The sequence below is a fragment of the Scyliorhinus torazame genome, chromosome 17 (assembly GCF_047496885.1).
Source record: "Scyliorhinus torazame isolate Kashiwa2021f chromosome 17, sScyTor2.1, whole genome shotgun sequence".
NCBI classification, from domain to species: domain Eukaryota; kingdom Metazoa; phylum Chordata; class Chondrichthyes; order Carcharhiniformes; family Scyliorhinidae; genus Scyliorhinus; species Scyliorhinus torazame.
Window position 1 is genome coordinate 19,762,574 of NC_092723.1, and position 68,146 is coordinate 19,830,719.

The 68,146-nt window shown below is 49.6% G+C and overlaps 2 protein-coding genes across 2 annotated transcripts; both read right to left on the minus strand.

The window, feature by feature from the left end:
- Positions 1-917: 917 nt before the first annotated feature.
- On the minus strand, positions 918-13,548 carry LOC140394563 (5-hydroxytryptamine receptor 1D-like). The gene is made up of 2 exons (XM_072481921.1): positions 12,228-13,548; positions 918-1,891 (listed from the first exon to the last, which is right to left on the minus strand). The coding sequence occupies exons 1-2, from the start codon at positions 13,296-13,298 to the stop codon at positions 1,724-1,726; spliced, it is 1,239 nt and encodes a 412-aa protein (XP_072338022.1). The 5' UTR covers positions 13,299-13,548; the 3' UTR covers positions 918-1,723.
- A 5,317-nt stretch (positions 13,549-18,865) lies between these two features.
- Positions 18,866-52,077, minus strand: ddx20 (DEAD (Asp-Glu-Ala-Asp) box polypeptide 20). Its single transcript, XM_072480148.1, has 11 exons — positions 51,815-52,077; positions 38,088-38,182; positions 37,123-37,291; positions 32,605-32,719; positions 29,429-29,571; positions 26,470-26,608; positions 25,565-25,623; positions 24,892-24,974; positions 22,523-22,628; positions 21,058-21,159; positions 18,866-20,300 (listed from the first exon to the last, which is right to left on the minus strand). The coding sequence occupies exons 1-11, from the start codon at positions 52,014-52,016 to the stop codon at positions 18,949-18,951; spliced, it is 2,565 nt and encodes an 854-aa protein (XP_072336249.1). The 5' UTR covers positions 52,017-52,077; the 3' UTR covers positions 18,866-18,948.
- Between the last annotated feature and the right edge of the window lie 16,069 nt (positions 52,078-68,146).

A 68,146-nucleotide genomic window follows, 5' to 3' on the forward strand; every position in this document is an offset into this window, starting at 1 on the left:
TTAAAAATCCTGGTTTGCAAGACAATTAGGCTTTTTGGGAGCCAAAGGTACAATTAAAGCATCGTAAAAGCTCGGGCCAATGGATTTTTGTTTGGATTAAGAGGGGTCCCCTGTGGAACAGTCAAGACAGTGAGTTCAAGGTTTCCCTGTGAACAGGATAGGCAATTTCAACAGTGAGTTGAGACAGACAGGAGTTGGCCTTTTGGAGATGGAAGTCAAACTATGAAGACAGTATCTGGAGGCTTCAGCTAGAGATCTGACATAGACCTGAATCTAGTCACAACAATCTCGTAAAACAGTCTAAAAGAACATCTCTTAAGCCGTAGGCATGGGTCCGCTAACTGTATTTAAATGTGGATCAAGAGCTGAGATGGTTTTGTTGTTTGAGTGGAAGTAAAGATAGCAGTTAATCGCCAATCGCCAGTCAGGGAACACTTCAGCAGTCAAGGGCATTCAGCCTCTGATCTCCGGGTAAGCGTTCTCCAAGGCGGCCTTCAGGTCGTGCGACAACGCAAAACGCCGAGCATAAACTTATAGCCAAGTTCCGCACACATGAGTGCGGCCTCAACCGGGACCTGGGATTCATGTCGCATTACATTCATCCCCCACCATCTGGCCTGGGCTTGCAAAATCCTTCCAACTGTCCTGGCTTGAGACAATTCACACCTCTTTAACCTGGGGTTAACCCTATCTCTGGATCTGTAAAGACTTAATTAACTGCAAATGCTCGCATTCAAAGCATTGTCTTGTATCTTTGACTTTGTCTATATATATGTTTCTGGAACATACCTCTTCATTCACCTGAGGAAGGAGCAGTGCTCCGAAAGCTAGTGTTTGAAACAAACCTGTTGGAATTTAACCTGGTGTTGTAAGACTTCTTACTGTACAGTGAGACAGCCAGCAGGCTGCATCCCCATTCGATAGATCATCTCTCAGTGTCCCATCATAAACTATTACTGAAAATTAAATATGGGATTCAGGTTTTTATTTGGACTTGTGGTTTCCTTGGGCTTTATTGCAAGGGGTGGCGGGGGAGGAGAGGTTTGGAACATAAAAGTAGGGAAGTCTTGCGGCAAATATACAGGGAATTGGTGAGCCCACACCTAGAGTTGAGCTTGTGTACAATTCTGGTCTCCCGGAGAGTTATACAGGCACAGTGTCTAAAAACCGTCAACCTTAGAACCGGGTCAAAACAAACTATTTGGAGCAATTCAAGTGACTAGGATCCAACCTGAAACCAACAGATAGCTTCATATCAATTCAGACGTACATTGCAACGTGTGCAAGGAATAGATTTACAAAAAATACCGTGGGCAGCACGGGAGCACAGTGTTTAGCACTGTTGCTTCACAGCGCCAGAGTCCCAGGTTCGAGTCCCAGCTTGGGTCACTGTCTGTGCGGAGTCTGCACGTTCTCCCCATGTCTGCGTGGGTTTCCTCCGGATGCTCCATTTTCCTCCCACAGTCCGAAGATGTGCAGGTTAGATGGATTGGCCATGATAAATTGCCCTTAGTGTCGAAAAAGGTTGGGTGGGGTTACAGGGTTACGGGGATAGGGTGGAAGTGTGGGCTTAGGTAGGGGTGCTATTTCCAAGGGCCAGTGCAGACTCGATGGGCCGAATGGCCTCCTTCTGCACTGTAAATTCAATGATCTATGATATGTGAAATATGTGAGAATAGTCTCTAAATTCAGGGCATGGCCTTTGATGTGAGGAGTGGGGCCTTCATGGTCTGCTGATCAGAGCCTCACAGCTTCTACGTAATCTGTTGAGAATTTTCTGGATTTCCGAGTTAACCTGTTGATTCAGCATAGTGTAAATGAAAGGGTTCACAGCTGCAGGAACGCAGGTTAAAGCAACTCCTAGCGTCTGAAACTCCAGAAGTAACGGTCTCTGTGAAGAAATGGAAAAGACAGGGAGAACCTAGTTAGAATCAAGGTGTGTTACTGCGTATCTTTCGTTTCGGATTCTGCAATTTTACTGCCTCTTTGTTAACAACTGTCCGCTACTTTGAATAAATACATAGAAACAAAGAAAGCATCAGTGAAACAAGTTTAATTTCATTACTAACCCAAACTAATATTTCTTATTTACATCAGTTTTGGAATTGGGATCATGTAGGGAGGATGATGAATGTAGCAATTTCAGATATATTGTATTATATATTTTGGTGCAGTAACGGTTAAAAGCCTTGGCTAGTGTGTGTATGACCACTGCAGTCGTGTTTTTAAAAATCCTGGTTTGCAAGACAATTAGGCTTTTTGGGAGCCAAAGGTACAATTAAAGCATCGTAAAAGCTCGGGCCAATGGATTTTTGTTTGGATTAAGAGGGGTCCCCTGTGGAACAGTCAAGACAGTGAGTTCAAGGTTTCCCTGTGAACAGGATAGGCAATTTCAACAGTGAGTTGAGACAGACAGGAGTTGGCCTTTTGGAGATGGAAGTCAAACTATGAAGACAGTATCTGGAGGATTCAGCTAGAGATCTGACATAGACCTGAATCTAGTCACAACAATCTCGTAAAACAGTCTAAAAGAACATCTCTTAAGCACGTAGGCATGGGTCCGCTAACTGTATTTAAATGTGGATCAAGAGCTGAGATGGTTTTGTTGTTTGAGTGGAAGTAAAGATAGCAGTTAAGGGTTATTGTGTCACTGTATTGACTAGCATTGTTTAAGGGGTAATTCTTAAGTTATTTTTCTTGTGTGATGTTAAAGATATTTTAATACTGCGTTAGTAATAAAGTATGTTTAATATACTGTATCCCTATTTTGCGTGAAATCATCCTGGTGGGAGGTATCATTTACTCACAGTCTTACAAATTAAAATATTGGGTCTTTTGTCGAGTATCCTAGCCACTATTAGGGATTTGGTCCGGGATCATAACATTAGTATCTCTCAAAAAACCCAGGAGATCAGAATGTATTTGCCGTCAGTCTATTGCTACGCCCAATGCTCATGCTGAAACAGCCCACCCATTAGGAAACCGAGAGAACTGGGTGGCAACTGAAGTAAGCCTTCACAAAATCAATGGATTGCCACCAACACTGGAACAGTTGAACGCCAGTGTTCTAAAGTTACATTGATAACTTTTATATTACACCTAATATGTTTTCCCAAAAGCACAAAGCGTACCATTAACCTGCTGAGGGTCCCGTGGCCCCCTAGCAAAATACAATGTTAACCATAATGGTTATCTCCATTGATGGCAGCTATTTACATTTCTGACATTGGTCATAGAAGATGGAAGCTCTCAGTGGAGGTACCGAACTCATGAATATTACAGAGCTACAACCATAGCAACTTGCATTTACGGTGTCTTTAACATAGTACAATGGCCCAAGGTTTTAACAAGAGAATTGTCGAGCATAATTTGACAATGAGAAACATAAGGATGCAATGGAACCATGCTTTCTATTGAAAATTACTTTATTTATTGGACTGAAGCCACCAGCTAACTACAGTAGACATAATCACTTTGGATAATGGATCCTGACTGAGAAAGGAACTTCTCCAGCCATAATCTGATCATGTCTAAACCATGTACCTGGAATAAACTTCCTATGACTATGTTTGGGTAACTGGTCAGTTGGTGAGAGGATCATGTAATGAGCCAAAAAACCCTCTTTCTGTTGTTACGACACCCTGGGCCAGTGCACAGTCCATTCCAGCCTCATTTGACCCGGAGACGCAATGCAATTGAAATTAACAAATAATTCATAGAAAATACCTGAAGCCTTTGGTCCATGGCTACCCAATAATTACAGTCACCATATTTGTAAATTTACACATAATTAGTTTTCATGAATAATAACTATAATTAAATATGCAACAAATAACACTGGTTAGCTATAATCTAATTCCTATCCACCCCCTTCTTTAAAGCACCCCACCCTCTACACACACACAAGGCAGACAAGGCAGAGGAGAAAGAAGGGTGTAAAATAAGGGTGAAAGTAAAAGGTCTTTGTTTTCCCAGAGACATTTTCTGGTACACCTTTCTTCACTCTCTGCCTTCAGTTGGAGGTTATTATTTTCAGTCTGTAATGGTTTTCACTGTAGATTCACCCAAGTCTCAAAACCTTCTCTGCAGTTTCAAAAACAGCAGCTAGGCATTATATCTGAAGCAAGGCAGACAGACGCTCAGAGCTGCTCTTCTCAGCATCCAGGATCTGATTGTCACTTCCTGCATCCTCTGAAAACCATCCCGCTCGGGCAGGGAAATAAGGGAATCAACAAACAGTGTTAAGAAGCCTTTTTGTTTCTGCAGGCCATTACAGAGAAGTGGTTACAAGGAGATCAAAGCTGGGAACTAAATATTCAGGGGTAAGTAACTTTTTGTAAGGACAGGCAGGAAGGAAAAGGTGGTGGGTAGCTTTGTTAGTACAAGATGGAATACGTATGAGAGCAAGACGTTTTCTTAGATTGGTAGATGTAGAATCCATATGGATCGAGGTAAGAAATAACATGGGGAAGAAGACACTGGTGGGAGTAGTCCATAGGCCCCCGAAGAGTTCCTACACTGTAGGATGGAGAACAAATCAAGTTGGGGTCATAGGATTTTGGGGTGGCATGTTGGCACATTGGTTAGCACTGCTGCCTCACAGTGCAAGGAGCCCAGATTTGATTCCCACCATGGGGGATTGTGTGGAGTTTGCACATTCTCCCCGTGTCTGCATGGGCTTCCTCCGGGTCTTCCAGTTTCCTCCCACAAATTAGGTAGATTGGCCATGGTAAATTGGCCTTCAGTATCCCAGGTGGGGTTACCATTTTACAGAGATAGGTCGGGTGAGTGGGCCTTGGTAGGGTGCTCTTTCGGAGGGTCGGTGCAGACCCGAGGGGCCAAATGGCCTCCTTCTGCACAATAGGGATTCTATGAGATAATGAGAGGATGTAAAAAAAAGCAGTGCATTAATCACAGGTGACTTTAATCTTCATGTGGATTGGGGGAACCAAATTGGCAGGGGTAACCATGATAACATAATGTCTATTCGGGACAGTTTCACAGAACAATATGTGTGGATCCAATCAGGCTATTATGGATCTGGTAATGAGGAATGAGGCAGGTTTCATAAACAATCTCACCAGTAAACGATCGCCCAGGAAACATTGACCATGGTAGAATTTGGCATTCAGTTTTAGAGTGAGAAACTTGGATCAGAAACAACTGCACCACACTTAAATCAGGGTAATTACAAAGGAATGAGGGCAATGTTGGCTAGAATGGACTGGGAAAGAAGTTTAGCAGAAAAGGCACTTAATCAGATGTTTAAGAAAATTGTTCATGACTCACTATAAAGACATATCCCAGTGAGGAAAAAAGGAAGTTAAGGATAGTATTAAACTGAATGAAAGAAAACATATAATAGGGCAAAGTGACAAGTCAGAGGATTGGGAAGGATTTTAAAAACCAACAAAAGATGACCAGAAAATGAGGGAGAAGATAAGCTAAGAGGGGAAACTAACAAGTAATATAAAAAAGGACTGTAAGGGCGTCTTTAAATATATAAAAAGGAAGAGAGAAGCCAAAGTGAACAAGGCCCCTTAGAGAATGAAACTGGGGAAATAACAGTGGGGAACCAGGAAATGGCAGAGGAGTTAAATAAATACTTTGCATCAGTTTTAAGGTAGAAGACACCAATAGCATTTAAAAACTACTAAATAATCAAGGGGCAAAAGTGTGTGGGGGGGGGAAACAAATACAATCACTAGAGAAAAAGTACAAGGGAAATTAATGAGGCTAAAAACCGATAAGTCCCCCTGGACCTGATGGGTTGCATGCTAGAATATTAAAGGAAGTAGCTACAGGGATAGTGGGTGCACTGGTAGAAATCTTCCAAGAATCCTTAAATTCTGGAAAAATCCAAGAGGAGTGGAAAACGATCGACATAACACTCTTATTCAAAAAGGGAGGGTGTCAAAAAACAGGTAATGATAGAAGAAGAAGAAGAAGAAAATCAAAATACTGCAGATGCTGGAAACCTGAAATAAAAACAGAAAATGCTGGATAAACTCAGCAGGTCTGGCAGTATCTGTGGAAAGAAACAGAGTTAACGTTTCAGGTCTAAATGACCCTTCTACAGAATTACAGACCAGTTAACTAAACATTTGTCATTGGGAAAGTGTTAGAGTTCATTATAAAGGATCTAATAGTAGAGCATTTAGAAACACATAATATAATAAAGCAGAGTCGGCATGGCTTCATGAAGGGGAAAATCATGCCCGACAAATGTATCAGAATTATTTGAGGTGGTAACTAGCAGGATAGACAAAGGGAAACTAGTAGATGCAATATACTTGGATGTCACAAAGTATTCGATTATGGTACCGCACAACAAAGTTGCTTCATATGATAAGAGCCCATGGTCTTGGCTGTAGCATATTAGCATGGATAGAGGATTGGCTAACTAATAGAAGACAGAGTTTGGATAAGTGGGGCATTTTCAGCATGGCAATCTGTAACTATTGGAGTACCACAGGGATCTGTGCTGGGGCCACAATTATTTACAATATATATTAAAGTCTGGGATGAGGGACGTGAATGTACCATTGCCAAGTTTGCAGTGACACAAAGATAAGTGGGAAGGCAAGTGATGAGGACGACACAAAGTCCAGAGGGATATAGACAGGTTAAATGACTGGGCAAAAACTTGGCAGATGGAATTTAATGTGGGAAATGTGAAGTTATGCACTTTGGTAGGAAGAATAAAGGAGCTGAATATTGTTTAAATAGAGAAAGGTTGCAGTAGAGAAAGATTGCAGAAAACAGAGGGGTTTGGGGGCCCTCATGCATAAATCACAAAAAGCTAGCGTGCAAGTTCAGCAGGAATAAGGAAAGCAAATGGAATGTTGGCCTTTATTTCAAAGGAAATGGAGTATAAAAATAGGGGTGTCTTGCTACAACTATACAAGGTACTATAGTTAGACCACGCCAAGTATATTCTGAACAGTTTTGGTCCCCTTATCTAACAAAAGACATACTGGCATTGGAGGCAGTCCAGAGAAAGCCCACTATGCTGATTCTGGGTATGGACAGATTTTCTTATGAGCAAAGGTTGAGTAGGCTGGGCCTGTACTCATTGGATTTCAAAAGAATGAGAGGCAAACTTATTGAGACAATTAGGCTCCTCTGGAGGGCTTGAAAGGATAGATGCTGAGGTGGTTGTTTCCCCTTGTGGGAGAGTCTAGGACCAGAGGGCATAATCTCAAAGTAAGGGGGTCTCCCATTTTAGACAGAGAAGAAATGAAAATGAAATGAAATGAAAATCGCTTATTGTCACAAGTAGGCTTCAAATGAAGTTACTGTGAAAAGCCCCTAGTCGCCACATTCCGGCGCCTGTTCGGGGAGGCTGGTACGGGAATTGAACTGTGCTGCTGGCCTGCCTTGGTCTGCTTTCAAAGCCAGCGATTTAGCCCTGTGCTAAACCAGCCCCTAGAAGAGGAGGAATTTCTTCTCTCAGACGGTAGTGAATCTGTAGAATTATTTACCACAGAGAGCTGAAGAGGCTGGGTCATTAAGTATGTTCAAAGCAGAGATAAACAGATTTCTAACCAGTAAGTTAATCAAGGGTCGTGGGAATAAGGTGGAAAGTGGAGTTGAGGATTATCAGATCAGGTCAGCCATGATCTCATTGAGTCTGCTCTGCCAATCAATATGCCGAATATCCTACTTCTGTTCATACGTCTTATGGTCACTGAGTGGCTCTCACTCTCCATCCATCCTGCAAGCTTAACCATAGACAGCATTTAAAAAAATCAACCCAGTAGCTGATGACTTCAGGAGAAGAAAAAAATTAACCGTCAACATCTTTAAATCATTCCGGCGCAGAATTCCGAAAGTCTATCGAACCCAGTCTGAAACTATCCAAATCTTCTATGTACCAGATCCGCATACAATTGACTTATTCTGCACTCAAACTATTTAACCTATCCTCCCACTACGTAACTTACTTGTGCTTCTTTTCATTAACCAAATAAACTAAATCAGCAAGCTGTGGGATAAATTTAAAATGTAGTTCCTTAAAGGGATACTGCAAAATAAACGGAATCTCAAAGGAAACTTAAAACCTCGAATCAAAATGTGGTGAAATGGATCGAGAATGCACTCCAGTCCCCATGATGCCCATTGGGTATGGAAGGCCTCAATGGTGCTGTAATATGTGTTTGTGCATGTGACCTCTTGAATGCATGTGTGAGTGAGAGCTGCAGTGGTTTGTATTATGTATTTGCTTAGATCGGGTATTAACTACAATTAATACGATTCTCTTCTATTTAAAAATTTACAAGGAACGCTGTCTGTGTGTCACATTTACAGTCCCTGCACTTAAACACTCGCTGAATTGGCAAGAGTATTATTTTTCTTTAATTGTCGCAGTCAAACGAGGAGTGGAAAGAGAGGAGAGCCGTTCTACTACTTTTCACTTGATCATAACAAGGAGATGTTCAGACAGGGGACCGAAAACCTTGGTCAAAGAAAGGAAGAGAGGTGGCTAGGTCCAGGGAGGGAATTGTAGAGACTATAGCCCAGGCAACTGAAGGTACGGCCACTAATGGTGGATCCATTCAAATCAAGGAATGCACAAGAGGCCAGAATTGGGGGACTCGGTGATTTTGGAGGTTTCTAGGGCTGGAGGAGGCGGCAGAGATAGGGAGGGACGAGGCCACAGAAACTAGGGTGAGAATTTTAAAATTGAGGTATTGCAGGCCGGACGAAAGGTATGCCAGCAAGCACAGGGTTGATCGACCAATGAGACATCACCTCCGTAGCCATAAGGAAGATCATTTATTCAGGAACTAACGAGAGTCAATTTTCTCTCCCATATGTGTCAAGCAAATGGACCATCAAGTGGGAACAGGGCAGATTGCGAACTGGGGGATCTTCTTAAAGAAAATTGTTTTAAAATCGTTAACGCTTGGCTTTTGTGATCTCCTGGAACCGTTTTGATCATCTTACATCTTTTACCAGTTCTGATAAAATGTCATCATTAGCTTCATTCTCTCTCCACAGACATCATTTGAATCGCAGCATTTTCTTTTAATTGCCCCCACAAGAACAACCGTGCCTATGAATCTAGGCTGTGTTATGAAGCCACGCTCCCTCCCCTAGGTTGATTCAACTCTCAGTTTTCATGATTTAGGCTCAAAAGTGAAGAGTGACCACCTGTGACGATCTAGAGGACAACTGATTCCTGGAAAGCTGCAGAGAGAGCCAGTGCCTTCAGGAATGGTACAAATCGGGTGAGATATATCCAAAACTTCCTCGGAGCGGCAATCGGCGGTGGATTGCCACTCCATACCTGCGCTTGAATTTTAAAGCTCCTATCTCACCCGACCTTCCATGGCAATCTCGGGTAGACTGAAGAAACAAAACGAAAAGTAGGACACACACCATTTTACGGCACTAGCTCCATAAAAACAAGTGAGTTTAAAGGTCCCGTTAAAAGGGAGAATATAAGTTTCTAGGGTAATTGAATGGGATGAGGGTCGGGGCTTGGACATCAGCTACAGGGGGCTCAGACATGGTCTGGGGGAGGGGATCAGATTGCACATAGTGGGGGTCGAATCGGATACGTTGGGGGATGTCGTTCATGTCAAGGGAGTGTCATTTGGGTCAGTGAGGAGGGGGCAATCCCATGCCCATGGTCTGGGTGTTTCAAACAGTTATGCTCAAGTTCATAGAATTTACAGTGCAGAAGGAGGCCATTCGGCCAATCGAGTCTGCACCGGCCCTTGGAAAGTGCACCCTATTTAGGCCCACACCTCCACCCTATCCACGTAACCCAGTAACTCCACCTAACCTTTTTGGACACTAAGGGCAATTTATCATGGCCAGTCCACCTAACCTGCACATCTTTGGACTGTGGGAGGAAACTGGAGCACCCAGAGGAAACCCACGCAGACAAGGGGAGAACTTGCAGACTCTGCACAGACAGTGACCCAAGCCGGGAATCGAACCGGGGACCCTGGAGCTGTGAAGCAACAGTGCTAATCACCATGCTCCAGAGCTGTGTATTTTTTCTTTCTAACTCTTTCAGAGTAATTACGAGTATAAAACTAGCAGAACGATTCGAAGTTAGTGATTTAAATCACTTTGTCAGATGATTCCCAGCCCACTCAATTGTCCAGAGGAACTTAGACCTTTTGGACAATTGCCAGGTAAACCCTTACGTGGGAAGTTCCGAGAGGGATTCCCCAATGCATCTTTGGGGTACCCCCTAAATGTGACGCTGAGGAGCCAGAAAGTTATGTCCCATAAACTACACCTGAATACAGTACCGTCACCTTGTTGGGCTACAGAGCCATGTTGCTCAGTGGTTGGGTCTCTGATGAATGTAGAAATAGTTACACGTTGTATTTTATACCTGTTGGAGTAATGTTATTAAAAGCCTGGGTTAAGGTTTACATTTTTTGCAGTAATATTATCAAAGAACCTAGGCTAAGGTATCCAGACTATGTGTCTGCTAAATCTGCAATTAACAAGTCATAAAAGGTGAGGTCATGATTGATTCTAACCACTTACTTGGTTACAGAGAAAGGACTAATGAGATATTGTTATGATTGCAGTAGTTTCCCTGGAAAGTAGATAATTTATGTGGAGTTGCATTTAATCCTAGCTAAGCAGGTCATATGACATCTTAGTGGGATACATATGATGTAATTGTGGGAGGAGCTAATTCTGCCTGTGGTTTTGCAGTTTACCATGGCATTTGAGTCTGACAAGACAGAACGATTTTAAGTTGAAAAGCAGTTTTGCCAACTGCTTCTAGGTTGAGCAGAAGTGTACAGTTTTTGCTCCTGAAAGGGTCTCGCTCTGCAAAAGTCTCTACATAACTAGGCAAGTAATATCTTTGTTAACTTTATTTATAAATGGCATTTGAACTGTATTGGGTTGCTTATTTGGAGTTATTAGCAGGTATAGATAGTAGGTTTAATGTTTTCCTTGTGTTTAAGAACTGTTTATAAAGTTATTTTCTTTGTTGTTAGTGTGGTTAATTGTGTGTTTAAATTAAAGTTTGTTTTAACATAAAAGATACCTATTGGTCAGTCATCACTCCTGGGGTGAAGTATTGTTTCCTCACAGTTTTACAATAAAAAAATAATTTGGGGTTCTTGCCCAGTATCCTAACAGGTCCCATTGTCATAGAATCATAGAGTCATGGAGGTTTACAGAACAGAAAAGGCCCTTCTGCCCATCGTGTTTGCACTGGTGAAAAACAATCACCTAACTATTCTAATCCCATTTTCCAACACTAAGCCCATAGCTTTGTAAACCTTGGCATCACAAGTGCACATCTAAATACTTGTTCTGAGCGTCTCTGTCTCCACCACCCTTTCAGGCAGCAAGTTCCAGGCTCCCACCCCACTCTGGGTGAAAAGGTTTCTCCTCACATCCCCTCTAAACCTCCTGCCCTTTACCTTAAATCTATACCCCCGGTCATTGATCCCTCCACCAAAGGGAAAGGTTTCTTCCCGTCGACTCCACCTATGCCCCTCATAATTTTATACATCTCAATCCTGCCCTGCCCCTACTGCTCCCCCCTCAGTCTCCTCTACTCCAAGGAAAACAACAAAACAGCACCAGTCTATCCAATCTCCCTTCATAACTAAAACTCTCCAGCCCAGGCAATATCCTGGTAAATCTCTTCTGCACCCTTTCCAGTACTATCACACCCCTCCTACAATGTGGATTTTAGAACTGCACGCAATATTCTAGCAGTGGCCTAACCAATGTTTTATACAGTTCCAATAAGGGCTCGGCGGTGTACATGCACACCAAGATCCTTCTGATCCTTGGTGCTTCCCATGGACTGCCGTTTATCATGTATTCCCTTGCCTCGTTTGTTCTGCTCAATCACCTCACACTTATTGAGATTGAATTCCATTTGCCACTGATCAGCCCATCTGACCAGCCTATCCATATCCTCCTGTAACCAAAGGCTATCCTCCTCACTATTTACACCCCACCAATTTTCATTGATCAACTCGCCTACATTCAAGTCTAAATCATTTCTATAAAATCACAAACAGCAAGGGCCCCAACACTGATCGCTGCAGGATTGTATTTGTACACATGGGCATGTAAATAATCAGTGCTTAGACTAGACACCTCTCAGAATCATACAGCACAGGAGGTGGCCATTTGGCCCATCATGCGTGTGCTGTCCCTTTGAAAGAGCTATCCAATTAGTCCTAGTTCCTTGCTGCTGTCCCATAGCCTGTCAGTCCACTTACCTCCAAAAAACCGTCTTGCAACACCACATTTAGCATTAAAACAATAACCAGTGGCACCCAGAACACCAGGAAGGTCAAGATGATATAGCCAAAGCGTTTGGCCAGTTTACCCTCCATCCTTTTCTTGATGCACTCTCGAGATCTGCTGGTGATGAGGCACACGGCTCCCACTATGTTAGGGGTATTGGGGAGGCCAATCTCATTGGGAACTGATGCACAGTCATTCATTGAAGAAACTTGGTGCAGAGCTGGACAAGTGCCACTCTTCAATTGAGCAATGTGTGAATGATGGACCTGCCCTGTATTTGACAGCTTGGCGAGTGGTGTTTGTTGAATGCTATGCCAAGCTGATCCTGGCAGTTGTAGCTCGCGCTGTTCCGATGTAGTGGGCATGATCCCGTCGTCAAAGATCCTGTTGCTGTGCTGTCTGACCAAGGCAAAAATTCTTAAGTAATGGACAACTATCAGAGACAAGCTGACAATCCAAACCGGCACCAGGATATAGGAACCAAAAGGGTCAATGTAATTTTGAGCATTTACAAGTCGATGCCTGCACCTCAGGTACACAGGAGTGTCCTTAGCCAGGCTGATGGAGAAAACTGACAAAATAAGGCCCAGGGGCCAGATCAGTGAGATCCATACCTTGACCCTGGTCTTCCTCTTGGCTGCTTGGAATGGATTGGCAATGGCCTGGTAACGTTCAGCGCTGATGGCCGCCAGAGTGACCAACTGGACGCAGCTGCTCAGGGAGTAGGTGAAAGGTTGCAAGAGGCACAGTGCTTCTCCCAGGTCAGTGTGGCTGTTGCCCCAAGTGCTGGTCAGCAGGAAAGAGGGGATGTCCAGAATGCATTTGAGGAGATCAGTAACCGCCAGGTTGAGGAGAAGCGTGTTGTTTGGAGTCTGCAGGTACTTGTTGGTGTAAACCACCCAACAGACAAGCCCATTACCCAGCAGCCCGATAACCAAAGTGCAACCCAGCGTCAAAGTGCTCACCGCCAGGGAAACGACATGGAGTGGAATATAAACTCCGGAGCTGGTCAAGTTGGGTTCTAAAGCAAGGGGCCCCCACATCTCCCCCTCTTCAATTAAAATCTTTCAGGAGTCCAAAACGAATTGGATTCACTGTCTGGATATCTTCACTCCCTTGTTGTTTCTGCGTTAATAAGTGGAAGGAAGCAAATCGCCCATTTCTACCTCCCCTTGCCTTGGCAGCTCCTTCGCGCTGTGAGACGGCGGGTCTTTGTTATCATCATGATATCTGCATCTTTGTCCTTTCCAGATAACCCGATTCGTTTCTCTGCTCTCACGCGTAAGCACTTGCCTTGCAGCACAGCCCCTTCAATGGACAACAAGCGCGTTAACTCATTCGGGTGCGACACGCCGTGGGGGTGGGCTGACAATGGGACATTTCGGGCTAAAACTCAGCGTAATAAATGGCTTTTGTGCCACAGTCCCTAACTCCACTTAGTTTCGCTATTGAATTATCCGCAACCTCCAGCCCAGTTCAATGTTTTATTTTGCAGGCAACGCAGATCCGATTTCCATTTTCACGTTGTATCATAGAACCATACAGCACAGGCAGAGGACATTCGGCCAATCGTGCGTGTACTGGCTCTTTGAAAGCTATCCAGTTAGTCCCATTTCCCTGCCACTTCCTCCCAGCAATGAAATCGTTTGCCCTTCAAATATGTATCCGATTCCTTCTCATCTGATACTTATAGTGTTCAATTCTGGTCGCCACACTACCAGAAGTCATGTTGCAGCTGTATAGAACCAGTTAGGCCACACTTGGAGTATAGTGTTCAATTCTGGTCGCCACACTACCAGAAGGATGTGGAGGCTTTAGAGAGGGTGCAGAAGAGATTTACCAGAATGTTGCCTGGTATGGAGGGCATTAGCCATGAGGAGCGGTTGAATAAACTCGATTTGCTCTCACTGGAACGATCGAGGTTGGGGGGGGGGGACCTGATAGAGGTCTACAAAATTATGAGGGGCATAGACAGGGTGGATAGTCAGAGACTTTTTCCCAGGGTAGAGGGATCAATTACAAGGAGGCATAGGTTTAAGGTGCGAGGGGCAAGGTTTAGAGGAGATGTATGAGGCAAGTTTTTTTACACAGAGGGTAGTGGGTGCCTGGACCTCGCTGCCGGAGGAGGTGGTGGAAGTAGGGACGATAGTGATAGGGGCATCTTGACAAATACATGAATCGGATGGGAATAGAGGGATACGGACCCAGGAAGTGTAGAAGATTTTAGTTCAGACGGGCTGCATGGTCGGCGCCGGTTTGGAGGGCCGAAGGGCCTGTTCCTGTGCTGTACTTTTCTTTGTTCTCACCCCTTCTCTCCCCCCCCCCCCCCCCCCCCACACGCACACGCACACACACACCCTCTCCAGTCTTAGAACAAGAAATTCAAGCAGGGTTTGTCTGCAAGACCCTATCCCTCTTCATTTTCTACAAGCTTCAATATGTTGCCTCATCTGCCATTGGCATCACCATTCCTGTGTCCTCTACACTGGACTATTCCAAGGCTGATCTCTCCACATTCTACCCATCTTAAACTGGAGGTCACCCAAAGCTCTGCCGCCTGTGTCTCAACTCAAGTCCCATTCCCCTATGGCTCCCGTGCTTGCTGACCAACATCTGACACCCGGGTGAGCAATACCTTGATTTTAAAATTCTCATTCATGTTTTGAAATCCTCCCCGTCCCCCCACCCCCATGGCCTGATCTCTATATGCAATCTCCTCCAGCCACCCAACCCTCCCGAGACCTCTCCACCCATCCAATTCTCTCCTCTCCAACCTTCACAATTTCAATCTCTCCAACTTTGGTGGCCGTGCCTTCTGTTTGCTGGGCCCCAGGCTCTGGAATTTCCCCCTTACGCCACTCCAACTAATTTTCTTCAAGATGAGCAGGTTGGGTGGATTAACTATGCTAAATTTCCCCTTTAGTGTTCAAAGATGTGTTGGTTAGGCAGGGATAGGGCAGGGGAGTGGGCCTAGGCAGGGTGCTCTTTCGGAGGGCCAGTGCAGACCTGATGGGCCCCAATGGCCTCTTTCTGCACTGGAGGGATTCTATTAAAAAATAACCACTCTTAAAAACCGACCACTTGGACCAAGGTTTTGGTTGTCTGGCTTAAGATCAATACAAAGCACATCCATTCTGTTCGAATGAAGATTGCTCCCTTTCCTGTGCCTCTCCCTCTGGTCTTCAACAAGGCTCAGCATATGCATTGAAAACAGTAACTTCCTGTCATTATAACCATTCTGTAAACTATGGATTGAATGCTGATTTTAGTGACTCAAACCATAGGCTTACTTTATCTGATGGCTCTGTCGACACTCAGAGGGATGAGAAAGTGTGGTTTGCATTTCAGGATCAAGTTCTGGTGCATTAGAGTACGATTACGAACCCAGACCAGACCCCAACAGTGGCTAGGATACTGGATCAAAACCCCCAATATTTTAGTTTATTTGTAAGACTTTGCGGAAAGAATGATTCACTCCAGGCACAGTGGGCCAGTGGTTAACATTGCTGCCTCGTGGCGGCACCAAGGCCGGGGCTCTGTCGGTGTGGAGTTTGCGCATTCTCCCGTGTTTGCATGGGTCTCACCCCCACAACCCAAAGATGTGTAGGATAGGAGGACACGCTAAAATTGCCTCTTAAACATTACCTCTTAAATACTACTACTCAATTTCCCACTAAGCAACAAGAAAAGAAACATGCAGTTCTCAATCTATCTTACTGTGGGAGAATTGTGGACTTCGCATCAGGCAGATCAGAATTCAACTCTTCTCTCCAAAGCTTTCTCCACTAACTGCCTCTCTAGAATTTTTCAAAATGTCTCTCTGCATTCCTAGGCTCCACCCAGCAATGACCTCATCTCCCCAAGCTGAAAAACAAATGATCTCTGCAGGCTGCAAAGAACTTTCTCCCCAGGACTTTCCCAATCAAACCACAGTCTTATTAGCCCAGACTGAAAAACACATTCCTTTGCCAATTTCACCTTCTGGCCGCTAAAAACACCCAGGCCTGGCAAAACAGAATTTTTTTTTTATTTTTATTTTTTAAACATGACCATTGCAGTCAAACACACTCTAACCCCAGGTTATCCCTAAAATTGCCCAATGCGTAGAATCCAATAATCCTATAAGTCTTCTAGTCGTCACGGTACATTCAATACAATTACTCTCCCAGTGATTGCAGTTTGTTCTTTATTCGCCCCCCCCCTCAACTATCAAACAATAAATAAACCTCCTGATCCATTGCAAACATTAGCCGCAATCACTAAGGATACCTCACCAACACATTAAGAGAAATTAGGGATGAGCAATAAATGCTGACTTAGCCAGAGTTGCCCACAATCCCGTGGAAGGATGAAAAAACGCTTCCACCGAGTTGCTGTATTTTGCAGCGCAATTTGCCCAAAACTCGCCGTAACTAACACAGAAGGATGAAAGATTTTTCAGGTTGCAAGAACCTGAAAATTATGTTCAATACAATTTCTGTAATGTTTTTCACTCGCTACATTACAACTGTGACTGTATTTCTAAAGTACTTCATTGGCTACAAGGTGCCCAGTGATTGTGAAAGGTACTATACAAATGCAAGTCTGTTTTCTTAACTTAGATATCAATACCAGAATCAACCACTTCCACCCCCCCACCCCACAAAAGCAGTCACTCCTCAGAACAGAAATTAATTACCATTAGTGGTTTCCATTAATTGCTCTTATTTGCAGGCCTTCAAGGAGACTCAAAAAACAAAGCTTTTGTTTTTGAGCACAGGAACACCAATGCATTACAACTTTTGCGGCAATTTTCTTTGAGAAATTTATTAAAACTAACTACCGTACTTCAATATTACTAGCAGAGGGTTCTGCATATGTGATCAGTAATTAGCTAGGCTTTTAAAAAGATTCTATTTCATGAAATTAATCATTGCAAATCAAAATTGAAAAAACATTAAGAGCCACGGTATATTTATTTTAATTGAGCACTAGCTCATCTGGGAATAGTGTTTTGTTATTAGGATGAGCCCTGACGGTACACCAAACACTCCCAGAACAAACCAAAGGCAAGCTCTCTCACTCTATAAAGTTCTCCCACTGGTCTGATTAGTAAGTTTGCAGACGACACAAAGGTTGGTGGAATTGCGGATAGCGATGAGGACTGTCAGAGGATACAGCAGGATTTAGATCGTTTGGAGACTTGGGCTGAGAGATGGCAGATGGAGTTTAATCCGGACAAATGTGAGGTAATGCATTTTGGAAGGTCTAATGCAGGCAGGGAATATACAGTGAATGGTAGAATCCTCAAGAGTATTGAAAGTCAGAGAGATCTAGGTGTACAGGTCCACAGATCACTGAAAGGGGCAACACAGGTGGAGAAGGTAGTCAAGAAGCATGCTTGCTTTTCTTTGTTCATGTTTGTTCACATCATTAGAGCCTGTCAGCCCAATAACCTGCATTTACAAAGCACCTTAAATGTAGTAATAGTTGTTTCACAAGAATTATCAAAAGAAAATTGGCACAGAGGTGCGTAAGGAAATATTAGCACTCTCAACCAAAATCATAGAATCCCTACAGTGCAGGAGGTGACCATTTGGCCCATCGAGTCTGCACCGACATCCGAAAGAGCACCCTACCGAGGCCCACACCCTATCCCCATCTAACATTTGGACACTTAAAGAGCAATTTAGCATGGGCAATCCACCTCACCTGCCCACCTTTGGAGGAAAGAGGAGAACCCAGAAGAAACCCACGCAGACACGGGGCGAACATACAAACGCCACACAATCACCCAAGTCCCTGACGCTATGAGGCAGCGGTGCTAACCAGTGTGTCACTGTGCTTGCCTTGTTCAAAGCTTTAAGGAGTGCCTTAAAAGGAGGAAAGAAACAAAGAGGTGTAGAGGTCTGGATGGAATTCCGGAACTTAAGGCCTTGGTAACAGAACAATCAAAATCTGGAATCAAGGCGTTGCTTAACCTGGTCAAATACAGGTCAGCAAGCACAGGGATGGAAGGTGAACAAGATTTTGAGCACAAGCAGTATCCTTTCACATCCCTCATGACCATTCACACCAGCAGAAGGAGATGTCAAATTAAGAGTTTGGTGCTGTGTTTACACAGCCTTTTGGCAATGATACAAGCATTCAACATGACTGGGAGAAAGGAAGTTTGGAATCAGGACTGATCCTAGCTTAAAGTTAGCTTCCCTTCCTATGCTGTTGTCAGGAGGTCAACGGCAAAGTGCTGGTCAGAGCTAAAAGCCCACACCCAACGACGAGGGGACGAGAGCCTGTCCTCAGCTCTGTAACCATCTATTTAAAGTGAATTTCAATCCCTGTCCCACCAAACCATAGCATCACTTTCTGGTACACGATCGACCAGGTTCCAATCGCCTGAGAAGAATCAGAGATAAATTTCCCCACATTAATTTTCTCCATCAATGGCTTTTTTCATCTCTCCGAGGAAATGACTTGGAATGCGGAGATGGGGGAAGAGTCAGGATGCTCACAGTACGTGAAGCAGGCTTGATGGAGCTAACTGGGCTTTTCCTATCATCAATTTCAAGTATTTACTTTAAAATCACAGCATCTTCTCAGATGTTGTTAAAAATCCAAACTACAATGTATCTCACACGGGTCAAATCTTTATTGCGTTAGCTCAGTTGTAGTACAAAAATGTTCTACGTAAATTACCATTAAAAAGCTAATCATTCATGGTTTGAGCAGTTCCTGCAGATACACAGAGTTCATCTGGTAAGCGTTTAGCCAATTAGAATTTCTCTTTGAACTTCCATAGTAAGGATACCCAATGGTAGCATAGTAACTGCGCCAGGCACGATAGTAAGCCTTCCAGTAATCACCAGAACATTCAGGTTCAGCGGGCATTTCATGCTTGCCTTCAGGGTAAGGGTGTGATGCATCCATACTGCCTGCCTCCTGGTCACTGGGAGCTTTGGTCGTTTCAGCTGATCCAGACTTGGGATCACCCTTGGATCTTTTCCTGCTGCCCTGAGGAGGTGAGCCTTTAAGCGAGGTGCTTTTAAACCCTAATCCTGTATCTTTTTCAAGCGGCCTTTTGGAATATGAATGGGAGGAATGATCAGGAGCTGCGCGGCCTTTGAAGCCTGAATGAGGTTGGAAGGCAGGAAGGCTTCTCCCACTCCGGTTGGTATAATCCTCCGGCACAGGGCTCGTGCCTTTCCTCCACAGGCCTTCATCATGGACACGTGCGATCATTGGCACTTCAGCCTCTGTAGATGATTCTCTGCTGCTGGTCCTGCTTCGCGTTGAAGAGCTATCACTGGAGCTGGAATCACTGGATTCTTGGCCATCCAACACAGCTGGTTTTGCCCGTTTTTGGGAAGTATACAAACACATCATGTCCCTCTTACTTAAAAACAGGCTACTGTTCTGCTCTCGGGACATCAGCTCTCGGCTTTCTGAATCTTCGTCTTCATTCAGCGATTTCTTCTTCAAGATCCCAGCGAAACCCGTCCACCGTCGGACTACTTCCACCGGCTTAGCCTCCCGTTCAGCAAGGAAACTCTCGTAATCTTCGACAATTTCCACAAAATTCAATGATCTCTTCCCACGTTTTGATCTTTTCTTAAAGAGTGTCAAGGCTGGGATTTTTGGAAGAGATTCTTGCAGAGCCTTCCTACTTTGAGGCGTGATGAGTGCCTGTTCACTCGATGCCTGGCACCCATCATAGGATGTAGGGTCTCGGAGATTTGACTGAACTTTCATTTTGATGTCATTGTCGGGTATGTGGCAGATACTGACCTCCGGTGCCCTTCCAACGTCTATCCCAAGGGGCTCCTGGGGTTCTTTTTCTGCCAGTGCCTTCCTCGATTTCTGAACTTTTGTGAAACGTTTTCCGGTACGTTCGACGGGAAGCAGCGTCAGTGGCTCCTGGTCTTCATTCTGCTGCTTCACAGTGACTGAATGTTCAACTTCTGTGGGTGGTGAAGTTTCCGCAAGGGATGAATTCTTGGACTCTTGCACCTTGATGGCTTCGACATCCCAATCAATGGGCTCTTCCAGTAATCCTGGTGGAATTGGATCTATTCAAAGAAGAAAAAAAGGAAAGAATTGTCAGCAAAGACTTAAGAGTCTAGATATTCTCCTCAGACTTACATTCCTGAAGTCTCTTATTGGGGACTGCACGGAGAGAAGGTGGGATACAGTTAATTTACGCTGGATACTTGTCAACTTCAGCCTGAAATATTTGAACATTTTCCAACAAACAGTTCCCTCAACAAACTAAAACTGATCAGCCGGTATGTAATAATTAGGCAATGAGATATTGAAAGGGATACAAATAAAATACGGTCAATAATTTATTCTTAAGGCCATATTCGGGGTGTCGGACCAGCCAGGGTTGGAAACGGGAGCGGAGGCAGATATCATAGCCTTCGCCTTGTTGATCGCCCAAAGGCGGATCCTGCTAGGATGGAGAGCAGCCTCTCCACCCAGTGCCCTGGCGTGGCTGTGTAGATTAAGGGTGACTACGGGTAATCCCGGATTCCTTTTTGTCATTTGTTTATGTAAACATGCGGGCTGATGTTTGGGGGTTGGTGGGCAGATGGGATCGTTATTATGGGGATTGACATATCTTGCTGATTATTGTTTATTGTTGATGGGTGTAAATGTTTGAGAAAATGTGAAAAAGGAGAATAAAAATATTTTTCTTTTTAAAAATAATAATTTATTCTTAAAAAAGGTTTTGCAGTGGTTACAGTGTCTAGTTATAACTTAAGTGCCAGTTAGAAATAACTTGGGAGGATTGCACATTCAATTGAATTCACTATCACCACCTACCAGGTAAACTCAGGAGCTGAAGATTGCAACGCTGGGCTATTAACTCCAACTCATTCTCCTCTTCACCACGGCAACAATATGTTACAGCCAAACCTTGAGTACCTGAATAAATATCAAAGGAAAATTAAGATGCAAGTTTTTTTTACCTCTCAAGTTCCAAACGGCTAATCAATGCAATCCTAACAAAATTGCAAATATTCCCATTTTGTTTTTCTCATCAGCTTTTCTAAGGACACTGGCTGTTAGTGCATGATTCCACTAACTGCTCTACTGCATTAAGAGGCTCTTCCTTCTTTCATGAACCAAGAGTGTAAGGTTACTTGACTGCAGAAGACTATGAACCAAGCTCAATGAAGCTTGCAGTCCATAATCTTGGAAGACAGCTTTGCAGTTGAGCCGCGACAGACAGGCAGCAAATGCATAAATAGCATTTCTCTCATCCTGAAACACTTTGTACTTTATAAATCATTTCTGAAGTGTGGTCAGTGATGTAGCTTAACGTGACAGCTAACTGTGCACAAGGCCCCGCAAACAGTAGGGAGACAAAACAATCAATTTATCTGGTTCTGGTGATTTTTATCTGCAGGAGCATTGCTGGCCAGGACACCAAGAGTACTCCTTTGCTGTTTTTTGAACAGTGTCAGGGGATACACTACCTCCACTTGAACAGGAAAACAGGACCTCAGTTTAATATCTTATCCGAAAGACAATTGAACACTCCCTCAGTATTGCCCTCCAGTGTCAGCCTAGACTGTGCTCAAATCTTGAGAGTTGGACTGGAACCCAAACCCCAGTAACACTATAGACATAAGATGGCAAAGCCATTATTCACAGACCAGAAGCGATCAGGAAAGTTACTGTCTGCATACGTTTACAGCAAGTATCCAATATTCATGTGTAGACAACCCCATAATCTCAGGCTTCATATTCAGTTCAAGAATATTCATTCACAGTCTTAAACTGGATTACTGTTTTGATAGGGAAGTACATTCAACCTATCTTCCACTGCGCCCATCCATGGTGTTTAAACAGACTAGGTATCATTGCAACAAAAATTTGCCTACTCTCAAGATTCCTCTAAACTAGTAGCGCTCAAGCATAAACCAGAGATACCAGTAAGAGCATGCAAGACCCTAAAGTAGTTTATGAGAATGTTCTTTCTGTTAATTCCCAGTAGAGGTGATAGGAATTCCTTTAAAACGTAAAAGGATCTGAAGGTACATTTCAGGAGTTTAATCTTTCATATAAAGATTATGCAAAACATTTACTGTACTATTTTCATAAATACTCATTAATGCACTTTCAGAACGTCACAGCACATCTTCTGTACGTGAGGATGAAAGGAATAAAAGGATATGCGGATAGAGAAATTAAGTAAATCAGGGAAGGGCCTTGTCTGGAGCAGAACCACGACTAGTTGAGCCAAATGGCCCATTGAGGGCTGTAAATTCCATGTAATTCATACCAAAGCGGCCAGCTCTTCCAATTCGATGCATGTATGTCTCCCAGTCTTGGGGCACATCAAGGTTAACAACCAGGTTCACTTTCTCTGCATCAATTCCTCTGGAAGTCTGAAAGAAAGAACACCCACTGCTGTATAAGTAACAAACATCTTTACACCATAATAAATCCATGCACATAATACAATCCCACTTCATTTTTGCAGATTTGCAAGGGAGGGAGGACGATGATGACAACGCAGGACTGTTCATCACCGTCCTGACCACTTGCACAGCAATCAATGACAGTGTCATGATCACCACTGCCGAAACTAGCTTTTTCTTTTAAATTCCAGATTTATTAAATGAGTTGAAATTTCACCAGTGGGATTTGAACCCATTTCCCCAGAGCATTTGCACTGCACCATAGTCGCCCACAAAAGGCAGTGTAAACGCCCCTTCATTCAACAGGAGTGTTCAAAATAGTGGAGCTAATTCAAATGGAAGGACTAATAAGTTAATTCAAATGGAAGGACTAATAAGTTAGGAATAAACATGGGAGTTTTTTTTCAATTCTAAATTATAACAGTGCAAGAGTGGCAATACTATTCACAATTATGAAAGGGCTTCATAGGATAGATATAAAGGTATGTTTCCGATTACGGGTTTGAAAAGTGAGTTCAGAAATAGGAGCTGTAAATAAGATAGTTAGCAATAAATCCAAGAAGAAATTCAGGAGAATTTCTTTTTTTTTACCCAGACTAGCGAGAATGTGGAATTTTCACAAGGGGTGGTTGAAATTAATAATGTTGATACATCGAAGGAGAAATTAGATAAGTACATGAGAGTAAAAGGGCTGGGACTGGGAGGTTACAGTGGAGCATAAACACCAAAAAGGATCAGTAATGGCCGGTTTCTGTGCTGTAGGTGCTATGCGAATTCAGAGAACAAGTTTTTAGCCAAAGTTGCTCCAAAGAATGAGAGAGAGACAATTTGCATTTATACACGACATGATCACACCTCAAACTTCCTGAGACGCTTCACATTCAATAAATTATATTCTGCTATTACCGTAGTTATGGGTAAATGCTGTAGCCATCTTTTTCTGTTTCTGCTGGTGCTGAGAGCAAATATTAGCCAGGACACCAAGAGAGCATCCAGTTCTTTATACAGTGCCATTGGATCTTCAACACTCAGTGGATCAGGTATAAATGTTTTTTGTTTACTATGCTACTCCAATAATGCAATCAATTGAAGTTACCTGTGATCAATTGGAGTGGGGCTTGAAGCCAGAGTTGTTGTACTATAGGATGCCAACAATTCAGCCAAGCTAGCTAATTAGCTTCTGCTACAACTCTCGAGACAAAAATAATAAATAGAAATGGGGAGGCGAGACCTATCTATTAAAAGGGGTCAGGCTTGTTCGGATCCAGCTGTTCTTAAAAATCCAATAAAATTTCCTCGGGGCCCACAAACGCAGGTTGTGTTGCCAAAGTTCCAGTGAGATATCAGGTGAAGCTGCACAGAACATTTTACCTCAGTGTCACAAACACTGCAATAACCAGCAGATACCACTAGAGGATGTCTGGGAGCACGGAAACACTATCTACTCTACCCAGCGAGTAGTCAGATCAGTCAAATGTGCTGTACAGTTTACGTACAAATTAATTCAAGATAAACACCTGAAGGAGCAAACGTCAGGAGTTGCAATTAAAAGCGCAAGAAAACAGGAACCTAGTGGAAAGCTAATGCAGAACTAATATCAGTAAAGGCAAAGTGGTTAAACTGGTTCAATCTGTGATTAAATGATGACCAATTAACTAGTCTAAACTAGTATGGAAGCCACGCAATAGTTTCCCTTTGCCGAATGTGAAGCCAACACTTTCCCCATGGGAGCACAATTCACTTACTCAAGCTCAGAGGGCCAAACTCCACGTACCCACCGTCCAAATAACCTCTCCCAAATATGCAAAAAGCTACTGAGGGATTTAAATCGAGTCAAGAATGCAGTATAGCAGACAGAGCTGCAAATTGCATCTCCGGTGAAGATCACCCGCTCTGTTAAGAACACATTGACTTTCAGGGTGCTCTCAGTGGCTCCCCCCCCCCCCCAAATCCGGTGTAAAGACCTCCCATCTTATGGGGGCTGGTTTAGCTCAGTGGGCTAGACAGCTGGTTTGTGATGCAGAACAAGGCCAGCAGCGCGGGTTCAATTCCCGTACCAGCTGAGAATTCTGAATTCTCCCTCTGTGTACCCGAACAGGTGCCGGAATGTGACGACTCGGGGGTTTTCACAGTAACTTCATTGCAGTGTTAATGTAAGCCTACTTGTGACACTAATAAGGAGTATTATTATTATTGTGAGCCTAGCTCAAGATTGACCAAGAAAACTCACCAGGTCAGTGGAAATGAGGACACGGCATTTGAACTGTTTTAGTTTAGACATGGCTTCAAGTCGCTGGTTCTGGTTCATGCTGCCTAAAAAAGGAAAAACACAACTGAATGGAGCAGCAGCAACAAATTGCAGGCTGTAAATATCACTTAAAAACTGTCATCTGGATTAATGAATCGCATTTATCAATATATTTCCTTTTGCAATATTGGGAAAGGAGGACAGGGTTGCTTCGTTGGGGGCAATCAAGCATTCCTGTGCCAGTTTGAGAACGGGGCTTTCCTGTCATTTTTTAATGTCTTAAATACAGTAGTCAGTTTCTTAGGAAATTAAAAATGTATCTATGAGTGTCTTTATGCCCAAAGAACCAGCATCATTTTTGGTACCTCCTTCAAATAGGCAAAATTAGCGGAACTCCCAATGGTGATTAATTCATGCTGGAGGAGTGGCCAGGTGTGTGGGTGGGGATGACTTCTAGCGCAATATTTTTTAATCTGGTGTAAAAGATTATGGAAGCTCTATTTGCGCTAAAAATTGTGATCTTGTGTGCCAGTTATGATGATTTCGGGTGAAAGACAAAAGAATACAATACAACAGAGCAGAAACTCCAGGGCAAAACATGCAATGTCTGGAACAGCCGAGCAGTTATAAATCAGAAACACAGAACGTCACTCACCTGAAATGCAGACTGCAGGAAGTCCTTTCGAGGTGAGAATGTCTGCTAGACGCTGGGCCCTATTACATTAAGAAAGGCACAAAATTTACTGAGTGACATTTCTACAAGTTTTATTTAACTATTTCTGAAATAAAGCAGAGGGTTTCTTGATAAATTAGAACACTTCAGTATCTTTCAGGGTAAAGAGACTGTGGAAGAAAGGCCACAAGATTGATCCGTGCACTCTGGATCTGACTTTCAGTCATGATATTATCTCTTCTCCCCATATTGTTGATACATAGAGGTGTTTTAAGAGGAGGAAATAAAAACTGAGATTCGTAGAGAGCACTGTTGGTAAAATCTCTGACAAAAACGGGCCAGAGAGGCCAAGGAGGGTCCTAGGTCAAACATATTTCTGCTCTGATTACTGGGTGTGCATCACTCTCCCTGAAAGCAAGGCCAGAAACCATCACACGAAAGAAACCACATTACTTATGACCACGATTATTCAAACGAGCCACTGCTGACAGCTTTGTTGGAAATTCGTATTCAGTCAGTTTCTTGCACAATTACTATTTTGATAGGGCCGTCTGATGTAAAATTGTTTCAGCAACTAAATACACTTCTACCCAGTACTCTGCTTTACTGGGGCCAGGGAGATCAAGCACTAGATATACCAACCAGGCTGTGTCAGCATGGAGGAACTAAAGAAGCTAGGTTGTTCTCCTTCGAGAAGGTCAAAGGGAGATTTAACAGATGTGTACAAACTCATGAAGTGTTTTGACTGAGTAAATAAGAAAAAGTTTCCAGTTGCAGTAACCAGGCACAAAACGGTGAATGGCTTCATCCAATGCTGTATCATTCTACGAATCTATAATTCTCCAATAATGCCACTCTCAGAGGAATACAGAATTTGTCCGCCATACCTGCTGTGAAGATTAGAGAAGACCAGGGCTTGGTTGAAGGGGATCTTGCTGAACAACTCCAGTAAATGTTGCATCTTCTCTTCAAAGATCTTGTGTGGAAGTGGGTAGGAATTTACAACCTTGTAGAACTGCTTCAGTCCTGTTAGATAGAAATAGAAATATGCGATTAAAAATAGAAGACGCCAGTATGTTAGCAAAAACAGTCACAAAAGAAAGTGCGTCAATAGGTTTAGAGGACTGGTGCTAAATAGACAAAGACATTCTATTTTAGAATAGGTTTTTATGGTGCGCAATGGACTTTTTCCATAAACGTGCTCAAACTGCTCTGTGCAGATTCATTGAAAGCAGTAGTGCCAGCCCTAGTGTCAATAAGCTTCAACTGGTCTGTCCAGCCAAGTTTAGACAGGCAGAATCATCAGCCCTACCTGAAGTGGGGATGCTATCATAGAATACCTACAGTGAAGAAGACCATTCGCCCATCGAGTCTGCACACCCTTTGAAAGAGCACCCAACCTAGGCCCACTCCTCTGCCCTAGCCCCGTAACCCCACCTAACCGGCACATCTTTGGACTGTGGGGAGGAAACCCACACAGACACGGGGAGAATGTGCAAACTCCACACAGACAGTCATCCAAGGCTGGAATTGAACCCTGGTCCCTGGCGCTGAGGCAGCAGTGTTAACCATCATGCCGCCCTTCCACAGTTCAGTTGGACACGGTACAGAAAAACGTTAACACTGAGGCAATTTTCAACTATACACAAACATCAGCTGTGGTTCAGTGAGTAGCACTCTCGCCCAAGTCAGAAACTGTGTGGTTCAAATCCCACTCCAGAGTTTTGAGCCCCCCAAAAATCTAGGCTGGCACTTCCCGTACCAGCCTCCGCGAACAGGCGCCGGAATGTGGCGACTAGGGGCTTTTCACAGTAACTTCATTTGAAGCCTACTTGCGACAATAAGTGATTATCATTTCATTAATGCAGGACCGATAGAATGCTTCATCGGAGGGACCAGCTTTCAGATAAACCGTTAAAAACTGCGGTCCCAGCGGCTCTCTCGGGTCAATGTGAAAGACCACATGGCAATATTTTGAAGAGAAGCAGGGGATTTATCCTCAGTATCCTCGTCAGTATTTATCCTTCAAGCAAAAGAACGCATAAAGTGCTGAAACCACTAAACAGATCAGGAGAGAATGATAAAGAATTAGGCTTGGGTTGTGAATACTTTTTAAAAATCAATGTTAGCTCATCTGTTCTGTCCGCTTAGTGTACAACCTCTTCTCACCCATTCCCCCCCCCCCCTCCATGCACCCAGTAAACAGCTATTTGATGGATGACGAGCTGACAGGAACCATGGCGACCCACTGGAATCCTTTTAAAGGTTCATCACATAAAGCTGCTGCTGGCACCATTGGCAAACAGATTAAAGCTTAATTAAGGAAGAGAAGTGTAGATTTTGTCAGGGGAGTGGGAACTACTACACCCTGATCTGCGACAAATGAAGCTTCAATGTTATTTACTTCAGTAAGTTCTTGAACTAAACCAAAAAAATGTTTCTCGCCCCCCCCCCCCCCCCCCCCAACCTCTCCGCTGGGCTTCCTCAACTTGAAGACTCTCCCGCTCCTTACCTGGAAACCCTTCAGCAACCTCAATGAAAGTAGACAAGAGACAGGTTGCCAAAGTTTTTCATCTTGCACTCATCAGGACAAAAGCAAGAATGCCAAATTTCAAACGGTCACAACAATTTATACTACAGGAGAAAAGTAGACAACCTTCAGAGATACATCAGCCAAGACTAAATACTGGCAGGCTACATTTTTAAAAATAGAATGTTTTATTCTCCCCTCAACCCTAACTGGGCTGACACTGTGGTGCATTGCCGAGGGGATAACTGCACTGTCAAAAGTGAGACATTAAAGCAAGGAACTGCCCTACCTGCTGCAGTTATTGCTAGTCATCCCATACCATTAATCAGAGCACAGGAGGGAGTTCTCTCATGTTCTGGCTCAATAAATAACAGCAAGGGGAACAATATAGGAATGATGATTAACCTTTCTGCTGTCTGTGGATATTTGCCTGGATAAAAGGTTTGTATATCTGCCAAAGTAATAACATTCACTGTGCTCCAAATGTCATTCATTATTTGACACACTCGTGTGTCAATAAAGCAAGGAGCTATAAAATCCAAATACAGTTTTAAAAAGGCTAGTTTGTCACTTGGTCAGCGATATATTGAAGTGGACAAGCGCCCGCAAATGCAGATATGGGAAATAAATCGTCATCCCACCTTCCAATTACGAAGCGCCCAAGTTCGGGTCTTATGACAAATTTCTCCTCTTGGCCTAAACAAATGAGATAACACACACAAGGACCGGAAATGTTTGGGGCCCATTCTATAGTTTTGGGCTGCTCTGTGTTCAGACAATTAATGAAACTAAGCCACATAAATTGAGTTATTACACAGATCTGTGATCTATTTGAATGGCAGAACATAATCTAAGGGGTCTCAATGGTCAATTGCCATTCCTTTGAGAACAGATTTGAGCAAATATACAGTCAGGCAATGGGCAGGTGAGATGCAGAGTAACGTTTTTCCTATACTGGCCCAAAAACAGGCTTGAAATAAAGTCAGAGAGTGTAATTTTATGATGTTTTATTTCCCACTGAAGTCGCGTAGACCAGCCTTACTGACTGGCACAAACTTACATGTCAAGGATTTGGTTTCCGATGATTCAAAAGGTTATGTTTAGAATTGGAAAAAGGAGTCTTGCACACCATCAGTGGCTGCTGTATTAAATAATCAAGTTGCAGAGGTTCAGGGCCAATGTTGTGGCAGACAGTCCACTGCACGAGTTCAAAAAATCCTCACCAATTCTAACTTTGAGAATTCTTTACATCTGCCACCTCTACTGCAATTTTCACCCTTCAAAGCATTCATCAGTGGAAGTTGAGGAGGACTCACCAATGAGTGCTGGATCAGTGGGGTTCAGTCGCACGAAGCTGGGATCCCTCATGTACCTCGTTAAGTGATGGGCCAGTGATTCGGGGTATGTGGCAGATAAGGCCACCATCTGCTTATTTGACGGCAGCGAGGAATAAATCCAGCTACAGAGAAACAGAAAAGCAAAATCCTTAGGGCATTTCCCTTTTGCTCTACAAACACTAACTTCTCAAAAGAATTAATGTAAGAATCTGTTTGAACTTGTGGAGACCAACATTTATTATACACAATCGAACTTGACTGAGCAAGGTAAATTTTAAAATATATTTTACAACACTATTTTGAAGTGATGCAAACCAGTGACCTAAACCAGTGACTATATCAAGCATGAGTACTCAGGATAAAGTAATTCAAACTTCACCTTCTAGAGTCTGCGGTTATCAGCCATTTTGTACTCCGCTAAATGATGTGTATAGATTTGAGAGTAGAGCTAGGCGCAGAAGGGCCAAGCTTTGTTGGGTTAAATGACCTTTATTTGGTTTTCATCTCCCAAGCTTCATTTTTGTGAAGATTTTCTCCCTCCACAACGTCCCTTCCTTAGTTGATCGCAAACAAGAGGGCTTCCTCCAGAACTCTGCCAACAGTGGCCGACAGCCAGGTCTGAGTTAGTGCACGAGAATCATGGTTTTCCTTTATCTATGCATGGAATCATCGGGTCTTCACTCAGCAGCACAGCAGAAAACAGGAAATCACCACTGGACAATGCCCAAGTGTTGCACTGCCCAACAGGTAACCAAACACTCATCCAAACAAATCATCAGCTCTACATCAGGGTGTCGGTTCAGACATCTGGCAATTAATAAACTACAAAGATGAACGTTTGAGTGACACTTCATGCAGAACCTACTTAATCAGGCTTTAAGCCTTCAGGAATCTCAGCATCAACACTGACCTTATATTAGAAAACCTAAAGTATATATACACTGGGCATGTGGCCTCATGGTGTCAAGGATCTGTGCTGAAAGTTAAATAGCTTTGCTCAAACATTCACTTAATATTTGTCTAATCAAGTAGTGACTATCCTGTGCAAACACGTGTCTGTGTATGAAAGGAGGGGCAAGGAAGGTTAATTTAGCTCCAAGATGACGAAGCTGATGACAGTAACAAGCTCAGCGAACACCAGGTTCGATTCCCGGCTTGGGTCACTGGCTGTGCGGAATCTGCATGTTCTCCCCGTGTCTGCGTGGGTTTCCTCCGGGTGCTCCGGTTTCCTCACACAAAATTCTGAAAGACATGCTTGTTAGGTGAATTGTACATTCTGAATTCTCCCTCAGTGCACCCGAACAGGCACCGTAGTGTGGCGACTAGGGGATTTTCACAGTAACTCTCGCACATTCGCTTGGCCAGCCTCAAGTCTTAGCTTTCAGCAAGCCACACACAGGACGCCTGGGTTCAAGTCTGTTATGTCCCTAGGTGGGGAGAGTTAGACAGCATATCAAACAAACAAACACACGACAACACTACTTGTGTATTTTTTAGTAGTGCGATTCGACGACTTAAGCATTCTGATGGTTGACAGTGCCCATAAAATATATTTGTCATTGCATCAGAAAAATACAGCAGTCAAATTCTAACAGAATCTTATAGTGCAGGAGACTATTCAGCGAAAGGTGCCTGTGCCCCCCTCTGAAAGAGCTATCCAATTAGCCTCTCTCCCAATCTTTCGCTATGGCCCTGCAAACATTTCTATTTCAAGTCCGCGTCTAATTCCCTTTTGAAAGTTACTATTCAATTTATTTTCAAGCAGTGCATTCCAGGTCATTGCAAACGATACAGTGACGTCTTCCTGAATAATGTACTGTGTGGTTATATGCTCATTTGGGAAATGCAACCCATATTAAATTTATCAAGGCAAAACAACAATACTGGCTGTAATACCATTAAATGCCTTCTAGTGGGATGGCAGAGCCTCAGAAGTGGGAACAAACTTGAATCAGGGCTTAAGAGACAAATGAGGGCAGGTTGGTGAGACCACATCTGGAATATTGTCGGCAGTATTGGTCCCTTTATTTAAGGAAAGATATAAATTTGCTGGAAGCAGTTCAGTTAACTTTTACTAGGCCAGGACCAGGAATGGGCAGGTTGTCTTAGGAGGAAAGGTTGCACAAGTTAGGCTTGTATCCACTGGAGTTTAGAAGAGCAAGAGGTGACTTGGTGGAAAACTTAAGATCCTAGGGAGCATTGACAGGGTGGATGTGGAGAGGCTGTTTCCCCTTGTGGGAAAATCTGGAAATAGGGTCACTGTTTAAAAGCATGGGGTCGCTCATTTGCATAGTGGTTAGCACAATTGCTTCACAGCTCCAGGGTCCCAGGTTCGATTCCCGGCTGGATCACTGTCTGTGCGGAGTCTGCACGTGGGTTTCCTCCAGGTGCTCCGGTTTCCTCCCACAGTCCAAAGATGTGGTTAGGTGGATTGGCCATGCTAAATTGCCCTTCGTGTCCAAAATTGCCCTTAGTGTTGGTTGAGTGGGGTTACTGGGTTATTGGGATAGGGTGATGTGGGCTTGGTTAGGGTGCTCTTTCCAAGAGCCGGTGCAGACTCGATGGGCCGAATGGCCTCCTTCTACACTGTAAACTCTATGATCTACGATGTAAGACAGAGATGAGGAGAATGTTTTCCGAGGGCCTGGAACTCTCTTCCTCAAAAGGCAGCGGAAGCAGAGTCTTTGCATATTTTTACGGCAGAGCTAGATAGATTCCTGATTTACGAGGGGTTAAAAAGCTATCGGAGGTAGGCAGGATTGTGGAGTTGAGGTTAGAGTCAGGTCAGCCACAATGTTATTGAATGACAGAGCAGGCGAGGGGCTAAGTGGGGCCTGCTCCTAATTCATATGCTCCTTTCTTTAGAGTTACTTTCTCCTCTTCCCGGTGACAATGGGCGGTCATAAATGTTTTTGGAAATTCGTTTAATTCTTTTGCAGTTGATAAACATACAAGATCAAAAAAAATTTCAGAACTTGAAAGAGTTAAACTGTCCTGTTTCATTTTGAGTATGTTTCCCAGTAGCAAAACACGTGCTTTGGGTGTAGTAACAAAAGATGGCAATGCGGTCGTTCAATTTATAAAGGCTAGATTCACACTGTTTAAAAATTGTAATTTGTGTCACATAAATTGTTGGTTTGGAAATGCTCACTCACTTGATCTGCTCCTGGAAGCTCCCTTCCTCCAGCAACTTATCTGCTTCGTCCAGTACAAACAGTCGTATGCCGGCCGTTGGGAGAAAGCCAATCTCAATCAGCTGCTTAATGCGACCTGGATGGAGGGAAGCAATTCACTCCAGTAAGAGCGTCGTCACTCTTAGCTGCGACATGCACATTGAGGCAATACGTTCTTTCAAAGCAATTCCACATCATGCAGATGGTCGCTCAATGAATCACATTAAAGACAATTGATAGCTCCACGTCCCTTAATACTCAGCAAGAATCGAGGGAGTTGGTAAATGGGAGTAGAGCCACAGGTCAGCCACAATCTCACTGAATGGCACAACCAGTTTGCGGTCCCAATGGCCCATCCCTGTTCCTATTCCCACGAGCACTACAACTTACAATTTGTGCAGATTGAGTCTCTACAAATAACGCACAGCTACTATAGTATCATTAGTCAGAAGGTTGAGAGTCAAGTCCCATTATAGAATCTCGAGGACATAACGCCGACAATCTAAGGAGTTACTTTATTTATTTATTCACGGGTTCTGGGTGCTGTTGGTTGGCCACCATTTATCGTCCATCCCTAATTGCCCTTGAACAGAGAGCGATTTTAGAGGGCCTTTAACAGATAACCACATTGCCGTGGATCTGGAGCCACATGTAGGCCAGACCAGTTCTAATGCAGTAGCAAGGGAGTGCTACACTTTGGGGGTGCCATCTTTCACATGAGAAGTTAAATCGAAGCTCCGTATTTGCTCGCAGGTGAATATAAAACATCCCGTAGAACCATATCATTGAAAAGCTACAATGCAGAAAGAGGCCATTCAACTGTTTGTGCCAGCCGAAATAAAGAGAAAAAAAAAACTAGCCGCTTATTTAAATCCCACTTTCCAGCACCTGGTTCGGTAGCCTTGCTGGTTACAGATGTAGATCCAAGTACCTTTTAAATGAATTGAGTGTTTCAACCTCAAACAACTTGGGCAGTGAATTCCAGACACACACCACCTCTGGTTAAAAACGCTTTTCCTCATGTCGCCTCGAATCCTTCTACCAATCATCTTAAATCTACGACCCCTGGTAAGTAACACCTCAGCTGGTGGGGAAACAAGTCTTTTCTGTCTACCCTGCCGAGGCCCCTCATAATTTTGTACACCTCAATGAGGTGAAGGGGAGGTGGTGACATAGTGGTATTGTCACTAGAATCCCACCACGGCAGATGGTGAAATTTGAATTCGATAAAAATCTGGAATTAAAAGTTTAATGATGGCCATGAAACCATTGCAGATTGTCGTAAAATCCCATCTGGTTCTCTAATGTTCCTTAGAGAAGGGAATCTGCCATTTCCACCTGTTGACCCTTGTGGTCTGGCCTACATGTGGCTCCAAAATCACAGCAATGTGGTTGTCTGTTAAATGCCCTCTGAAATAGCTCTCAGTTCAAAGGCAATTAGGGATGGACGATAAATGGTGGCCATCCAACAGCACCCACACCCTGCGAATGAATGAAACAAGTAACTCCTTAGGTTGTCCTTAGAACCTCTGATCGCAGGAAAACAACCCTAGCCTATCCAATCTCTCCTCATAGCTGCAATTTTCAAGCCCTGGCAACAGGTCCTGCCTGTAATGTGGTTATCAGAACTGTACACAAACCGCAGCTGTGGCCTAAACAGCATTTGATACAGAATCCCTGATTCAAGGCCTCGCCCAATAAGCTTTCTTGACCATCTTGTCCACCTGTCCTGCAACCTGCAAGAACCTGTAGATATGCTCTCCAAGCTCTCTCACTTCCTCAGCCCCTCTCAATATTTTCCCTCGGGTGTTCCCTTGCTTTGTTTGCCCTCCCCAAGTGCATCACCTTTCATTTTTCTGGATTGCATTCCATTTGCCACTTCTCTGACCATTCAACCAAACCACCAATATCATTCTGGAGTCAGCAGCTATCCTCTTCACTATCAACTACACGGCCAGTTTTTGCATCGTCTGCAAATTTCCCAATCATGCCACACAAATTTTCCTACATCATTAATAAATACAACAAACAGCAAGGACCCCTGTGGAACACCAATGGAAACTACTTTCCATTCGCAGGAAACAAACGGTAATGGTTGGATGTTTTTGTCACCGAGCCAATTTTGGATCCAACCTGCCACCTTTCCCTCGATCCCATGAGATCTCACTTTTCTGACCAGTATGCCATATGGGACCATGTCAAATGCCTTATTGAAATCCCATTACACTACTCCAAACAGCAACAGGAGTGTGCTGTCGTCCTAGTCAATATTTATCGCTCCAGCATGTTCTGTTTAACCTTTCTGTGCTTTACCTTATAATAGTGGCTAAACTTCAAAAATGCTTCTTTGACTGTAAAGCATTTTAGCACATTGCAAAGTCATGAAAAGTGCTGTATTTGATTGTATTATCTTAGCACAGAGTAGAAGATGGCCTACAAGTCTCAGTACACATACCAGCCAGTGCACTGCCCCGTTGAACAGCATTGCCCTGTTGAACATCATGTGAGTTTGTTTTTTTTAAAAGTTTCAAACTTGTATTTTTCTCCAAATAATGAGTTCTTCAAAATTTCTCAGCCTCCCAGAAACAGACAAGAGAATCGTAAAACACAATCTATCTTTTATAAATTTAAATTTACTCGTGTGACGATGGATGTTGTTTTTAATATATTTGGGATTATGGTAGTATTTTGGAAGGGCAGCACGGTGGCACAGTGGTTAGCACTGCAGCCTCATGGCACTGAGATCCCAGGTTCGATCCCGGCTCTGAGACACTGTCCGTGTGGGGTTTGCACATTCTCCCCCTGTTTGCATGAGTTTCGCCCCCACAACCCAAAGATGTGCAGGGTAGGTAAATTGGCCACGCTAAATTGCCCCTTAATTGGAAGAAATTAATTGGGTACTCTTAAAAAAAAATTTTTAAGTATGGTAGTATTTTGTAGATAAAGTGGTGTGTTGTGGCAGGGGCGTCCATGATTATTTAAACTGGAGATTATTTGAGACAGCTTGTCTGTGAGAACTGAGATAAAAGGGCAAAGGTGTGAGGTTCATGCTTTTGTAATTAGAGGTTATGGCGAGGTTGGATTACAAGTAAATAGGTTGGATCTACAATTTGCATTATAAGATAAATAGGGACTTGGCTTTTCAGCTGTTGAATTTCAATGCGGAGAACATTTACAATGTAAAAAGGTTTTGTAAATAGACAAGAGAAGGCATACTGAATTTTATTGACCTGAAAGCAGAGACAAAAAAGGAAAACATGAAAGACTTTATATATTGGAGAAGTTGAGTTCAAAGAGGTTGCAAAAAAAGATATTTAAGATGTTTAGTGAGTTGTGGGGCTGTGTGGGGGAGATGTCCTGGAGACCAGGTCTCTGTGAAAGTGTGTGAAAGTTCTGAATTTGAAGCAGCCATCCAGAAAAGTATTTCTTTTTCAGTAAGCTTTTGTTTCTAAACCTTCATTTTGGAATTCCACACCTGTGTGGAAGCCTTTGAGGAGTTGTGTGGCATGCCTTTATTAAAGGGACAATGCTTTTTTTGCTTTGGGTAATATCACTGGATTTTTAGAATTGAAATCTACAAGAGAGTTGTTGTCAAGAAGGCAGTTTACTTGTGTGGATTTGTTTGAGGGGGGGGGGGTCTGAAAGACTGTTGAAACTGTGTAACTTTAATCTTTAAATCTTATTTAAACTGGAGATTTAAAGATTAAATGGGGGGCACGGTGGCACAGTGGTTAGCACTGTTGCTTCACAGCACAGCTCCAGGGTCCCACGCTCTATTCCCGACTTGGGTTACTGTCTGTGCGGAGTCTGCACTTTCTCCCAGTGTCTGCATGGGTTTCCTCCGGGTGCTCCGGTTTCCTCCCACAGTCCAAAAATGTGCAGGTTAGGTGTATTGGCCATGCTAAATTGCCCTTTGTGTCCAAAAAGGTTGGGTTGGGTGGGGTTACTGGGTTACAGGGTTAGGGTGGGCATGTAGGGTGCTCTTTCCAAGGGCTGGTGCAGACTCAATGGGCCGAATGGCCTCCTTCTGCACTGCAAATTCTATGATTATTTGTGAGCAAGTGTTTCTTCCTATATAAAAACATTATACGGCATTACTGGAATTCTATGCTTTTGGGGTCAGTAGCGCTTCTTCCTCATTTTCAAAATACAGTAAAAATGTTTATAATCAGAAAGACAGGTTCCCCCTGGGATGTGGCTTGTTCCCTGCTGTGGTCTTAACACATTGGTGTTTTCAAGTTACTATATGGTCTCATCCCTCCCTATCTCTAAGCCCCTCCACGATATCTGCACTTCTCTAATTCTGGCTTCTTCAGAATCCCCGATATTTAATCGCTCCACCATTGGCAGTCATGCTTTCAGCTGCCAAGATCATAAGGTCTGCAAATCCCTCACTCAATCGCTTTATTTCTTTCCTCCTTTAAGAAAATACTTAAAAGCTTACTACTTTAAAAACACTGCATAAACGCAAGCTGCTGCTTTGTTCTAGGATCCACTCACCTGGAGATCCAACTGCTACATGGCATTTTCTCAGCCGCATTTTGTCCAGGTTCAATGGGGTCCCTCCGATGAAGACATGACATTCTAGGGCCTCCATTTTAATGCCAATTGCTGTAATGACAGAATGGATCTGTACAGCAATTTCCCTGGTAGGTGCCAGAATGAGAACCTGGAAGCAACAGGAAAACAGGGCCGTCAACACAAGGTACAGCATAAGTACACCAGAGCTGTGGCAAGGTAATCAAACTGTGCCTGGACCTGCGAGGTCAAGAAAGATGGAGAGGAAGAGCACAACCTAGCCTGCACACAATTTATGCCTGGCTTAAAAGCAAGAGCAAGCATGCACTGTCAGAGGTGCCGCTCAGCTGAGACATTAAACTGAGGCTGCGTATTCTCTCTCAGATGGATATACAAAGACCTCAAGGCGCTACTGTGAAAATCAGGGGCAGTCCTCCCTGCCAACCTGGCCAATATCCTCCACCAATTTGCACCAGGACAGATTATATGGTCATTGGGATGTTGCTGTTTGTGGGATCATATGGTGCACAGATTGACTACCACATTTTCTGTATTTTAACAAGTGACGTCAGTTGAAAAGTACTTCATTGACTATAAAGCACTTAGGGATATCCTGGAGTCATGAAAGATGCAATATAAACGCAGATTCTTACGTTCTTTCGCTCAAATACTTGCGACGCAACCAAACACTAGGTTACATTTATTCAAACTTTTAAAACGAGGGGAACTTAGGTGAAATATTTTCTACCCGGTTTTTGACGGTGTTCGAAAACCCAAATTCCCCAATAACACACAAATTGCTCAGAACAATACCACAGCAGACTCTGTTTCTCCGTGATCACACACACTGGGCAGGTTTTCAATGACAGGAACATGCAATGACAGGAACTTGCAAGATGAAGTTAACAGTTCAGAATAATCTCTGCAAATTTCACATGAATGCTAACCTGTGTTGCTGGATTCTCGAGGATGAGGGAGTCCAGTGCAATTGTGGCAAATACACATGTTTTCCCCGTTCCAGATTTGGCTTGCACAATCAGATCTGAAAGAGATACTACTCTGTAAATAAAAACCACTCGCGTTGAATTCACCCAATTTTACAGATTAAGATGTGACCCACTGCAACACCGGTTATAGTCAGAGCTGTCATGGAAGGACATTCTGAATACTGGTACCCTTCAAGCATTGTAATCAAACTAATTAGCTCTATGTAGTACAATATCCTTGATTATTTTAAATTACTCTCACCACTTTCCCAGCAATGACAGCCCGGTAATCACCAGCACTTCACTCTTAATTGCCCAGTTCAAAACAATGAACATCTGAAAAGAGAAAATTAATTCTCTTGCTGCACATCTTTGAGATAGTTACACAATCACATTTTACTCAATTGCAGTGGTGGCCACAAGGAAGCAACTGAACAATGAGTGGAGCAACATTAACCAGCAGACTGCCGCGATGGGAAACTGAGCAAACGTTATACCGTAGTAACTCCACATCATCTTCATTGGCAGCTCCTAAATCCAGCAACTTCAAAAAGAACAAAGGCAGCAGATACACGAGAATAATCGTGTTTTTGATCCACAACGAAGGAACTCCCCATCCTAACAGCGGAGGGAACTTTCACCACAGAGACTGCAGCAGTTCAAGGGCCACCACCACCTTCACAAGGTGGGCAACACCCTAACCCATTCCCCTCTTACACCCTCACTTCTTTCTCTTCCTATCTAGCTTATTTCATCCCATTTTTCCCCACCTTTCCCCCCAATCCCTCACACCTTCCCAGAACCGTCAATCCCTTTAAATCACCCACCCACATCCAGATTACTTTTCCCCTCACTCTACATGCACTCATCATATAAGCCCCCCCATACCTTCCAAATATTCCCCCCACCTCACCCCCTCCACTCTCATCCCCCCCATCCTCACCTCATTCCCTCCTTTCAATCACCCCTCGTAGCATTCTAACCCCCATTCAACATCACATCTCATCCACACAATTCTTCAACCCATTCATCTCTCCAGCCCACCACCCTTCATCCCCCACATCAACCTCTCTCATCTGACCCAAACTCCCAGCTTTACCCATCCTCCCACACCCGTCCGAAACACCCCTACATACACCCTCTCGCCCCTCATCCACTCCCACTCACCCACATCCATTCCCTCTCCACCATCCCTTAGCCATTCCCCCCCTCTCATGCACTCCCCCCTCATCCTCTCCACCCGCCCTCATCCACTTCCAATCTCCCTCCCGCTCCCTCATCCATTCCCCCACCCTCATCCGCTCCCCCCTCTTATTCCATTCCGCCCACCCTCATCCGCTCCCCCTCCTTCATCCATCCGCTCCCCCTCCTTCCCCCACTCCACATCCGGTCCCCCTACCCCCTCCTCATCCACTCCCCCCTCCACTCCACCCCTCCCCTCCTCCACTTCCCCCTCATCCGCTCCTCCCATCCACTTCCCCTCCCTTCCCTCATCCACTTCCCCCTCCCTCCCCTCATCCGCTTCCCCCCTCCCTCCCCTCTTCTGCTTCCCCCATCCCTCCCCTCTTCCGCTTCCCCCCTCCCTGCCTTCTTCCGCTTCCCCCCTCCCTCCCATCTTCGGCTTCCCCCCTCCCTCCCCCCTTCCGCTTCCACCCTCCCTTCCCCCATTCCGCTTCCCCCCTCTTCCGCTTCCCCCCTCCCTCCACTCTTCCGCTTCACCCTCCCTCCCCTCTTCCGCTTCCCCCTCCCTCCCCTCTTCCGCTTCCCCCCTCCCTCCCCTCTTCCGCTTCCCCCCTCCCTCCCCTCTTCCGCTTCCCCCCTCCCTCCCCTCTTCCGCTACCCCCCTCCTTCCCTCCCCTCTTCCGCTTCCACCCTCCCTCCCCTCTTCCGCTTCCCCCCTCCCTCCCCTCATCCACTTCCCCCCTCCCTCCCCTCATCCACTTCCCCCCTCCCTCCCCTCATCCGCTTCCCCCGACCTCCCCTCATCCGCTTCCCCCTCCCTCCCCTCATCCGCTTACCCCCTCCCGCCCCTCATCCGCTTCCCCCTCCCGCCCCTCATCCACCTCCCCCTCCCTCCCCTCATCCACACCCCCATCCACTTCCCCTCCCTCATCCACTCCCCCTCCCTCATTCACTCCCCCGTTCCCTCATCCACTCCCCGCCCTCACCCACTCCCCCTCCCTCATCCACTTCCTTCCCTCCCTCATCCACTCCACCCTCATCCACTCCCCCTTCGGTCATCCACTCTCCCCCTCCCTCATCCACTCCCCCCCCATCCACACTCCCATCCCTTCCTCCTCCACCCTCCCCTTCCACCCTCCTCCACTCTCCCCTTTCACCCTCCTCCACTCTCCTCTTTCTCCCTCCTCCACGCCCCCCTCCCTCCTCCACGCCCCCCTCCCTCCTCCACGCCCCCCTCCCTCCTCCACGCCCCCCTCCCTCCTCCACGCCCCCCTCCCTCCTCCACGCCCCCCTCCCTCCTCCACGCCCCCCTCCCTCCTCCACGCCCCCCTCCCTCCTCCACGCCCCCCTCCCTCCTCCACGCCCCCCTCCCTCCTCCACGCCCCCCTCCCTCCTCCACGCCCCCGTCCCTCCTCCACGCCCCCCTCCCTCCTCCACGCCCCCCTCCCTCCTCCACGCCCCCCTCCCTCCTCCATGCCCCCCTCCCTCCTCCACGCCCCTCCCTCGCCGTCCACCACCCCTCGCCCGCTCTCCACCTCCCCTCCTCCCTCGTCCGCTCTCCACCCCCCTCTCCCTCGCTCTCCTGCCTCTCCCTCCCTCGCCCGCTCTTCACCCCCCTCCCTCACCCACCATCCACCCTCCCTCGCCCTCCAGCCCCCTCCCTCGCCCTCTACCACCCCTCGCCCGCTCTCCACCCCCACCCCTCGCCCGCTCTCCACCCCCTCCCTCGCCCGCTCTCCACCCCCCTCCCTCGCCCGCTCTCCACCCCCCTCCCTCGCCCGCTCTCCACCCCCCTCCCTCGCCCGCTCTCCACCCCCTCCCTCGCCCGCTCTCCACCCCCTCCCTCGCCCGCTCTCCACCCCCTCCCTCGCCCGCTCTCCACCCCCTCCCTCGCCCGCTCTCCACCCCCCCCCTCGCCCGCTCTCCACCCCCCTCCCTCGCCCGCTCTCCACCCCCCCTCCCTCGCCCGCTCTCCACCCCCCTCCCTCGCCCGCTCTCCACCCCCTCCCTCGCCCGCTCTCCACCCCCCTCCCTCACCCGCTCTCCACCCCCCTCTCCCTCGCTCCCCATCCCTTCTCCCTCGCTCTCCACCCTCTCCCGCTCTCCACCCCCTCCCTCCCTCGCCCGCTCTCCACCCCCTCCCTCCCTCGCTCTCCACCCCCTCCCTCCCTCGCCCGCTCTCCACCCCCCTCCTCTCTCGCCCACTCTCCACCCCCCTCCTCCCTCGCCCACTCTCCACCCCCCTCCGCCCTCGCCCACTCTCCACCCCCCTCCGCCCTCGCCCACTCTCCACCCCCCTCCTCCCTCGCCCACTCTCCACCCCCCTCTCCCTCGCCCGCTCTCCACCCCCCTCCCTCGCCCGCTCTCCACCCCCCCCCTCGCCCACTCTCCACCCCCCTCCCTCGCCCACTCTCCACCCCTCCCTCGCCCGCTCTCCACCCCCCTCCCTCGCCCGCTCTCTACCCACCTCTCCCTCGCCCGCTCTCCACCCCCCTCTCCCTCGCCCGCTCTCCACCCCCCTCTCCCTCGCTCCCCACCACCTCCCTCCCTCGTCTGCTCTCCACCCCCTCCCTCCCCCGCTCTCCAGCCCCTCCCTCCCTCGCCCGCTCTTCACCCCCCTCCTTCCACCCCCCTCCCTCACCCACCATCCACCCTCCCTCGCCCTCCACCCCCCTCCCTCGCCCTCCACCACCCCTCGCCCGCTCTCCACCCCCTCCCTCGCCCGCTCTCCACCCCCCTCCCTCGCCCGCTCTCCACCCCCCTCCCTCGCCCGCTCTCCACCCCCCTCCCTCGCCCGCTCTCCACCCCCCTCCCTCGCCCGCTCTCCACCCCCCTCCCTCGCCCGCTCTCCACCCCCTCCCTCGCCCGCTCTCCACCCTCCTCCCTCGCCCGCTCTCCACCCCCTCCCTCGCCCGCTCTCCACCCCCTCCCTCGCCCGCTCTCCACCCCCTCCCTCGCCCGCTCTCCACCCCCCTCCCTCGCCCGCTCTCCACCCCCCTCTCCCTCGTCCGCTCTCCACCCCCTCTCCCTCGCCCGCTCTCCACCCCCTCCCTCTCGCCCGCTCTCCACCCCCCTCACTCCCTCGTCTGCTCTCCACCCCCTCCCTCTCCCTCGCTCTCCACCTCCTCTCCCTCCCCCGCTCTCCAACCCCTCCCTCCCCCGCTCTCCAGCCCCTCCCTCCCTCACCCGCTCTTCACCCCCCTCCCTCCACCCCCCCTCGCCCTCCACCCCCCTCCCTCGCCCTCCACCACCCCTCGCCCGCCCTCCACCACCCCTCGCCCGCCCTCCACCACCCCTCGCCCGCCCTCCACCACCCTCCCTCGCCCGCTCTCCACCCCTCCCTCGCCCGCTCTCCACCCCCTTCCCTCGCCCGCTCTCCACCCCCTTCCCTCGCCTGCTCTCCACCCCCTCCCTCGCCCGCTCTCCACCCCCCTCCCTCGCCTGCTCTCCACCCCCTCCCTCGCCCGCTCTCCACCCCCCTCCCTCGCCCGCTCTCCACCCCCTCCCTCGCCCGCTCTCCACCCCCCTCCCTCGCCCGCTCTCCACCCTCTCCCGCTCTCCACCCCCCTCCCTCGCCCGCTCTCCACCCCCTCCCTCCCTCGCCCGCTCTCCACCCCCCTCCTCCCTCGCCCGCTCTCCACCCCCCTCCTCCACGCTCCACACCCGCCCACACTCCACCCCCCTCCGCCCTCACCCACTCTCCACCCCCCCTCCGCCTTCGCCCACTCTCCACCCCCCCTCCCTCGCCCACTCTCCGCCCCCCCTCCCTCGCCCACTCTCCACCCCCCCCTCCCTCATCCACTCCCCCCTCCCTCATCCACTCCCCCCTCCCTCATCCACTCCCCCCTCCCTCATCCACTCCCCCCTCCCTCATCCACTCCCCCCTCCCTCATCCACTCCCCCCTCCCTCATCCACTCCCCCCTCCCTCATCCACTCCCCCCTCCCTCATCCACTCCCCCCTCCCTCATCCACTCCCCCCTCCCTCATCCACTCCCCCCTCCCTCATCCACTCCCCCCTCCCTCATCCACTCCCCCCTCCCTCATCCACTCCCCCCTCCCTCATCCACTCCCCCCTCCCTCATCCACTCCCCCCTCCCTCATCCACTCACCCCTCCCTCATCCACTCACCCCCTCCCTCATCCACTCCCCCCTCCCTCATCCACCCTCGCCTCCCTCCCTTATCCACTCTCCCCTGTGTTCCGCATCCAATGCCCACTCCCCCCTCCCTTCCTCATCCACTCCCCCCTCCCTCCACGCCCCCCCCTCCCTCCACTCCCCCCCTCCAACCACCGCCCCATCGCTCCCTCATCCACTCCCCCCATCTTCTCCCCCCTCGCTCCCTCATCCACCCCCCCTCGCTCCGCCCTCGTCCACGCACTACGCCCTCGTCCCCGCCCTCATCCACTCCCTCCGCCCTCATCCACTCCCTCCGCCCTCATCCACTCCCTCCGCCCTCATCCACTCCCTCCGCCCTCATCCACTCCCTCCGCCCTCATCCACTCCCTCCGCCCTCATCCACTCCCTCCGCCCTCATCCACTCCCTCCGCCCTCATCCACTCCCTCCGCCCTCATCCACTCCCTCCGCCCTCATCCACTCCCTCCGCCCTCATCCACTCCCTCCGCCCTCATCCACTCCCTCCGCCCTCATCCACTCCCTCCGCCCTCATCCACTCCCTCCGCCCTCATCCACTCCCCCCGCCCTCATCCACTCCCCCCGCCCTCATCCACTCCCCCCGCCCTCATCCACTCCCCCCGCCCTCATCCACTCCCCCCGCCCTCATCCACTCCCCCCGCCCTCATCCACTCCCCCCGCCCTCATCCACTCCCCCCGCCCTCATCCACTCCCCCCGCCCTCATCCACTCCCCCCGCCCTCATCCACTCCCCCCGCCCTCATCCACTCCCCCCGCCCTCATCCACTCCCCCCGCCCTCATCCACTCCCCCCGCCCTCATCCACTCCCCCCGCCCTCATCCACTCCCCCCGCCCTCATCCACTCCCCCCGCCCTCATCCACTCCCCCCGCCCTCATCCACTCCCCCCGCCCTCATCCACTCCCCCCGCCCTCATCCACTCCCCCCGCCCTCATCCACTCCCCCTCCCTCATCCACTCCCCCCTGCCTCATCCACTCACCCCCTCCCTCATCCACTCACCCCCTCCCTCATCCACTCACCCCCTCCCTCATCCACTCACCCCCTCCCTCATCCACTCAGCCCCTCCCTCATCCACTCTCCCCTTTGTTCCGCATCCAATGCCCACTCCCCCCTCCCTCCCTCATCCACTCCCCCCTCCCTCCACTCCCCCCTCGCGCCCTCCTCCGCCCCCTCCGCCCTCCTCCACCCCCTCCGCCCTCCTCCACCCCCTCCGCCCTCCTCCACCCCCTCCGCCCTCCTCCACCCCCTCCGCCCTCCTCCACCCCCTCCGCCCTCCTCCACCCCCTCCGCCCTCCTCCACCCCCTCCGCCCTCCTCCACCCCCTCCGCCCTCCTCCACCCCCTCCGCCCTCCTCCACCCCCACCGCCCTCCTCCACCCCCACCGCCCTCCTCCACTCCCACCGCCCTCCTCCACTCCCACCGCCCTCCTCCACTCCCACCGCCCTCCTCCACTCCCACCGCCCTCCTCCACTCCCACCGCCCTCCTCCACTCCCACCGCCCTCCTCCACTCCCACCGCCCTCCTCCACTCCCACCGCCCTCCTCCACTCCCACCGCCCTCCTCCACTCCCACCGCCCTCCTCCACTCCCACCGCCCTCCTCCACTCCCTCCTCCCTCCCTCCTCCACTCCCTCCTCCCTCCCTCATCCACTCCCCCTCCCTCCCTCATCCACTCCCCCTCCCTCCCTCATCCACTCCCCCTCCCTCCCTCATCCACTCCCCCTCCCTCCCTCATCCACTCCCCCTCCCTCCCTCATCCACTCCCCCTCCCTCCCTCATCCACTCCCCCTCCCTCCCTCATCCACTCCCCCTCCCTCCCTCATCCACTCCCCCTCCCTCCCTCATCCACTCCCCCTCCCTCCCTCATCCACTCCCCCTCCCTCCCTCATCCACTCCCCCTCCCTCCCTCATCCACTCCTTTCCCTCCCTCATCCACTCCCCCTCCCTCCCTCATCCACTCCCCCTCCCTCCCTCATCCACTCCCCCTCCCTCCCTCATCCACTCCCCCTCCCTCCCTCATCCACTCCCCCTCCCTCCCTCATCCACTCCCCCTCCCTCCCTCATCCACTCCCCCTCCCTCCCTCATCCTCTCCCCTTCCCTCCCTCATCCACTCTCCCCCTCCATCATCCACTCTCCCCCTCCATCATCCACTCTCCCCCTCCATCATCCACTCTCCCCCTCCATCATCCACTCTCCCCCTCCATCATCCACTCTCCCCCTCCCTCCCTCATCCACTACCCCCCCCACATCCACTCCCTGCTCCCACATCCACTCTCCACTAGCCCCTCCCACCACTACCCCCTTCCTCCACAATCACCTCCCTCCTATACCCTGCCCCGCCACTCCCCCCTCCCTCCACTTCCCCCCCCTCCACTCCCTCCCCCTCCCGCGGCTGCTCCCCCTCCCTCGCCCGCTCTCCCCCTCCCTCGCCCGCTCTCCCCCTCCCTCGCCCGCTCTCCCCCTCCCTCGCCCGCTCTCCCCCTCCCTCGCCCGCTCTCCCCCTCCCTCGCCCGCTCTCCCCCTCCCTCGCCCGCTCTCCCCCTCCCTCGCCCGCTCTCCCCCTCCCTCGCCCGCTCTCCCCCTCCCTCGCCCGCTCTCCCCCTCCCTCGCCCGCTCTCCCCCTCCCTCGCCCGCTCTCCCCCTCCCTCGCCCGCTCTCCCCCTCCCTCGCCCGCTCTCCCCCTCCCTCGCCCGCTCTCCCCCTCCCTCGCCCGCTCTCCCCCTCCCTCGCCCGCTCTCCCCCTCCCTCGCCCGCTCTCCCCCTCCCTCGCCCGCTCTCCCCCTCCCTCGCCCGCTCTCCCCCTCCCTCGCCCGCTCTCCCCCTCCCTCGCCCGCTCTCCCCCTCCCTCGCCCGCTCTCCCCCTCCCTCGCCCGCTCTCCCCCTCCCTCGCCCGCTCTCCCCCTCCCTCGCCCGCTCTCCCCCTCCCTCGCCCGCTCTCCCCCTCCCTCGCCCGCTCTCCCCCTCCCTCGCCCGCTCTCCCCCTCCCTCGCCCGCTCTCCCCCTCCCTCGCCCGCTCTCCCCCTCCCTCGCCCGCTCTCCCCCTCCCTCGCCCGCTCTCCCCCTCCCTCGCCCGCTCTCCCCCTCCCTCGCCCGCTCTCCACCCCCCTCCCTCGCCCGCTCTTCACCCCCCCTCCCTCGCCCGCTCTTCACCCCACTCCCTTCCTCGCTCTTCACCCCCCTCCCTCGCCCGCTCTTCACCCCCTCCCTCGCCCGCTCTTCACCCCCCCGCCGGCTCTTCACCCCCTTCCCGGCTCTTCACCCCCTTCCCTCGCTCCCTCGCCCTCCACCTCCCCTCCCTCACCCTCCACCCCCCCTCTCTCGCCCTCCACCCCCTCCCTCCACTCCACCTCCCTTCACCCCCCCTCCCTCGCCCTTCACCACCCCTCCCTCGCCCACCACCCCCCTCCCAAGCCCGCTCTCCACCCCCCTGCCTCGCTCTCCACACCCCTTCCCTCGCCCGCTCTCCACACCCCCTCCCTCGCCCGCTCTCCACACCCCCTCCCTCGCACGCTCTCCACACCCCCTCCCTCGCACGCTCTCCACACCCCCTCCCTCGCACGCTCTCCACACCCCCTCCCTCGTCCGCGCTCCACCCCCTCCCTCCCTCGCTCTCTAGCCCCCTCCCTCCCTCTCCACCCCTCCCTCCCTCGCCCGCTCTCCACCCCCTCCCTCCCTCGCCCGCTCTCCACCCCCCTCCCTCGCCCGCTCTCCACCCCGTCCCTCGCCCTCGACCCCCCCTCCCTCGCCCTTCAACCCCCTCCCTCGCCCGCTCTCCACCCATTCCCTCGCCTGCTCTCCACCCCCCTCCCTCGCCCGCTCTCCACCCCCTCCCTCGCCCGCTCTCCACCCTCTCCCTCGCCCTCGACCCCCCCTCCCTCGCCCTTCACCCCCCTCCCTCGCCATCCACCCCCTCTCCCTCGCCCGCTCTCCACTGACCTCCCTCGCCCGCTCTCCACCCCTTCCCTCGCCCACTCTCCACCCCCTCGCTCACTCTCCACCCCCCTCCTCCCTCACCCACTCTCCACTTGCCCTCCTCCCTCGCACACTCTCCTCCCCGCCCACTCTCCACCCCCCCGCATCCCTCGCCCTCTCTCCACCCCCCTCCTCCCTCGCCCACTCCCCTCCTCCCTCGCCCACTCTCCACCCCCCTCCAACCTCGCCCACTCTCCACTCCCCCTCCTCCCTCGCCCACTCTCCACCCCTCCTCCTCCCTCGCCCACTCTCCACCCCTCCTCCTCCCTCGCCCACTCTCCACCCCCCTCCTCCCTCGCCCACTCCACCCCCCCTTCTCCCTCGCCCACTCTCCACCCGCCCTTCTCCCTCGCCCACTCCACCCCCCCTCCTCCCTCGCCCACTCCACCCCCCCTCCTCCCTCGCCCACTCTCCACCCCCCTCGCCCACTCTCCACCCCCCTTCTCCCTCGCCCACTCCCCACCCCCCTTCTCCCTCGCCCACTCCCCACCCCCCTTCTCCCTCGCCCACTCCCCACCCCCCTTCTCCCTCGCCCACTCCCCACCCGTTCTCCCTCGCCCTCTCCCCACCCCTTCCCTCGCCCACTCTCCACCCCCTCGCTCACTCTCCACCCCCCTCCTCCCTCACCCACTCTCCACTTGCCCTCCTCCCTCGCACACTCTCCTCCCCGCCCACTCTCCACCCCCCCGCATCCCTCGCCCTCTCTCCACCCCCCTCCTCCCTCGCCCACTCCCCACCCCCCTCCTCCCTCGCCCACTCCCCTCCTCCCTCGCCCACTCTCCACCCCCCTCCAACCTCGCCCACTCTCCACTCCCCCTCCTCCCTCGCCCACTCTCCACCCCTCCTCCTCCCTCGCCCACTCTCCACCCCCCTCCTCCCTCGCCCACTCCACCCCCCCTTCTCCCTCGCCCACTCTCCACCCGCCCTTCTCCCTCGCCCACTCCACCCCCCCTCCTCCCTCGCCCACTCCACCCCCCCTCCTCCCTCGCCCACTCTCCACCCCCCTCGCCCACTCTCCACCCCCCTTCTCCCTCGCCCACTCCCCACCCCCTTCTCCCTCGCCCACTCCCCACCCCCCTTCTCCCTCGCCCACTCCCCACCCCCCTTCTCCCTCGCCCACTCCCCACCCCCCTTCTCCCTCGCCCACTCCCCACCCGTTCTCCCTCGCCCTCTCCCCACCCCTTCTCCCTCGCCCACTCTCCACCCCCTCCTCCCTCGCCCACTCTCCACCCCCCTCCTCCCTCGCCCACTCTCCACCCCCCTTCCTCCCTCGCCCACTCTCCACCCCCCTTCTCCCTCGCCCACTCTCCACCACCCCCCGCCCACTCGCCACCCCCCCCGCCCACTCGCCACCCCCCTCGCCCACTCGCCACCCCCCTCCTCCCTCGCCCACTCCACCCCCTCCTCCCTCGCCCACTCCACCCCCTCCTCCCTCGCCCGCTCTCCACCCCCTTCTTCCTCACCCTCCTCCCACGCCCTCCAACCCCCTCCCACGCCCTCCACCCCCCTCACTCGCCCGCCACCCCCGTCCCTCGCCCGCTCTCCACCCCCTCCCTCGCCCGCTCTCCACCGCCTCCCTCGCCCGCTCTCCACCCCCTCCCTCGCCCGCTCTCCACCCCCTCCCTCGCCCGCTCTCCACCCCCTCCCTCGCCCGCTCTCCACCCCCTCCCTCGCCCGCTCTCCACCCCCTCCCTCGCCCGCTCTCCACCCCCTCTCCCTCGCTCTCCACCGCCACCCCCGTCCCTCGCCCGCTCTCCACCCCCTCCCTCGCCCGCTCTCCACCCCCTCCCTCGCCCGCTCTCCACCCCCTCCCTCGCCCGCTCTCCACCCCCTCCCTCGCCCGCTCTCCACCGCCTCCCTCGCCCGCTCTCCACCGCCTCCCTCGCCCGCTCTCCACCCCCTCCCTCGCCCGCTCTCCACCCCCTCCCTCGCCCGCTCTCCACCCCCTCCCTCGCCCGCTCTCCACCCCCTCTCCCTCGCTCTCCACCTCCTCTCCCTCCCCCGCTCTCCACCCCCTCCCTCCATCACCCACTCTGCACCCCCTCCCTCCCTCGCTCTTCACCCCTCCCTCCCTCGCCCGCTCTCCAGCCCCCTAGCCCTCTCTCCACCCCTCACTCCCTACCCACTCTCCACCCCCCCTTCTCCCTCGCCCACTCTCCACCCCCCCTTCCTCCCTCACCCACTCTCCAACCCCCTTCCTCCCTCGCCCACTCTCCACCACCCCCTGCCCACTTGCCACCCCCCCTCTCCTCCACCCTCGCCCACTCTCCACCCCCTTCCTTCCTCGCCCACTCTCCACCCCCCCTCCTCCCTCGCCCACTCTCCACCTCCCGTCCTCCCACGCCCACTCTCCACCTCCCCTCCTCCCTCGCCCACTCTCCATCCCCACCCTCCCTCGCCCACTCTCCACCCCCTCCCTCCCTCGCCCTCTCCACCCCCCTCCTCCCTCGCTCACTCTCCACCCCCCTCCTCCCTCGCTCACTCTCCACTCCCCTCCTCCCTCGCCCACTCTCCACCTCCCCTCCTCCCTCGCCCACTCCCCACCTCCCCTTCCTTCCTCGCCCACTCTCCACCCCCCCTCCTCCCTCGCCCACTCTCCACCTCCCGTCCTCCCACGCCCACTCTCCACCTCCCCTCCTCCCTCGCCCACTCTCCATCCCCACCCTCCCTCGCCCACTCTCCACCCCCTCCCTCCCTCGCCCTCTCCACCCCCCTCCTCCCTCGCTCACTCTCCACCCCCCTCCTCCCTCGCTCACTCTCCACTCCCCTCCTCCCTCGCCCACTCTCCACCTCCCCTCCTCCCTCGCCCACTCCCCACCTCCCCTCCTCCCTCGCCCACTCTCCACCCCCTCCCTCCCTCGCCCACTCTCCACCCCCTCCCTCCCTCGCCCACTCCACCCCCCTCCTCCCTCGCCCACTCTCCACCCCCTCCTCCCTCGCCCACTCTCCACCCCCTCCTCCCTCGCTCACTCTCCACCCCCCTCCTCCCTCGCCCACGCTCCACCCCCCTCCTCCCTCGCCCACTCTCCCCCCTCCTCCCTCGCCCACTCTCCCCCCTCCTCCCTCGCCCACTCTCCACCCCCCTCCTCCCTCGCCCACTCTCCACCCCCCCTCCTACCGCGCCCACTCTCCACCCCCCCTCCTACCGCGCCCACTCTCCACCCCCACTTCTCCCTCGCCCACTCCCCACCCCTTCTCCCTCGCCCACTCTCCACCCCCCTCCTCCCTCGCCCACTCTCCACCCCCCTCCTCTCCCCTCGCCCACTCTCCACCGCCCTTCCTCCATCGCCCACTCGCACCCCCCCTCGCCCACACTCCAACCCCCTCCTCCCTCGCCCACTCCACCCCCCTCCTCCCTCGCCCACTCTCCACACCCGCTCACTCTCCACCCCCTCCTCCCTCGCCCGCTCTCCACCCCCCTCCCTCGCCCGCTCTCCACCCCCCTCCCTCGCCCGCTCTCCACCCCCTCCCTCGCCCGCTCTCCACCCCCTCCCTCGCCCGCCCGCTCTCCACCCCCTCCCTCCCTCGCACGCTCTCCACCCCCCTACCTCCCTCGCCCGCTCTCCACCCCCCTCCCTTCCTCGCCCGCTCTCCACCCCCCTCCCCCCCTCGCTCACCAGCCCATCCCTTCCTCGCCCGCTCTCCACCCCCTGCCTCCCTCGCCCGCTCTCCACGCCCCTCCCTCCCTCGCCCGCTCTCCACCCCCCTCCCTCCCTCGCCCGCTCTCCACCCCCCTCCCACCCATGCCCGCTCTCCACCCCCCTCCCACCCTCGCCCACTCTCCACCCCCTCCCTCCCTCATTCTCCACCCCCCTCCCTCCCTCGCCCGCTCTCCAGCGCCCTCCCTCCCTCGCCCGCTCTCCAGCACCCTCCCTCGCCCGCTCTCCAGCCCCCTCCCTCCCTCGCCCGCTTTCCACCCCCTCCCTCGCCCGCTTTCCACCCCCTCCCTCGCCCGCTTTCCACCCCCTCCCTCGCCCGCTTTCCACCCCCTCCCTCCCTCCCTCGCCCGCTCTCCACCCACCCCCTCCCTCCCTCGCCCGCTCTCCACCCCCTCCCTCCCTCGTCCGCTCTCCACCCCCTCCCTCCCTCGCCCGCCACCCCCCTCCCACGCCCTCAAAACCCCTCCCACGCCCTCCAAACCCCTCACTCGCCCGCCACCCCCGTCCCTCGCCCGCTCTCCACCCCCTCCCTCGCCCGCCCTCCACCCCCTCTCCCCCTCCTCTCCCCCCTCTCCGCCCCCTCACCCCCTCTCCACCCCCTCTCCACCCCCTCGCCCCCTCTCCACCTCCTCTCCTCCCTCTCCACCCCCTCGCCCCCTCTCCACCCCCTCGCCCACTCTCCTCCCTCGCCCACTCCCCCCTCTCCCATTGCTGTATTCTCACCGAGTCCGCACCGCCCTAACGGGATGGCCTTCAGTTGGATGGGGGATGGTCGTTCGAACCCGGCCTCCCTCAGCCCCTCCAACACCGTCTTGGTCAGCAGCAAAGCACCGAAATCCAGCTGCTCGGCCCCGGTCTGCAGCACGTCCCCGGTGCGGTGCCGCTGGTCGATGCTGTGAGCGGTGCGGCGGCCGCTCAGCGCCATCTTCACCTCAGCCTCAGGCCGGCACCAGAGGGGAAAGCGCCAGGCCTCAGCCCCGCCCACCAGGCCTCAGCCCCGCCCACCAGGCCTCAGCCCCGCCCACCAGGGGAAGTCCCCGCCCACTGGATCAGAGCCCCTCAGCTGGCTCACAGCCCCGCCCACTGGCTCACAACCCCGCCCCCTGGCTCACAGCCCCGCCCCCTGGCTCACAGCCCCGCCCCCTGGCTCACAGCCCCGCCCACTGGCTCTCAGCCCCGCCCACTGGTACATACAGTCACTGCTGGGATAACAATGTCCTGGGTTTAGACACCACTTGACGTAAGTCATTTCCCATAATAATTGTAATTGTAATGTGGTGCATCAAAAACATTCTGCAGACAATGGCTTTTGCACTGGACATCACTGTGGTGGTTGGAGTTACGGCACAATGCCGACCCTGTTTGGCCCGTTGGCCCAGTCAAAGCGACAATTTTGTTTCTTGTTCAGAGTTACGGCACAGTCCCGACCCTGTAAACCCCTACCACCATGCGAACCACCATCCCGCCGGGTTCTTTTTCAACAAGGGGTGAATGTGGTGGTACGTATTAGGGGTAATACGGTACACCACGTGTCGACAGGCTATTGGTGGAGGGATGCCGGGTCCTGATAGGATCGGCCGCCTACTGGGCTCCGCCCAGAAATGCCGGTATCAGAACCCGGCATTTCCCCCAGCAGCTGCATTCTGTAACCAAGCTGCTGGGGATCAAGTTCTGCTTAATAAAGCCTTTAATTGACGTTACTTCAACCTGCCTTGCATCATATTGACGGTACGACAATCACGCAAACTCACAAACGGTCCTAAGGCCATCACTTTTGGCCCTGGAAAGTGACCATTGTTCCTCAGTTTACGGTAAGGCAGTGCTTCTCAAACCTTTTTCCCCGGACCCATTTTTACCAACCAGCCATCCTTCCTGACCCACCATTTTCACTTACCTTTAATGTGACAGGTGAGCCTGCTTGGTCCTCACAATCTCACTTGCTTTGTTATTCAATGTTACATTTCTGATCATGACTTCAGCTGATGATTCAAGATCTCACTGCATCCATTGAAAAAAATAAAGAGGTTTGTCCTCAAACTTGTCATCAAATGCCTCCGAAGTACTGAAGGTTTTAAACTTTCATTTGCCAGTGCTTCCCTGCATATCACATGCATGAACTTTTAATCCTGATTTACAGTGGCACAATTAATAAAACCACACCTCAAGTATGATACTGCTTTGTTCCTGATTTCAGCTTCTCCTTCATGGGTTTTTCACCAAAGGCCCCAAAGTTGACACCAGCACTGCTTCCCACGATCAGGAACGCCGCGACGTATGGCCCCGTGACCCCCCCCCCCCGGACACCCACCTGCGATCCACCCACAAGTCGGAGCCCTGGGTTTCAAAATGACTGGGGTAAGGCATTTCAAAAATGTGACCAACAAGTGAAGCTTGCTGTTACACGCTGTCACTATGCTGTAGCAACACAAGTGGTATTCACCACTAACGGGATGCTGCCATCGAGTCAAAAAAACCTACCACACAGCTAAGTAACGTTGGATATGTATTTCAGTACCAGTGTGATGCGAGGTATATAGACCATACATTCTAAAGCCTGGCAGATCATAGAATAGAGTGTTCATAGAATTTACAGTGCAAAAGGAGGCCACTCGGCCCATTGAGTCTGCACCGGCCCTTGGAAAGAGCACCCCTCTTAAGCCCATACCTCCCCCCTATCCCTGTAACCACAGTAACCCCACCTAACCTTTTTGGACACTAAGGGCAATTTATCATGGCCAATCCACCTAACCTGCACATCTTTGGACTGTGGGAGGAAACCGGAGCACCCGGAGGAAACCCACACAGACACGGGGAGAAGCTGCAGACTCCACAAAGACAGTGACCCATGCCGGGAATCGAACCTGGGACCCTGGAGCTGTGAAGCAACTGTGTTTTCTTTTCTAGATTTAGAGTACCCAATTATTATTTTTTTCCAATTAAGGGGCAATTTAACGTGGCCAATCCACCTAACCTACACACCTTTGGGTTGTGGGGGTGAAACCCATGCAGACACGGGGAGAATGTGTAAATGCCACACGGACAGTGACCCAGGGCCGGGATTCGAACCCGGGTCCTCAGTGCTGTAGGCTGCAGTGCTAACCACTGTGCCACGTGCCGCCCTTTGAAGCAACTGTGTTAATCACTGTGCTATCGTGCTGCCCATTGTGTTACCGTGCTGCCCACGGTATTAACCTCTTTGTCCCAGCCACTGTTCACAAAGGGTAAGGTATAGACCATAGCCAATCAACATGTGCTTGCAAAACTCAAAACAATGTCCAACATTAAATGTGATTCGCGATTGGATAGCATCTGCTAAATCATTCTCAGTTTGCTAAGAATTATACAAACAACCAATTTAAGATTGTCAGTTGGGTTCGCCGTGTGGTGCATTTGGATGTACTGGAGGCTACATATGTTAATACACAGGGTTCTGTTCTTTTCAGTCAGTAAGAACATGTACACACATTGCGCCTATTTCAGCTAACAAAATAGGTGACAGCCATTCACTAGTTCATTCCAATGCCTTGACCAATCAGAGCCAAGCAGCCTGCTTTAAATTATCAAACAATACTTGGCAGTTAACTGCCAACATAATATATAATATCTTTATTGTCACAAGTAGGCTTACATTAACACTGCAATGAAGTTACTGTGAAAAGCTCCTAATTGCTACATTCCGCCACCTGTTCGGGTACACAGAGGGAGAATTCGGAACAAGCTAAGCTTGTTCGTGACATCGAAATCCCAACAATACATTTTAACAATACATAAAGTAGATTAAAGTCATCTACAGAAATCCTTGTTCCTCAAACAATGGTCTTTTACAATCATCATTACCAGGTGATTTCTCCATGGCAATAGCTCAACCAATCAGAGTCCACTTGCCAATCAATCAGCACTCTCTTCTCTGATGTATGTTGGAATTTTTTTTATATATATTGCATTATGTGCCTGTTGCAGTAATGTTATTAAAAGAATTTAGGTTAAGGTATCCAGATTTTATGTCTGCTAAAGCTGCGTTAAGGGGTTAACAGCAAGGCAGGCTGTGATGTCACTCATGGGAGGGACTGGGTCTGTTTTTAGTTTCAATTTTAGAGTTCTGCTCTGGGTTCTGAGGAAAGGAGTTGTGTTTCTCAGACTGACTTCTGAAAGCTTCTCTCCAAGGATTTTTGAATAAATTTGTAAGGTGCTGAGTGTTAACTTTATTAATAAGTGGCATTTGACCTGTATGAGGATTTTGCTTAATGGAAATTTTAGAAGTATATGGGAAAGTGAGCTCAAAGATCTTTCTTTTCTTTGAAGAACTGGTTAACCGTCAATTGAAAAACTGTTTTTTTCCTCGGATGTTAATGTTAATAAGTCAATCTTGTGTTGATAAAGTTTGTTTTCATACAAAAAGTCCCTATTTGTCAGTGGAATCACTCCTGGGGGCGAAGTATCCTTCCCTCACAGTTTACAAATTGAAAATTTGTTGGGGTTTCTTGCACAGTTTCCTAATATAAATTGGGTCTGATCCGGTACCGTAACACTTCTCATACAGTATGTATTTGTTGTCTCCCCTGACATTGGTATTCTTTCAATTGTCCTGATGAGTGTGAGACAAAAAACTTCAACAAAATGTCTTTTTTTCATCAAAACACAACCTCAATAATTATTTCATTTAAATGTGCTCAATTCATCCTGATCCATGCTCGCACTCGACAATAACAACTTGCATTTATATCGCACCTTTAATGTAATAAAACATCTCAAGGTGCTTTACATCAGATTCATCGACCAGAACCGGTATCTCTGTTTCTCTCGTCACTGGCACTGCCAGACCCGTTGCCTGTTTCCAGCTTTTTGGGTTTCGATCTCAGTTTAGCATCTGCAATATTTTGTTTTTGATTAGGGTGGCAGATTTCCTTCCAAAAAGAACAATAGTGAACTCAACGGGTTTTAACGTCAATATGACAGCGTCATGGCAGTGTTTTATTTCCAGATTTTCAAAACTGAATTCTAATTCTCAGATTTGAATGCTATCCTCTGCGGTATTAGTCCAAGCTTCAGGACTAATGATCCGGCAACATAACCACCGCACCAGGAATGGTGGGCCAAATGACTTCCTGTTGTGCTGCATCTTTCTATGTGTCTATAAATTGGATAATTAGGAACCATTAGTTAAACCATCCAGGTCGAAGGGGATATTGTCTGCATGCATGGAGAGAGGGCAAGAGTGCCAGCATCAGCTCAGGGAGGTGGGGGAATAGAAGAATACCACCTGAAATATAAACCATCATGTAATTTCTAAGTGGGAGCTTTCTGGGCACAAATCAGCTCCTGTGTTTCCCACATTGCAACACTGACCACCTTTCAACAGTATCGGGAGGTGGCGGTGTAGTGGTATTGACTTGGGCTAGTAGTCCAGAGACCAGGATAATGCCGGATTAGAATTCTACCATGGTGCATTGTGGAATTTCAATTTAAATTCTGGAATTAAACGATAGTTGTAAAAATCCATCTGGTTCATTAAAGTCCTTTCAGGAAGGAAATGTGACATCCTTACCTGGTCTGGCCTACATGTGACCGTGATGATTGCAGAAATTGTTGTATATTATATTTGTGGCAGTAATGTTATTTTAAAAACCCTGGTTTAAAATGTATACAGGTGGTATGTCTGCTAAAGTTGTAATTAATGAGTCATAAAAGATGTGGTAATCATTCTTTCTAACTACTTACTTGGTTACAGATAAAGGGCTAATGGGATATTATTACGGAGATTTCCTTTGAGAATGTTTAATTTATGAGGGATTGCATTGCAGTCCTAGTCAGGCAGGTCATGGAACTTAGTGGGATACAGATGATGTTATTAATGGGAGGAGCCAGGTCTTTCTTGAGCTGCTCTTGTGTTTTACAGCTTGTTGCAGGATTTTAAGCTGAACTGCAATTTTGCCAAATGCTATTAGGTTGAGCAGAAGTGTACTGGATCTGCTCTTGAAAGGAACTCTCTCCAAACGTCTCCACACAGCCGAGCAAGTAACCTGTTTGTTAACTTTATTTATAAGGGGCATTTGAACTGCATTAGCTTGCAAAATTGGAGCTAGTAGCAGATATTGATGGTAAGTTCAAGTTTTTCCTTACGTTTAAAAACTGTTCAACTGTTAACTGTAAAGCTATTTCTTTGATGTTAATGCGGTTAATTCCGTGTTTAAATTAAAGTTTGTTTTAACATAAAAGATACCTATTGGTCAGAGTCAAGGCTCCTGGGGTGAAATATACTTTCCGCACAGTCTAAAAAAGATTGTTTGAAGTTCTCGTCCGGTATCCTAACAGCGACACCAGATCCACAGCAAAGTGGTTGATTCTTAAATGTCCTCTGGTATGGCTGACCATCAGCTCAAGGGCAATTAGGGATGGGCAATAAGTGCTGGCCTGGGCAACGATGCCCTCATCCAATTAAAAAATGTCAAGTGCTTTTGAGCATCCTGAGTTGGTGAAAGGCGCTATACAAATCTGAGTTCTCTCTGTGGTGATATGCATCACTGTAAATACACAAGGGGTTAATGTAGATACACTGCAACTAGGTAAACACTAGAGGGAGCACAAGAGACATCATGACACACAGACATTAGGTCAGTAAGATAGGACACGACCAATGGGCAGTCAAGACACACCCAGAGGTGACACTACCAAAAGGGGGCTACCCATATAAAAGGACAGGGCACACATGCTCTTTCTCTTTTCCACAGGTGACACTCAGAGAGACAGGGGCAGATCAGGAAGCATCACACCCACCGCGTGGATTAGAGCAGACTGGTTAGTTAGAGTGAGTTACTATAGCACGATCAGCAGGAGAGTCGAACTCAAGTAGGAGAATTGTTAACTGTTCAATAAATGTGTTAAACCTATCTCCAAGTTTGAACCTTCCTTTGTCAGAGTATACATCAAGGAAGCAGCTTATGCGACATGAAAAAGCATTACACAACACTCTCTTTCTGAATAAGATGTTCTTGTTTTGGTGTTGACTTCTTCCTGATGATATAAAGAACCAGAGAGTTCAAGCAACGCAAATGGTACTCAGCGCTTCTCTTTACAAACTGCTAGAATTCCAGGGCAGTTCAACCTGCCCCCCACTCTCATGTGCTTTAACTTTAACATCAATTACAGTGTAGGTTGGAGGTCAATGCGAGGTGGTGAGTGTAATAATGGGGCGTCTTAGAGATGCCACAATATTCATTAGGCCATGAATGATGTGATTTATTGTACAATTTTCCGGTACACGTAACTTCATCTTTGGACAAAGAATTCATCAATAAACTGGAAACTTGACTGTTATTATACAAACAGTGCAATCAATAACCATCTTATTTGACAAGCAATTCATTACTAAATAGCATTTTGTATGGCACAGTATGCTTTGCCCCCAATTTATTAATGGTGGAATACAGGCAACTTAATCTTTTAAATTCAATGTGGGGAATTTATTTTGTAAATAGAGTACCGTGTCTGTATGAGGGATCATCTTTTTTTGCTATCAGATAGAATAATTTCCGTCTCACGCCATCGCCTTTCTTTTTTTAAATATAAATTTAGAATATCTAATTCATTTTTTCCAATTAAGGGGCAATTTAGCGTGGCCAATCCACCTACCCTGCACATCTTTTTGGGTTGTGGGGGCGAAACCCACGCAAACACGGGAAGAATGTGCAAACTCCACACGGACAATGACCCAGAGCTGGGAACCGTCGCCTTTCTTACGTGATCTCTGGACTAAGACCTGTAAGACAGCACGGCATTGACACTATCACGTCCCACTTTGGAAAGGTTGCAAACCTCAGTCCTTGCGTTGAAAGAGGAGGGATAGCATTATTCTGCATTATTGGAGGTGCAGACTTTAAGGTAAGGTATTAAATTGCAACACTTGTAGGTAGATGTCAATGGTCTGCTGGCATTGTTTTGAAGAGCAAATGTCCTGGACAATAGCTCTACCTCAATCTCATTGCTTTTTGTGGGTGCTTGATGCGTACAGATTGGCTGCCTTGTTTCCTACATTGCCACATTGAATACTTTTCACTGGCAGCAAAGTGCTTTGGGACATTGTGTATTTGTACAGTAATCCACATCTGTCTTGCTTCGTACTTCTTGACACATTTACTCTGTACAACCTTGCTGATATTCAGTGTTGTGGGTTTAGACCCTTTACTGTGGCAAACCATTGTCTGGAAAATTATTGGAGAAAAGAGCAGGAGAGTGGGACTGATCGGCTAACTCTTTCAAAGAGCCAGTGCAGGCACTTAGGATCAATTAGCTTTTTTCTGTGCTGTGCAATTGAATGGCCCTATTCTACCACTTTTAAATCTAACAAACAAAATGTTCAATAAAGGAAGATTAAGCAACAAAAAAAAATGATTGTCGCTATATTTTACTCGCGGTTTGCTTGCAGGAGTGTAATGTTTAAATTAACCTTTAAATGTCAGAGCTGGGAATTCTGTGTTGAATAACTCACCGCCTGACTCCCCAAAGCTTGTTCACTGTCTACAAGGCACTAGTTAGGAGTGTGATGGAATACTCTCCACTGGCCTGGATGAGGGCAGCTCCAACAGCATTCAAGAATTCACCGCCATGCAGGACAAAGCAGTCTGCTTGATTGGCACCCACCCACAAACATTCACTCCCTCCATCACCGACACACAGTGGCAGCAGTGTGTACCATCTACAAGATGCACTGCAGGAGCTCACCAAGACTCCATTGACAGCACCTTCCAAACCCACGATCTCTGCCGCCTAGCACAAGGGCAGCATGGGAGCAGCACCACCTGCAAGTTCCCATCCAAGCCACACAGCGTCCTGAGTCAAAGTATTGGAACTCCCTCCCTAACAGCACTGTGCGTGGACCTACACCACATGGACTGCAGCAGTTCACGAAAGCAGTTCACCACCACCTACCGTGTCAAGGACAATTTGCGATGGGCAACAAATGCTGGCCTGACTAGCGATGCCCACAAAGAATGAAAAAGAATTCCTGGAGGCTCCAGGGGCAATGCTGGAGTGTTGGAAATCTTAATCTGCACCTGATACACATTCTTGACAAAGGATTGCTGGGCAGTAATTCACTCCAACCACTTCAGTTCCACTTCCAGTGAGCTGAAAGCAATGAGGAGCAAAAGCACACCATAATAACTGTCAAAAAAGCAGACGTAAAGGATAGCAAAACCACAGATTGTCTCACTGGAATTTTTTAATTGATTCCAAGTCATGCACAGATTGCTGCAGGCTTGTTAGATGGGGGTTTTAGGAAAGTATGAAAAGTATGTAAACAGGAATGTAGGTTAATGCAGTCTCTTCCTTCAGGTCTGATTTCTCTAACATACCGCGTCAGTAAAAAGTTTAACCCTTAGAGAACTAGAATGATAAGAACAAAAGACCTGCATTTCTGTAGCGCCTTTCATGGACTCAGGATTGGATTGGATTGGATTGGATTTGTTTATTGTCAAGTGTGCCGAGGTACAGTGAAAAGTATTTTTCTGCGAGCAGCTCAACAGATCATTAAGTACATGAGAAGAAAAGGGAATAAAAGAAAATACATAATAGAGCAACACAACATATACAATGTAACTACACAGGGTGTAGTGTTAATGAAGTCAGTCCATAAGTGGGTCATTTAGGAGTCTGGTGACAGTGGGGAAGAAGCTGTTTTTGAGTCTGTTCGTGCGTGTTCTCAGACTTCTGTATCTCCTGCCCGATGGCGTTTTTAAGCCAATCAAGGACTTTTGAAATATAGTCACTGTCGTAACGGTAGTTACTATCAATTCGCATACAGTGAGCTTGCCACAAACATATTGGCAATAATGACGAGATAAGCTCGGGTTTTTTAATGATATTAATTGAGGGAAAAATATTGGCCAGCCCGCTGAAGAGAACTTACCCGGTTTTTCTTCGAAATATTGCCAGGGGACCTTTACCTGAGAGGGCAGTTGGGGCCTTGGTTTAATATTTCATCTGAAAAATCCGGAGTGAATAATTAGCCCCAACCTTGGTCCAAGGTCGGAGCAGACACAGCTTTGGAAAGGGGGTAAATAGACAATTGTTATATTGTGAATTACGATGGAATGAAAACAATGCAAAGAGCTGTTAAATATTCAACAGCGAGCTTCTGTCAAAAAGCACCAAATTAGTGGATTTTTTAATAACGATCCAACAAATTCAATATTCACATTTACACCCAGATTTATTTATAATTCTTTCTTATCTCGAAACGCCCAAACTGCCAAGGTGGCCTTTAAACTCAGGTTCGAACTGGACTCGGATGAATAGAGATCAGCAGATTGAAACTCTGTTTCTCTCTTCACAGATGCTGCCAGACCTGCTGAATATTTCCCGAATTTTCAGTTTTATTTCTCACTGGATTATTAGTCCAGACCCTTGGATTGGCTCAGCCAGTAACATTACCACCATACAATAGGACTCTGTAAATGCTCACTAACCCAGGTGTGTGCATGAGGAGTGGTTACAGTCAAGAGGCCTGTCAATAGTGGTGCATCGAAACCTCATTGTGGATCGAAAAGGAAGGCGAATTTAGGAATTGGCACATGTGTGAATGAGGTAAGTGTATCAGAGCTGCTGGAGATGTAGAAAGATACATATTTCGGCAACGCATTAATCGACCAGCAGGTGGCATCTGTCTTATGAAATACACAAAACAGAGTAACAATTCTAGATTTTAACAAATTCGTCCTGTCATTTTTGATTCTTGTCATTGTCTGTTTGAATGAGGTTTACTGAACCGTGATTTTAAGAGGAACCTTGTTTCATAAAGGATCCAAAATGTAAGCTAGTCATTAATAAATCCAACCGGGAATTCTGGAGTTACGTCTTTACCTGGAGAATGGTGAGAATGTGGAACTCACTACAGGGAACAGTTTAGGCGATTAGCACAGGTTCGTTTAAGGGGAAGGTTTGATAAGAACAGAAGGAGGAAAGGAATAGAGGTTACGTTGATAGGGTTAAATAAAATAGAGAGGAGGCTCCTATGGAGCACACTTACCAGCATGGACTGAATGGCCTGTTTCAGTGTTGTAAAAATAATTTGTATTGTTTCTGCAAACTATTCATTTTTTTAAATCTTCCAATCAATGCATGTTTCTCACTTGGGTGGGGTGGGGGGAATGGGGTGAAATGTCTCCTCCATGATTCCCCTCAGAATCGGACAGGATCACAAGAAACAGATCAGAAGAGGGGATGTGGGTCTTTTGATTCAGCACACTCCCAACCTATCCCACTCACTCCCTTCTGCCATGACTATCACTGGCTAATTCTGTCCCATCCCGACCGCCACTCATTGCCAACTCTCCTGGACTTTCCAGAAATTTCCAAGGAATAAAGGTTCACCTCCAGAACACTAATACCAGGTCCACAAAGGAGAAAAATCACTGGGGTAATTATAAATGGTCATGGGAGGGCAGCACGGTGGCGCAGTGGGTTAGCTCTGCTGCATCACGGCGCCGAGGTCCCAGGTTCGATCCCAGCTCTGGGTCACTGTCCATGTGGAGCTTGCACATTCTCCCCGTGTTTACGAGGATTTCGCCCCCACAACCCATGATGTGCAAGGTAGGTGGAGTGGCCACGCTAAATTGCCCCTTAATTGGAAAAAATTAATTGGGTACTCTAAAAAAAATTTTTTAATTAAAAAAATTAAATTAATGGTCATGAGGGAAAAAGGTAATTTCCTCACCGAGGAGAGGTGGGAAAAAGTTTAAGAATGCAAAGCTAATTGTATCTGGAAAATTCCTCTCCAATAAGAACATAGCATAAAGGCATAAGGATTAGGAGCAGCTGTAGATCTTAAAGCCCCTCAAGCCTGCTCCATCATTCAATAAGGTCATGTCTAATCTATCTCAATCCATCTCAACCCTACTTTCCAGCCCGAACTCCAATCCTTCCTATTGTTCAAACTAGTCCAGAAGACAAACTGACCATGACTTGAGCAGATAATCCAGGCTGATACTGTCAGGGTGGTACTGAGGCAGTGCTGCACTGTCGGAAGGTGCCAGATTTTGTATCAGACATTAAACTACTGCCCCTCTCCCTGTCAGATGATGCTGCGGCACAAATTGAAATGGAGCAGCAATTTCTCCCTGATGTCCATGCCCTTCAGTCAACATCACCAAAACAAGAGCATTTGGTTTTTATCTCATTGCTATTTGCAGGATCTCACTGTGCATGGAAAACTGCCTTGTTTCCCACATTACTACCATGACCACATTTCAAAAAGCACTTCAAGTCAACTGTTTTACAGCATTCTGAGGTCGTTTTTAAAAATAAATTTACAGTACCCAATTATTTTTATTTATTTTTTTCCAATTAAGGGGCAATTTAGCTTGGTCAACCCACCTAACCTGCACATCTTTGGGTTGTGGGGGTGAAACCCACGCAGACAAGGGGAGAACGTGCCAACTCCACACGGACAGTGACCCAGAGCTGGGATTCGAACCCGGGTCCTCAGCTTCGCAGTCCCAGAGCATTCTGAGGTAGTTATAAATGTTCTATAAATGAAAGTCTTTCTTTCGTGAAATAATTCTTTCTCGGATCATTTGGGGCTCCTTTAAACCCCAACACAACTGCCCCCCCAACCCATTCAAATACAAGTGTGTAGCTAATTGCACGACCATTCATTTGTGTCCTGGAGGATGATGAAAAACAGGAACTCACGATTATTCAATTCACTCGATCAAGGAGTGCTTTCTTTTCATTCAATCTCATAATATATCTGTCCCAAGGCCAGCGTTTATTGCCCATCACTAATTGCCCTTGAGAAGATGGAGGTGAGCCGTCTTGTTGAACTGCTGCAGTCCACGTGGTGAAGAGGCTCCCACAGGGCCGCGAGAACGTTCCTGGATCTTGACTCTGTGATTGTGCTGGAATGACTGCTATATTTCCAAGCAGGGATGTGTATCACCTTTAGGGGAACTTGGAGGTGGTGCTGTTCCCATGTACCTACTGCCCTTGTCCTTCTAAGTGGCAGAGATTGTGAGTCGGGAAGGTGCTGCTGAAGAAACCTTGGGGAGTTGTTGCAGTACATCTTGTAAGATGTTACAAACTGCAGCCACAATGCACTGATGGTGGAGGGAGTGGAGGTGTAAGGTGTTGAATAGACCTTTGATCTTGATTTGTCCTGGAAAACATTGAGATTCTTGAGGGATGTGGGAGCTGCACTCATCCAGGCAAGTGGAAAGTATTCTATCACACTCCTGACTTGGAGGTAGGGGAGAGGTTCAATTGCAGCATTCCAAAGGGAATTGGGCACTATTCCAAAAAGAAAGAATGTGTAGGGTTACGGGAAGAAGACAGGAGATTGGGACCTAGTGAATTGCTCATTTGGAGAGCCTGTGCAGGCACAATGGACAAGTGGCCTCCTTCAGCGCGGTAACAATTCAGTGTTTTGGGAGGGTCAGGAACTGAGACACTTGTCACAGGATGCCCACTCTAACCTGCCTGAATAGGGATGGCATTAATGTGGCCGGTCCCGTTGAACATATCCTCACCAGCCCCCAGGATGTTGACAGTGATGGTAATGGCATTGAAAGGGAAGGAGGTCAGATTCACCCTTGTTATTGATGATCATCACCTGGCATTTGTGAGGCACAAAAATTACTTACCACCTTTGAGGGCAAGCCTGGTGTTGTCCAGATCTTGCTGCACGTCAACAGTTGTGATGGTGCCTTAATGCTGGTGCAGCTGAAACTAGGAGCTGAAGGTTTTACAGAACAGTCAGTCATACGAATGAATTACAGTTGTTGACGAAGCTGTGATTCAGTCTTACACGTACCAGGAGCTGATTTTGAAGGGATTCTAATAAGAAGTCATGCTGCTAACAAGACTCATTCATTATTAAAATACATTCAGTTACACTGACAGCAGTTGTCAAAAATTAATGCTCCATTCACTGTGAAATGAAATGTGCACTGTACAGTCCCCTTGCAAATTTCAAGGGTTGTTTGAAGGAAAATAATGATTATATCAATCCTGTACTCCTGATAATACTGTTTCTGTGCATAGTTTGGAATATGGAGCATATTTATCATTTTACTCCTCTTAATATTGTTCCTATGTACAGAGGAACATGGGAACAGTAGTCAGACATTCAGCCCCTTTGTCTGTTCCACCGTTCAATTAGATCCCAGCTGATCTTTGTCTGAACACCATCAAAACACCTTGGGCCCTGCAACTATTAACACTCCTGCGTAACAGAAATTTAGCAATTCAGAATCATTCTGTTACTCCTCATGTCGCTATCCCTGTGTACTGGTACATCACAAATATCCAGCTACACTGAGAGATGATTCTACAAGGTTATGGCTGGCTGTGGAATGCATCGTGTTAACACGGAGCACATTCTATGGCATAGGAAGAATGTTGGTCACTATGGTGGCCTCATGTCCTATGTTGCTAATCGAGTCACTCTCTAGGTTCTCTAGGTAGGGGCTCAATGTGGAAGCAGAATATCTCAGTCCTGTTACCAATGTTGGGGCCAACAACAGTGCCAGGATTATAAAGCAATTATTACTTTATTAATCCTTTAGACTCAATAATACCAAACCACATTCATCCATATTCATCCTCTAGATATCCCCCACTAAGAGCAAAGGTGTCTTGATGGGAACATATAAGATCTTGAGGGGTCTTAGAACATAGAACATAGAACATAGAACAATACAGCGCAGTACAGGCCCTTCGGCCCACGATGTTGCACCGAAACAAAAGCCATCTAACCTACACTATGCCATTATCATCCATATGTTTATCCAATAAACTTTTAAATGCCCTCAATGTTGGCGAGTTCACTACTGTAGCAGGTAGGGCATTCCACGGCCTCACTACTCTTTGCGTAAAGAACCTACCTCTGACCTCTGTCCTATATCTATTACCCCTCAGTTTAAAGTTATGTCCCCTCGTGCCAGCCATATCCATCCGCGGGAGAAGGCTCTCACTGTCCACCCTATCCAACCCCCTGATCATTTTGTATGCCAGGGTGGATGTGGAGAGGATGTTTCCTCTTGCAGGAGACACTTAGGGGTCGCTGTTTAAAAATAAGGGGTCATCCCCTTAAGACAGAGATTAGGGAAGCACAGTGGTTAACAGTGTTGCGTCACAGTGCTAGGGTCCCGTTCAATTCCCGGCTTGGGTTACTGTCTGTGTGGTGTCTGCCCGTGTTTGCGTGGGTTTCCTCCGGGTGCTCCAGTTTCCTCCCGCAAGTTCCGAAATATGTGCTGTTAGGTAATTTGGGCATTCAGGGGCGAAATTCTCCGTTATCGGCGGAAAGTCCGCCGATCGGCGCAAAAAACGGCGCAAATTTCACTTGCGTCACGTCATAAAAATGGGACGATAGTCTCCGGCCCGTAATGGGCTAGCAGCGACGTAATGGGATCCGCGCTTGCGCAGTGGTTCACGCCGTGCAGCGTCATACGCGCTGCACGGCGTGATGGCTCATAAGGCCGCGCAGCTCCCCCCCACCCGACCGGAACACCCGACCGCAACACCCGACTGGATGGCTGGCCGTCGCTCAGCCCCGAGGTTCGAGTCACGCGATGTGCAGGCGCTCCTGGACGCGGTGGAGCAGAGGAGGGACGCCCTGTATCCCGGGCACGGCCGCAGAGTTGCCCCACGCCACGGCCGGCGTCTGTGGAGGGAAGTGGCAGAGGCCGTAACCGCTGTGGCCCTGACACCACGGACAGGCACCCAGTGCCACAAGAAGGTGAACGACCTCGTCAGAGCAGGCAGGGTGAGCCTCCCCCATATCGCCACTCCCACATATCCCCCATATCCCCCCTCCCCCATATCCCCCATATCCCCCCTCCCCATATCCCCCATATCCCCCCTCCCCCATATCCCCCCTCCCCCATATCCCCATATCCCCCCTCCCCCATATCCCCCCCTCCCCCATATCCCCCATATCCCCCCTCCCCCATATCCCCATATCCCCATATCCCCCATATCCCCCCTCCCCATATCCCCCATATCCCCTCCCCCATATCCCCCCTCCCCCATATCCCCCCTCCCTCATATCCCCCATATCCCCCCTCCCCCATATCCCCCCTCCCCCATATCCCCCATATCCCCCCTCCCCCATATCCCCCCTCCCCCATATCCCCCATATCCCCCCTCCCCCATATCCCCCATATCCCCCCTCCCCATGTCCCCCATATCCCCCCTCCCCCATATCCCCCATATCCCCCCTCCCCCATATCCCCCATATCCCCCCTCCCCCATATCCCCCCTCCCCATATCCCCCATATCCCCCCTCCCCCATATCCCCCATATCCCCCATATCCCCCCTCCCCATGTCCCCCATATCCCCCCTCCCCCATATCCCCCATATCCCCCCTCCCCCATATCCCCCACATCCCCCCTCCCCCATATCCCCCACATCCCCCCTCCCCCATATCCCCCATATCCCCCCTCCCCCATATCCCCCCTCCCCCATATCCCCCATATCCTCCCTCCCCCATATCCCCCATATCCCCCCTCCCCCATATCCCCCCTCCCCCATATCCCCCCTCCCCCATATCCCCCCTCCCCCATATCCCCCATATCCCCCCTCCCCCATATCCCCCCTCCCCCATATCCCCCATATCCCCCTCCCCCATATCCCCCTCCCCCATATCCCCCCTCCCCCATATCCCCCCTCCCCATATCCCCCATATCCCCTATATCCCCCATATCCCCCCTCCCCCATATCCCCCATATCCCCCATATCCCCCCTCCCCCATACCCCCATATCCCCCCTCCCCCATATCCCCCCTCCCCCATATCCCCATATCCCCCCTCCCCCATATCCCCAAGTGAATCCAGCCCTAACCTTAACCTCTGCAATGCACACGCAACCGATGGCGTGCATTCATATACCTGCCTAACACTGTTGCCTTTTACCCCTGCCACCACCCCCCCCCCCCCCACAGGAGAAGCGCGCACACAACAATAGGGAGCATGTGAGGACTGGAGGAGGGCCCGCTGATGAGAGGCCACTGACCGTACACGAGGAAAGGGCCCTGGAACTGGCTGGCGGACCTGAGGACCGGG

Coding starts and splice junctions, on each gene's coding strand:
- LOC140394563 (XM_072481921.1), bottom strand. CDS start 13,298: ATGTGGGGGCCCCTTGCTTTAGAACCCAACTTGACCAGCTCCGGAGTT. Junction 1,892..12,227: donor TGCAAGACGGTTTTTTGGAG/GTAAGTGGACTG, acceptor ATTTCTTCACAG/AGACCGTTACTTCTGGAGTT.
- ddx20 (XM_072480148.1), bottom strand. CDS start 52,016: ATGGCGCTGAGCGGCCGCCGCACCGCTCACAGCATCGACCAGCGGCAC. Junction 29,572..32,604: donor AGCTTCCAGGAGCAGATCAA/GTGAGTGAGCAT, acceptor GTTTCTCTGTAG/CTGGATTTATTCCTCGCTGC. Junction 22,629..24,891: donor TCCTCATTTCCACTGACCTG/GTGAGTTTTCTT, acceptor TCTTTCTTTCAG/ACTTCCAGAGGAATTGATGC.